Here is a 54,932-nt window from a genome sequence, read left to right as displayed (position 1 = left end):
CAGGCCCCCACCCTCTATTATTTATTACCCTGAGGAGCGAGGGGGGGAAAATGGGGGGGGGGGGGGGCTCGGTGGACATTGCTTCTCTCTTCCACAGAGAAACTGTCATAAATGGTTTTCATTCTGTCCTGAAAGTCATCAGGTCGTCGCCAGATATGAATTGTTCAGACATCTAATGTGGCTACGTGACCCGCCATTTCTCTTTTACCACAGTACTGCGGTGAACTGCTGAGGAATAACCCACGGTCCTCACAGGAGTCGCCGGGCGGGTCATCGAGTGCCTCCATTTGTTGGGTAAACCTGCTGTGGCACGGAGTCCCGAGCAGCGCCGCCCCCCCCAAACACCGACGGCTCCGGACCTTTCACCTCTGACCTTTCAGGTGCATCTGAACCTCGTCAACTTTACCGTGGTTTACCTCGCATTTTTGTTCTAACTTTCAGAAGCAAAAAATGTCTCTTGGGGATGGGCGGCGCGGTCGAACCCACGCACGCCGAATAGCTGCGGCCTCTGGATCATCGTCCTTTTACATCCCTTTCTGTCGTTCCTCTGGAAAGGCAGCGCAACATTTACTGCACTTTACTTTCCTTTCCTCCAAAGTCACTGACGGTGTTCAGCCACTTACACTAATTTACCCCTGTATTTACCCATGTACCCACCTATGTTCATGTGTTTTTACATGTGATTGACGTGATCAGCGGTTCGAAGACCAATCCAAAGCGACGGATTGACCAACAGCATCACCGCAGTCGTCAATCCGCTCGATCCGCTCGGAGTTGTGTGTTAAACCTCCTCGTTCACCTTTGCTCGTCTTCGGTGATCATTTTAATACAACAATTTTTGCAACGTGGCAAATATGAGAAAGATTTCCGGAATATTCTGCAATGTTCCAGAATTTTCCAAGGAAACGAATGTAGGAAAGAGGCTCCGTGTGTCGGTCAGGGGGCTTCTGGGCCATGGATGGGTGCGAAAGGGTTAATGCCCGACGGGGAGACGTGCAGTCGGCTGCTGAGCAGAATAAAAACTCTTTCCTGACCCTTTTAGACAAGCATGGAGTGAAAGGCCTCTGAAGTTGAGCAGATGTCCTCTAATCCGAGTTCACCTCATTATCACCTCCTTTCTCTCCACGATCAGGGCCGTGCGGCTCCGGCGAGGCGTCACACGAGGTGCCTTTCATTCGGAACTGGCGCTCGGCACAATCTCGAACCCGCGCTGCTGACTGCAGGAAAGAAGCGTGAAGGGGACGGGGACGAGGAGCCGGAGGAGATGGGAGGAGAGAGCAGTGAAAGTGCACTTTTGGTTACGCAACACTGTCACGGATCATCTGCAGGACGCTGGATACGGTATGACATCATCATCGGGGCGGGGCGGGGCGGGGTGGGGTGGGGCGGGGCGAGGTGGGGTCGCTCCAGGGCCGCTCCAGGGCACTGCGGTTTCTCTCTCACACCGATGTCCTTGTGTGTACATGACAGCAAGAAACATTTTAATGTTATTATTTTATAAAATGTTAAAATTTACTATATTATGATGTTATTATAAATAAAATAATTATTTTCAGTGAATCATTTACCCTCGTATTTGTGTGCACGGCTACTGATGATTGTGAGGTAGCGATAAATAGGTGCAGAAGTAGCGCCTGGGCAAAGTTTTAAGAGAATTATTCAAAGCTTTTATATTGCGTGGTACAAAGACAGGAAAGATACAAGTTTTACAGCAGCAAGTCGGTGGAAATAAAGGAAAATCAGTTTCACTGCTGGAAAAATAAATTGTTTCTTTTTGGTCGAATGTTTGCCTTATATTTATCAGGCACTTTCCTCCAAAGTATCTCACAAGTATTTACTCATTTATATGACAATTTTTACTGGAGTAACTGAGGGTAAGTACCTTGCTCAAGGATCCTGCAGCAGCAGCAGATGGGATTTGAACCTGTGACCTTTGGGTACACAGACAGCTTCTTTAACTACTACACTACTAGCTGTTATGAGAGCAGATGTTTCCAGAAGGTGTAACAGAGAGTAAAAAGGAGGCTAAAACACTGAGTTCTGTGATTCTTGCTACAATAAAACAGAAGTTTTTTGTGCTTTCAGGACTTGAACACACAGTACTCCCAGCAGGGAGTGTGGTCGAGCCCCTCGCTTCTGTGCTGTCTGTTCTGTCATATGTACGATATGTTTAAATATGCATCACACCATGTGTCACACTTTATTCAGAGTGATAAAAATATACACAGCAGGGTATCATTCAACACCCGATCACTCAACCAATCACAGCCTCGACTGCGGTAAATATAATATTACAACCGAAATAACAAGTTCAAGGCTATTTCTTCTTCTCATTAACTCCTTTAATTGATTTTCCTTCACAGCTTCTCACTGTGTTCAGTGACTTGCACTGATTTACCCATTTATACAGCCCAGATATTTTCCGGAAGTGACGCCTCGAAGATTATGATTTTCAGCATTTTTTATTAACTTCGTACTGCATTAACTTAAAAAAGTTACCTCCGCCGCCTCCCATTCGTCACCTTTGGGCAACAATTCACTTTATCATCTACACAGTCAATAAAACCTTAATATACAGACATTCCTATAGTAAATAAAATACTTTTCATTGCAATGTTTCAATTAACTTCAGGATGCATTAAAATTATGACGAATATAAATTCTGTCAAAATAAAAATGGGTTCTTTCCACAAACTCTTAAACAGCGGTGTAAAAGCTGAAAGCTCTTTATCTAAGCTTTCAAAATGTCCTCATTTCTCCCTCCGCCTCTCGCTTCTCTCAGTCTTCGTCCTCTTCATTCTCCTCCCTCTCCTCTTCTTCTGCCTCTCCCGCTCCCTCCTCCTCCTCCTCCTCACCCTCTTCCTCCTTCTCCTCTTCCTCCTCTCCTTCGGCCTCCTCGCTCTCCTCCTCCTCTCTTTGCTCCTCCAAGGTGCTCTTCACTCCCTGCTTCTCTTTCAAGCCGACTTCCAGGTCCTCCGTGATCTCTGGCCCACTGGGGTACGCTTGCTGGGTGGGTGGGGGCGCAGGAGGGTTGTACCCCTCCCCCGTGAACTTCAAGCCCCAGCCAACATAAATGTTTTCGAATTTCCTGTTCGAACGCAAGGGCACACAGAGGTCTTTCATGAGGACACCGGTTGAGCCTTTTCTCATCACCTACCTACCTGGGGACAGAATGGACACTGAAAACCTCTCTGAAATGTTACATTACTTTTTAAAGGCAAAGGAGTAGGCCCCTGGCCAGAGGTTGGAGCGCAACACAGCGATGGCGAACTGGGACACTAGTGTGGAGGACATCTTGGAGGTCCATGGAGGTGTTTTGTTAATCTCTGCAATAAACATACAGCAGCAAAATTGTAGCCGTTTACTACTCATCTCAGACAGACAGTGACTCTGAAAGCTCTGAGCTCTGAACCCAGGTCAACACCGTAGGGTCCGGCATCTAGTAACAGTCTGATAACTAAGGAATGGAACTTGTGAGCACGAGTTTTGAGGTTCAAGTCCATGAGGGCTTTAGCAAGAAGCACTTTTACAAGTGAAATAAATGAGCAGATGTTGCTAGAGAAGATCAACCTGCATCCTCAGACACTGGTGTTAGGAGCGGTGGCCCCACTTCTGGCTCGGGCTCATCTGGCTCCTCCTCTTTCTCCTTCTCCTCCTCTCCTTCCTCCTCGTCTTCAAGATCTTCCTCGGGCTTCTCTGCTAAGTTCACCCAGATGCAGCGGCCCTGAAGGAGAAATCCACACACACTCCACTCAGCCCTCACATAACGTGGTGCTGCACCATGGAAACCTGAGTTTATATATGGAAATCAATTCCCTTTGCCAGTACAATGGGCTTCTGATTCGATAAAGAAGAGGAAACGCAGCACTCAGCGCTGAAGCACTTCTTGAGAATGAAATGAAGAAGAGCAAGTCTCTGTTAACTGAAGCTACCTTCTGCGCACTACTGAAAATAGGGTACCTGTTCCAGGATGTGGGGGACATGATGTACCCAGGTGGACAGAGACTCTGCCATCTCAGAGACAGGGATTCCCTCAAAGTCGGGGTTCTCCTCCAATGTACCCCGGGCAGCCTCCTCGTCCTCCTCGCCTTCTTCCTCTGCAAACTGGTAGAAGCCGAGTGGACTGACCTGCGTGCTGGCTGAGATGCGGGCAATTTGGGCCCGCAGGTAGTTTGCTTCGTTGCCGGGGAACGGAGGGCTGCTCGCTATTGGGGCGTCCAGTCTTCCGGTGAAAAACTTACAAATCTGGCGAGCGGCGATGATCTGAGCAGGGGTGACGGAGGGCAGTCTCACCCACGGCATGCCTGGCTCGCGGCACACAAAGTAAGAGCACTTGTTGGCCCCTGTGCCTTTGTCCTCCTTGGGCACCACCGGCAGCGACTTGTCAGCCAATTTATGGAGCCGGTTGGCCTAAAGCGAACAGCAACAGACGAACCGTTAAATGCTTCTCAAGCATAATTAGAAAACTGATGATGGATTTTTAAAAAATCTCAATCCTTTCACAAACTTGTTTTAAAACGATGAGTTAATATGACCTTAAACATAACTCGTAATTCTCAATGATCTGAGAAGCGCAGACACGATGTAAAAACTGCCAGAAAAATCACTGTACACTTGTACCTTGTGTTATGAATATCCGAGTTACGAATTTTTCAAGATACAAACATTTCCAAGTTTATTTATTTAGTACAGGGTGTCTATAAATTCCCGACAGTTTGAATTTCTGATAAAGTGAAAATTTTTTTAATAAATTAAAAGAGAATGCTAAATAAATTTCAATTCTATAAGATTTATTTCAGACAATATGGAAATTTCAAGCGACAGGTAACGTATTAAAGATGTCAACGAAATGACTAATGATTAATTAATTCTAATTTCTTTCTTTCATCTTGCAAACAACAAATGCTACACTCAAGTAAATGGCTCCAGATGAAGGAAGGTCAGTTGTGCCCAACAAGGTGATGCATGTTGACATTCCTGCAGTTACATGCGGTAGAAATTCAGACTTCACAAGAACTTCACAGACAACCTGTCTAGTGACAACTGATGACTGTACAATTTATTAAAACTGATAGGAGAATTAACATTAATCGTGACTCATGAAAACTGCAAACGTAGCTGTGGAATCATCCACCACACGTTGGTGGGAAACGGCAGCACCGCTCATCGTCCAGCGACTCACGGCATCCATGTCGTGCTCGGCCTTCCGCTCCTCCTCCTCGGCGGCCTCGTCCTCCTCGTCCTCCCCCTCTCGGAATTCTCCTTCCGCCACAAAGTAGTTGCTCTCGGTGCCCAGGATCTTTCCCCAGAAGCGGCAGCGCTGCAGAGGCTGAGTGTCCACCAGCTGCTTGAGGGCCAGGAAGATGCGGTGCATCTCTTCCTTGCCCAGCCCGACGCCGGCTTGCTCCAGGTAGAAGGTCAGCTCCGGCACGTTCGGAAGAGGGGTCTCCACCTCGGGCACAGAAATGCACCTCAATGATGCCATGTGACCTGAACGTCTGGTCCCCTGACCAGCAGAGAGACACTCAGAGTCTCCGCTTTACCACTTTCCCCAGCAAACGGTCATTGTTCTGTCCAAGTGCTCATCCTTCTCTTTTCACAGAAGTGTTGCGCAGACACACACAGGATGATGGGAGTCAGACTTTTTGTGGAACATTCTGCCCAAAATACATTTGTTCATTCGTTATAGTAACTGCTTTTCCAGTGGAAAAGTCTATGCTGGAAGCGCAGGGCAAAAGACAGGGTCGACTCTGTATGGGGAAACCAGTCCATTATAGGGCAATTCCCCACCCCCACCCCAACACATGCACACACACTGACCAGAGTTGAACCTTTTGGTCCGGAACACAGCTCATTCTTTGCTCTTGTTTTACCAGATCTTCCTCCTGTGCAGGATCTTCCCCGACTCTCTGCGAGAACAGGGCTCTCTGCTGCTCGGCCAGCGCCGCTGCCGTGGAGATGGGGGTCGCGTCCCGCACAGTGCTCTGGGTGTCCTGCAGCTCGGCCCGCTTCACCTCCTGACTCATGTCCTCAAAGATGTCCACGGCATCCCTCGGACGCTCGTCCATCACCTTGGTCAGCAACCGCGCTAGGTGGTCGTACCTGGACAAGAGTTTGTCATAGAACTGTAACAATGTTGGAGGAGTTTTATTGTTATGCAAAGATTGTGGAATAAATAGAACACGACTGCAGAACAGATGAGTGCATTGGTGAAGAATAAATACAACACAACATGTCAGCAGTGATGCAGGAACAAGCAATGAAACACACATGAACACACACTCTGTACTGTACAGGCATGTATGCAAAAGTAAAGAATGAAGCAGACAAACACAGATCAGATGCATAAAGAAGGTGAGTAACAAAACGTGTAATCTGTGTATTATTTAATTTAGTGTCTGACTCTTCCCCATAATAATATCTCTTTATGATATCGGGAGTAAACGGAGCTTCTCGCGCGGATTACAGCGCGTTTACACCGATTTACTGTTCGCTTCTGCTCAGTGTGGTGACGCTGAGGGTGAAGAACTGGTTTTCTCACTCAACTCACAAGTTCAAGTTGCTCTTGGAGCTCCTCTTCAGCATGAACGCCTTGAAGGACTTGGCCGCGAGCTCCATGGTCACCTCGCCGGCGCCGCGCGCTTCTTCTTGCAGTTCCTGGACCTGGGGGTCCATGATCTCTCACACACACACACACACACACACACACACACACACACACACACACACAGGTTCGGTGGGAAAGTGACAGATACCCGTCGCTCGGTTTACCGAACAGCGCAGCGCTGCACTGATCCGGCGAGAGCTGTTGATCGCGTTGCCATGGAGACAGCGCCAACGGATTGTTCTTACGGTAATATATAAGACGGTTGCTATGGCGACAACGTAACGTGTTACGCTCGTAGACTAAGGCATGGGTTATGACTTAGGGGTTTGTGTAGCTGAGCATTCTTGTAATGGCAATTCGAGGTTAGTACCTTCCTCCTGGGGAACAGCAGCAGGGACTCGAACCTGTAACAGTCAGACCGCAAAGCAGTAGCCTTAACCACTGGCCCTCAGGGGCTGCTTTTAGGTATTGTTACAACAGTATGAATAGGGACAAGTAGTACAAGACAACAGATAGCGCAGCGTTAAGAGCTGCAGCCTTTGGACCCAAACTGGTTGCAGGTTTGAATCTGGCCTCCAGCTGCAGTAGCCTTGAGCAATGTACTTACAGTGCTGTGAAAAAGTATTTGCCCCTTCCTGATTTTTTTTCCCATATTTGTCACAGTTAAATGATTGAGATCATCAAACAAATTTTAATATTACACAAAGATAACCAGAGTAAATACAAAATGCAGTTTTCAAATGATGATTTCATATATTAAGGGAAAAAAGCTGTCCAAACCTACTTGGCTCTATGTGAAAAAATAATTGCCCCCCCCCCCCCCTTTCTTAAATCATGAATAAACTGTGATTAACCACGTTTTTTGGAAAGCTGAGTTAAATTTCACTTACAACACCCAGGCCTGATTACTGCCAGACCTGTTGAATCAAAAAATCACTTAAACAGAACCTGTCTGACAAAGTGAAGCACGCTAAAGATCTCAAAAAGCAACACATCATGCCTCAATCGAAAGAAATTCAAGAACAGATGAGAAACAAAGTAATTGACATGTATCAGTCTGGAAAGGGTTACAAAGCCGTTTCTAAGGCTTTAGGACTTCAGCGAACCACGGTGAGAGCCATTATCCACAAATGGAGAAAACTTGGAACAGTGGTGAACCTTCCCAGGAGTGGCCGGCATACCAAAATTACTCCAAGAGCGTAACGATGACTCATCCAGGAGCTCATAAAAGAACCCAGAACAACATCTAAAGAACTGCAGGCCTCACTTGCCTCAGTTAAGGTCAGTGTTCATGATTCAACAATAAGAAAGAGACTTTGCAAAAATGGCATCCATGGGAGAGTTCCAAGGTGAAAGCCACTGCTGACCAAAAAGAACACAAAGGCTCGTCTCACATTTGCCAAAAAACATCTTGATTATCCCCAAGACTTTTGGACAAATATTCTGTGGACTGATGAGACAAAAGTTGAACTTTTTGGAAGGTGTGCATCCCATTACATGTGGCGTAAAACTAACACAGCATTTCATAAAAAGAACATTATACCAACAGTCAAACATGGTGGTGGTAGTGTGATGGTCTGGGGCTGCTTTGCAGCTTCAGGACCTGGACGACTTGCCATAATTGATGGAACCATGAATTTTGCACTCTACCAGAAAATCCTGAAGGAGAATGTCTGGTCATCAGTTCATGACCTCAAGCTCAAGCGCACTTGGGTTATGCAGCAGGACAATGATCCGAAACACACGAGCAAGTCCACCTCTGAATGGCTCAAAAAAAAACAAAATTAAGGTTTTGGAGTGGCCTAGTCAAAGTCTGGACTTAAATCCGATTGAGATGCTGTGGCATGACCTTAAACAGGCCATTCATGCTCGAAAACCCTCCAATGTGGCTGAATTAAAACAATTCTGCAAAGAAGAGTGGGCCAAAATTCCTCCACAGCGATGTGAAAGACTCATTGCCAGTTATCGCAAACTCTTGATTACAGTTGTTGTCGCCAAGGGTGGCACAACCAGTTATTAGGTTTAGGGGGCAATTACTTTTTCACATAGGGCCAGGTAGGTTTGGACAGCTTTTTTCCCTTAATAAATGAAATCATCATTTTAAAAACTGCATTCTGTATTTACTCGGGTTATCTTTGTGTAATATAAAAATTTGTTTGATGATCTCAATCATTTAACTGTGACAAATATGCAAAAAAAAAAAAAAAAATCAGGAAGGGGGGAAATACTTTTTCACAGCACTGTGCCCTCAGTTGCTCCATTCAAGTTCGTGAGCTGTATAAATGGGTAAATAACTGCAGCTCACTTGATCCAGTTAGTGCCCGGCAGAATGGACAAAACACTTGACGGGAGCTGCTTTTAATGGGATATGACCACCGGTGCCAGATGCTCCGGCTACAGTGTCTGTGAAACAGCTATCCTTGTGGGATTTTCACAAACGAGTGTCAAGACTTTGTTGAGAGTGGTGCGATAACCAAAAAATCCAGCCCATGGCAGTACTCTGGGTGAAAAGATCAGAAATGCTCAGGAAAGAACATTACAACCTATGAAAGCCAAAAGGTGGGCTGAAAAGAACGTTTGAGTGGAGCAGCGGTGTGCAGAAGAGCATCTAATAATGCGCAGCTTGTAGAATCTTGAAGAAGGTTGGCCACAGTAGAAAACCATTCACTCAATCACCAAATCGGGGGGATACAAGAATGGAACCGCTTTGCGCGCTCCAGTGAATCCCAGGTCTTGTTGCAAAATGCTAATGAAAGGCTCATAAATTGGTGTGAACAGCAGACATCCAAGGAACCTTCCTGCCTGGTGTCAATGAAAGGTTGCTGCTGGTGTTGTGACATGAGGAATGCTGTCTTAGCATGGATAAGGTCTTTAATTCACATTTGGTGTTATGTGAATATCAGAACACAGCCACACACTGGTGTATCCCTTTGTGGTCCCACTCTACCATTTTTCAAATGGACCCTTCTAGCAGGATGAAGTGGCATGTTACCACACTCTTATCACCTGAGGATGGTTCTTCTCTCACACACACACACATTTTCAGAACCACTTGTCCCATACAGGGTCACGGGGAACCAGAGCCTACCCGGTAACACAGGGCATAAGGCCGGAGGGGGAGGGGACACACCCAGGACGGGACACCAGTCCGTCGCAAGGCACCCCAAGCGGGACTCGAACCCCAGACCCACCGGAGAGTAGGACTATGGTTCAACCCACTGCGCCACTGCGCCACTGCACCACCACACCCCCTTGGTTCCTCAAACAGTCGTGTTTTTATTTACTCCTCCGGCCTGCGCATTCCCCAGATCTCAATCCAGTTGAAGAACCTACACTGCTGCATGGATGTAGTTCAGGAACATCTTCACCCTGTGAATCAGCATGGAGTGAGAATATGGAACTGAGAGAGAAAATGAATGAAGCAGATGTTTTTGTCCTTTGTAATCATGTGGTGCATGACATGGGACTGCTGTTATCTAGCCAAGGGTGCTCTACCTTGGACCCCCCTGTTCTTCACACCTCTGCAGTACCTGCAGGTTGTCTCCTAAAAACTGTTTCAGCACTCGCCCTTTGTCCAGATGTACACCTGTCACTGGTGCTGTTTTCATAGTTTTCACTTATGAATATTGGTGTGTGTGTGTGTAATGTTCTTGTCACCTCCCTTGTCATATATATATACTGTGTATATCAATTAGATGCATTGTTTGGGGAGTTTCTCTTTGGAGTTTCTCCCAGGATGCTGTTACTACAGCCACTTGAAAGGAGTAAAGGCCTTGATGTATCAGACTGCGTCATTCGAACCAAATTCCACGACAGACCATTTCTATCACCTTGTTTACATTTACATTTATTCATTTAGCAGACGCTTCTGTCAAAAGCGACGTACATCTCAGCAAAAGTACAATTTATGCATTACATTAAAAGAAAGAGACACAGCTGCAGACATGTGACTCAAGTAAACCTAATTTATTCCCTACCACTTGCTGCACCGAGGTTCATCGTGCAAGTAGGTGCATAAGATACAGGACAGACAAATCCCGATACCCTCCCACAATTTTTTTTTTTTTAAATATAAGATGCACAAGAGAGCAAGTACAATGCCAGAGTAGTGGCTGAATAAAGGTTGTATCAGGGGATGCTCATGAAGTTACGATGTGTGAACAATTACACCGTAAATGAGCTGGAGAGATCTTGGGCGAAGTGGATCTAGAAAAAATGAGTTTTCAGACCCTTCTTGAAGGTAGACAGAGTTTCTGCAGTTCTGAATGAGAGGGGAAGGTCATTCCACCACAACGGAGCCAGAACCGAGAACTTCCGTGCTTTACCTTTCGTGTTTCAGGAATTACTGAATTACGATTTCAATTAGGTTTCGATCTGTTAAATCCATGCTTTGAAGAGTTCAGGATGATCTTGAATCAAGATTAAAGTTTTAATCTTGCCCATCAGGCAAATGTTACCCAGCGGTTCAGTCTGGCTTTCTCTTAGGCCCGCTTTCTCTCAGTAGGTGTTCCACAGGGCTCCATGTTGGGCCCTTTGCTATTGTCCATCTATATGGTTTCATTTGGCTGTCACAGTCTCTCATGGCTCCTCCTACCACCACCACGCAGACAACATGCACAGCTCTTTCTTTTATTCCAACCAACGCAGATATACAGTATTCTTGCACATCCCATCACGCCTCTTTAACATCTCTACCTGGATAACAAATTGCCATGTACAGTTTTACCTCTCTAAGACTGAAAACCACCATATTCCTGCCAGGTCTAAATTTCAGCACTTTTGAATAAATATGGACTAACTATGGACCCCTGTGGAACATGTCAAGCACTTTGTTGAATACATATCTTGAAGAATCCGGGCTGCTGTGGAAGCAAAGTGGGTCCCTCCTGCACTACTGGGGTGTACTTGATAAAGGGTTTGCACAATGACTTCAAGAGGCTGGAGTGCACTGGTTGGATAATGTAGTTCATCCAGCCATAAATCCATACAACCATTTCCAGACACAGTTACACTGAGGTATATCAAGGTCCATTTATAGATATTGTAACACAAAGGGCAAATACCACAGCAACCAGAAATCTTATTTTAATCAGGAATAATAATAATTTACAGAACCATTTTGGGCACAAATAATTCCCACTAAATTGATCCATAAATTTGATCCGCAAGAGATTATTTTTGTTCAGACCGTACTCTTATCCGTGTTCCCTTTTTTTCTTTCAGTCCTCTTCCTCCTCTTCCTCCTCTCCTTCAGCCTCCTCGCTCTCCTCTTCCTCCACCGCTCTTCGCTCCTCCAAGGTGCTCTTCACTCCCTGCTTCTCTTTCAAGCCGACTTCCAGGTCCTCCATGATCTCTGGCCCACTGGGGTACGCTTGCTGGGTGGGTGGGGGCGCAGGAGGGTTGTACCCTTCCCCCGTGAACTTCAAGCCCCAGCCGACGTAAATGTTTTCGAATTTCCTGTTCGAACGCAAGGGCACACAGAGGTCTTTCATGAGGACACCGGTTGAGCCTTTCCTCATCACCTACCTGCCTGGGGACAGAATGGACACTGAAAACCTCTCTGAAATGTTACATTACTTTTTAAAGGCAAAGGAGTAGGCCCCTGGCCAGAGGTTGGAGCGCAACACAGCGATGGCGAACTGGGACACTAGTGTGGAGGACATCTTGGCGGTCCAGGAAGGAGTTTTGTTAATCTCTGCAATAAACATACAGCAGCAAAATTGTAGCCGTTTACTACTCATCTCAGACAGACAGTGACTCTGAAAGCTCTGAGCTTCCAACTGAACTGTGATGCTCTGAACCACGTTGAGAGGTTCCTACACTGAACTCCAGTTACATGTCAGTGCAGCGAAGTGACTCTACAAGGACTGCTTGACCAACCTGCATCTTCAGACACTGGTGTGAGGAGAGGTGGTCCTACTTCTGCCTCTGGCTTATCTGGCTCGTCCTCTCTGTCCTCGTCTCCCTCCTCCTCCTCAACGAGTTCTTCAGGCTTCTCCGCTAAGTCCACCCAAACACAACGGCCCTCCGAGAGAGTAGCGCCCACACTGTGCATCACCAGCTTTGTTATTTCTCTGCAGATGCCTTCATTCATTGACAGATGGACATTTCTCATTTTTATGGCACATCAAATGAAAAATGCAAAGGTCTCTTAAATATTTATCTCAATTCACGCTTCCTCCTATGCACCAAACATGTTATTACTTGTCTGGTACTTCAGTTTGGACTACATAAAAATGTCTTTATAGAATCTTATGAAGATGCTCTCCATGGGTACCTGTTCCAGGATGTGGGGGACATGATGTACCCAGGTGGACAGAGACTCTGCCATCTCAGAGACAGGGATTCCCTCAAAGTCAGGGTTCTCCTCTAAACTATAGCGGGGTGTCTCCTCGTCCTCCTCGCCTTCTTCCTCTGCAAACTGGTAGAAGCCGAGTGGACTGACCTGCGTGCTGGCTGAGATGCGGGCAATTTGGGCCCGCAGGTAGTTTGCTTCGTTGCCGGGGAACGGAGGGCTGCTCGCTATTGGGGCATCCAGTCTTCCGGTGAAAAACTTACAAATCTGGCGAGCGGCGATGATCTGAGCAGGGGTGACGGAGGGCAGTCTCACCCATGGCATGCCTGGCTCGCGGCACACAAAGTAAGTGTATTTGTTGGCCCCTGTGCCTTTGTCCTCCATCGGCACCACTGGCATGGACTTGTCAGCTGATTTTTGCAGGAGGTTTACCTAAAGTGAACAGCAACAGTCACATAGTTATACTTCTCAGGTATAATTAGAACAACTGATGATGGATTTTAAAAAAATGTTAATCCTTTTATAAACTTAGACATGATGTAAAAATGTAAAAACTGCCAAAGAAATCACTGTACACTTGTACCTCATGTTATGAACAGCCGACTTACAAATTTTTGTAGATACAAACATTTCCAAGTTTATTTATTCCTGATTTTCTTCACCGGTCTATTTTCTTAAATTTCCCTGTGCAGACAGAAAATGACCTGCAGTTCCACCTTCTGTCACTGGGGGCAGCAAAACACACCGAGACAGAATAAAATCTCAAGCTGTGGAGCTCGGCAGAGGGGGATCAGGCGGCTCCATGGAGCCATCAGCTTGTTTTTCATCATATTATTTCACTTATTACTGCTATTGCAAGAAGTTTTAGAAAACCGCCCAGTGAATAAAGAGCAGTACATTTCCATTTTAATCCTTTTTTGCCAGAAAACTCAAATTAACTAGGTGCTGACAAGCATGTTGATGATGGAGACATTGCCGTGGCCAGTTTTGTGAAGGCGAAGCACTTTTTAATACATTCTCCCCATGTGATCCTCTGAAAAACCTGTGAATAAATCAAAGGATTGAGCTGTATTATTAATGTTTTATTAATTGTGATGTAGTGGGTGACTTACAAACAATTTCCAGTTGCAAATCAACTTTGGTTCCAGTTATGCTCATAAGCTGAGGCACAGGTGTACAAAAGAAAAGATGAAGATTTATTGTTCATCCTCAGATGACCCACTGTATGCTCTGCCACAGCCTCCAGATCGTCCACTCTGTGCTCAGACTTCCTTGCCTCCTCCTCGGCGGTCTCGTCCTCCTCGCCCCCCCCCTCTTGGAATTCTCCTTCCGCCACAAAGTAGTTGCTCTCGCTGCCCAGGATCTTTCCCCAGAAGCGGCAGCGCTGCAGAGGCTGAGTGTCCACCAGCTCCTTGAGGGCCAGGAAGACGCGGTGCATCTCCTCTTCACCCAGCCCGACGCCGGCTTGCTCCAGGTAGAAGGCCAGCTCCGGCACGTTCGGAAGAGGAGTCTTGACCTTAAGGAGTGAAATACAGACACATGTTCTACTTTCAATTCTTCTAGTCCCAAGTACAGCAACTTGACTCTCCAAATGGCCAATTCTCACCATTTTTCTTGTCTAGAATAATCAATCACTGACCAATCCTGAACCCTCCCCCAAACGCACACCCACCTGATCTGTGACCCAACTCAGTCTTCACTCTTACTTTACCAAATATTCCTCATGTGCAGGATCCTCTCCGGCTTTCCGGGAGAACAGGGCTCTCTGCTGCTCGGCCAGCACCGTTGCTGTGGAGATGGGGGTCGTGTCCCGGAGAGTGCTCTGAGTGTTCTGCAGCCCGGCCCGCTTCACCTCCTGACTCATGTCCTCAAACGTCTCTACAACATCCTCTGGACTTTCATCCATCACCTTGGTTAGTAACTGGGCCAAGTGGTCATACCTGGAGAAAGAGTTCAAATTCAAATTCAAATACAAATTTTATTTGTCACATACACAACCATACATATTACGACATGCAGTGAAATGCTTTATACAGCTGTCCGACATAACAATCTAGAAAGACAAGTAACAGGTACTAAAATCTAAAGAAAAAAATATATATACAATCTATTTATGCATATGTAAGACCAAAATATATAAATATCTAATTATAAAAATTTGTGCGGCGTAAGATGTAGTGCAATATGATGTGCAGCAGTGCAATGTAATGTGCAAGATGGCGCAGGCAGTTCAGTTAGAGTTTGTACATATGAAATGGAGTAGCAGAGGTGGAATGGTTCCTGGAGGTGACTGGTATTTAGTCCTTGGTGTTGTATCGGTTGAGGGCCACAACAGCCTGAGGGAAGAAGCTCCTCTTCATCCTCTCCGTTTTGGCCTTTAGGGAACGGAAACGCTTCCCTGACCGCAACACAAAGAAGAGTCCGTTGCTCGGATGGCTGAGGTCTTCCATTATTTTCCTGGCCTTGTTCCAGCACCGCTTGCTGTAGATGGACCGCAGGTCAGGGAGCTCCGTTCGGACGGTACGTTCAGCTGAGCGCACCACCCTCCGTAGAGCCCGTCTGTCCTGCTGGGTGCTGTTCCCAAACCAGGCTGTGATGCTTCCTGTCATGATGCTCTCAATGGCGCAGGTGTAAAAGTTTCTTAGCACCTTAGAGAGCAGTCTGAAGTCTCTCAGGCACGTAAGGTGGTAGAGATGCTGTTGGGCCTTCTTCACCAGGGTGTTAACATGACAGGACCATGACAAGTCTTGCGTGATGTGAACACCCAGGTAGCGGAAACTGTGCGCTCTCTCCACTGGAGTTCATTTCTTCCCTCAGCGTTATGTTTGGGGCGTTCTCCTGTTGTACCGTAAATGGGTAACAACAACAAGCGATATATGTAAAGCTGAGTGTCACTAGTAGACAAAATGAAAAACGTTGAACCCAAAGAACAGGCAACACAAAAATACAGCTATGTATGCTGTAGTGAATCATCGTTAAAATACAGCACCTGTTTATGTAACAGTTCATAATATTTACCGTACTGATGTCATGTCCACGCCCACAACACAAGCGTCAACACCTGACTCTGCACTAGCTCCTGAGTAATCGCTCACCCTATAAAGACCCTCTTCAGCTCCCGTACCGTTGCGGAATCTCGTTTGGGACAACCGCCCTTCCTCGTGTTACTACACACACACTCTTGCTCTGTTCACGATCTCAGGATTTTTGACTCCTTGCTTCGTTCTCCGACCACGTCCACGGATCCTCGTTCCTGTCCTGTTCGCCGATCGACCGACCCTTCGCCTGTCCCTGGTTTTGAGAACTTGCCTCTTCCCTCAAATTCTGACGAACAACGCTACACTTGGGTTCAGCCGTCCCGGCTCCCCGTGTTCCGCATGACAACTGAATGGGTGCAGTGAACGTTTAGCATTTACATTTATTCATTTAGCAGACGCTTTTCTTCAAAGCGACGTCCATCTCAGAGAAATACAATTTGTGCATTACATTAGGAGAAAGGGAGACACAGTTGCAGATGTGATTCCTAAGTACTTTCTTTCCACTATATGCACCAATGTTCATCGCATGAGTAGGTGCATAAAATTCAGAATAGACGATTCCTGATCACCTTCCTCCAAACTACAGGTATATATTTTTTAAAGGTATACAAACATTTACGTACAATACTGGAGTAGCGGCTGTGTAAAGGTTTATCTGGGAATGATCATAAAGTTACAGTGCATGAACATTTACACTATACATGAGATTGCTTGAGAGATGATGGGCAAAGTGAATCTGGAAGAGGTGAGTTTTCAGACCCTTCTCATATGTGGGCAGAGTTTCAGCAGTTCTGAGTGAGAGGGGGAAGTGGTTCCACTACAACGGGGCCCGAACTGAGAACCTCTGTGCTTTGCCTTTCGTGCGGGAGACCACCAAGCGGGCAGAAGTGGATGAGCGAAGCGGTCTGGTTGGGGTGTAGCGGTTAATCAAGTCAAGTTTCAAGTTTTTATTTGTCACATACACAACCATACTTAGTACGACGTGCAGTGACATGCTTTTCCGACTGTTCGCGGTACAGATAAACAAGGCGATACAAACAAGTAGAAACTAGGAACACACTCCAGGCAGCTATAGGAAGAACCAGTGCAGAGAAACAAGTAGAGGAGATACATGCGAATGTTTTGGCAAGTCAAACATAACTTGGGGAGCAGCAGTGTTCTGTATCAGCTGTAGAGATTTGATGGCAGTAGCAGAAAGGCCAGACAGGAGAGATTTGCAGTATCCAGACGGGATGTCCCCATGGCCTGGACAAGTAGTTGGGCAGAATCAGTTGTGAGGTAAGGAAGGATCCTGCGAATGTTATACAGGATGTATCTGCAGGACCGGGTTGTGGCTTCGATGTGCTGAGAGAAAGACAGACTTGAGTCAATCGTCACTTCCAGACTCTTAGCCGAGGAGGTAGGAAAATGAGTGAGCTGTCCAGTTTGATTGATAGATCATGACAGGAGGACGTGCCAGCTGGGAGGTAAAGGATCTCTGTTTTGGAGAGGTTGAGTTGGAGGTGGTGATCAGACATCCATGCAGAGATGTCCCACAGTCAGGCAGTGATGCACACCGAAATGTCTGATGCTCCAGGGGGAAAAGAGAGGAAGATCTGGGTATCATCAGCGTAGCAGTGGTATTTGAATCCATGGGAGACTATGACAGGGCCGAGGGAGGAAGTGTAGACTGAGAAGAGAAAAGAAGAGGACCCAGTACCGAGCCCTGCGGGACACCGGTTGAGAGGAAGAGGAGAAGAACAAGAAGCTCCACCAGACCACTTGATAGGATCTGTCAGATAGGTAGGACTCAAACCATCTTAGTGCTGTTCCTTTGATCCCAAGTTGACTAAGAGAGGAGAGTAGAATCTGGTGGTTGACAATGTCGAATGCTGCAGACAGATCGAGGAGGATGAGGACTGAGGAGAGGGAGGCAGTTCTAGAAGCTTGGAGAGCATCAGATATCGCCAGAAGGGTGGTCTCAGTGGAGTGACCGACTTTGAAACCAGGCTGATATCAATCAAGGAGATGGTTGATCACAGGCTGCCCATCCTACACTTTAAATTCAGTGATATGATTTACAGTTCTGTTTTACCACACCTAACTTGTCAAGCAAAGTACTACTGGTCATGGTAATCGAGAAAACATGCCCCGTGTTCATACGACTGGTCAATGGATTTAAATGAAATAGATACAAACAAAAGTATGAGAATGACATGGGATTACAGCTTGTGTGCGGTGCTCCAACCCAAGATATCATGTGCAGTGAACTGAGGTATTCTACACATCTTTTACATTTCCAATAATGAGGTCAACCTGTAAATGGAATGGGCTGGATGCAATCCTCCCAGAGGCTTGCGAGAAAGCTAGGTCGGGTACTGTTCTTGAGAAGACCTTGATTCTTTACTTGAATGGTATTGTGTTTCATGAGACTGGGTTTCATACTGTATGTGTATCAATGATAGGAGAACCAGCGAGAAGCACTGACAGATCCAAGGAAAGCAGCAGAGATTAAAAAGATTAAGGGGCCGAGTACTGAACCCTGAGGAACACGAGAGAGACTAAGGAGAAGACAGGGAGCCACACCAAGCCACTTGGTAACACATTATTTGCCCAGCAGTAATACTCCAATCATGTCAGTTCTTTTCTTTTGATTCCAATCTGTTCAAGAGAGGAAAGTAGGATCTGGTGGTTTATGGTATCACCTGCTACAGAGGAACTGAGGAGAATGATGGAGGAAAGAGAGGCAGCTTTAGGTTATAGGAGAGCATGTGACACTGCAAAGAGGGCTATCTTGGTTAAACGGTTGATCTTGAACCTAGAGGGGTAACCATCAAGGAGATCGTTGTGGGGAAGAAATACACTTAACTGGTAGAAGGTTGAATGATCAAGAGCCAATGGTAGCTTGGCGTGAGTACAGGTCATTGGTGTTTCATTGTGGTTGAAAAAACAGGAAATGAAGCCTTTCTGAGAGTCCTGGATGGATGGGGCAGGTGGATGTTGAGATGGATGTATCTCCAGTATTCAATGTGTCACCACTAAAACCATGCTTTCCAGGACGTCTCTCCTCTTCAGCCTCCAACAGCGATTAAAGTGGATCGCTTGCCAGCATCGTTGACCCGTTCCCTTATGCACTCTAAACAATGAGGCTGTCTGTAGTACTCAGTGGCCTGGAAGGGTTATGGCCAGGAGGAATTGTCTGGTGTCCCATCCCGAGACATCCTGGATCCTCTGCTCTTCTCCTGCACACTGAAGATCTGCTTCCTAAATGTTGCAAACTGGAATCTGTAACACTTGGAACCTGCCCAAGCGCTTTTGCAGATTCCAGCGATTAGCAGAACCATATATGAGGGAACAAAGTGGAGGGAATCTTCTCAGAGCCTTTCCTAAATGGTGGCTCTGCTTCTGCTGCTGAGACAATTTGTCTGAGTGGTATTCACAGTCAGGAACCTCATGTACGCCGATCCACCGGCGTTTGTGTTCTCTGTGTTACATCTTGGGTCCGCCAAGGTTGATAATAGACGACAAGATGATGAACATTTAGATAACTGAATACGTTTATGGGATGAACTGGTCAAAAGCTGACAATGAAAAGGAATTCTTGGAGAAAACATTTTTATTTTTAAATCACTTTAAATCAATTTCACTGTAGCTCAAAGTTAATAGAAATATTAAAGTCTTACATGGTATTTTTATTTCTTATAGTTAACATCCGGCATTTTCACAGAACCTAGCATGCAAATAAATCACCGTGCATCTATATTATAAAGCTTTTGGTGATAGTGGCTTAGAGATCTATATGACTTTGGAGTTACGAACAAAATCAGTTACAAACAGATGCCGGTTCCCCCACTGGGTTTGTAAGATGAGGAGCCAGCGTACTCACAAGTTTAGGTTAGTTTTCGAGCTGCTCTTCAGCAAAAAAGCCTTGAAGGATTTTGCTGCGAGGTCCCGTTCATTATAGTGCACTTCCTCAGAGGTGTCCATATTTATTCACATCCACAGTTAGGACTCCACAAAGCACAGAGGTTGGATTGAGTCTCTCCTTCACTTAAGTGGTTTACTGGGAAGTGGACAAGTTTATTACACTCTTGATTGCGGTCGGTGGTGTTGCCATGGAGACAGGGTCACTGTAATGTGTTGTTAGGTATATAAGGCAGTTGCCATGACGAGAAGATACAATTTTAAGCTTGTACATAAGGTTCTTGCAAGAGCCAGGTATACAATAACCTGTTCTGAGGCTGTGTTCTTGCTGTTTCACTTGTACAAGATACTTACCCTAAATTACTCCAGTAAAATTAGTCAGCTAATGAAATGGGTAAATAATTGTAGGTAACATTATAAGTCCCTTTGGAAAAGCGCCAGATAAATGTACCGGTCTTTTAACACTTACGATCTGCACTCTTTGAGTCAATGGTTGCTGTTCAACTGAATGTCAGAATGGACAAACTTACAGGATGTAACCTGAGCAACTGGCGGTACACAGCAAAAACAGTGTGATGAACTGAAACTTAATTTGCAAATTAATTTCAATTTCAATGTAGCTCAAAACTACTAAAATGGTAAAAAACTTTTTATATACTTATATCAGATGTTTTTACAGAATGTAACCTGTAAATAAATCAAGGTGCATCTATGATTAAAAGCTTTTATTGACAGTGTAGATAATAAAGCTGAAACTGGCCAGAGGCTAAGAAACACCACATTTGCTTAAAAGATGATGCACGCAGCAGTCAGGATTGAGTCAGGGGCAAAGATAACGCATATTTTATTTTCAGTAATTTTTTTTTCAATGTGCAAAAAAGTAGAGTATTTTTGTAGCTTTATCTAAGGCTTTTACAGCACTTAATATTTTGAGGGACGTGTACTGTAGTGTTTAGTGACAGTAACTAAGCTGATGAGGCACTTGACTTAAGAAGAGTTCTGGTCCCAAAATTTCAATATATATGCTGGAATCGAAGAAACTGACCAGAGATCTACATCTTCAAAAAACTTGAGAAAATAACATGAATTCCATGTTTCCATTTTCATTTCTTTCATTTTTTGGATTTTATTAAAAGAAATCCAAGGACTCCACTTACAAATTCTTTGTTTTATTTTAAAGTCATCATACTCAAACAGAAAAAGTCCTCTAAACATATACATACAAAAGTAGAATTAAGTTTCCACTTTCAGATACACAAGAACATTTTCATTGAAAAGGTCTTTGAATTGGTTGTTCCTTAGAGTGTTTCTGTGAGAAAGCCGAACATAGAGCGTTAACACCAGGCCTTTCTTGGTTCAAATAGTGCGGCGTTTCTTATTATTCTTTCCCACCCTGATTCCAAATTCATTTGCGATCCGGCTGACTTCTCTCCCCATCTCTTCATTCTGCATCCGCCGTCCCGGTCTCTGCTTCCACACTATTGTCTTCCATCACTTCTTTAGACCGCTCAACCGATGGCTGCGACTCCATCGCAGCCTCTTCCATTGGCTCATCTGCCTTCTCCAAAGTCTCTGCAACAGAGCTTTCATCCACCTCGAGACCCTCCTCCTAGAGAAAAGTTCCATATATAAAATTTTCATTCATTAAATAAGGTTCAAGATGTACCGAGTGGTATATCTCTTCAAAAAGTAAGATGTTCTTTCAACGCAAGGATTAAATGACTCATAGAAACAACCAAGATACTCTCACTAAAATTTGAAAATGCATTTATTAATCCAGCATGTCTAAAAATGGGGGATTTAACACCTCAGTGACAAAAGGTAGACCATGGCAGCTTCAGATCTTTTATAAAAATATACTGACCTGAGGAACCGTGTCTGCATGAGCGCTCTGACTGGCCAAAGCTGGCTCTCCTTCCTCCATGGGCTCCTCCTCGTCTTCCTCGTTGGCTTGAAACTGCACGACCTGTGAATCTGTATCCTTCTGGGTCACCGGCAGGGTTTCTGTTAACACTCCCACTGCTGGCCCCGAACCCGGATACTCCATCTGAACAGCACAGGAAACCACGGACCGGGTGACGTCAGGGGTTTAAAATCGTGTGCCACGCAACATAGCTTGGAGGATCTAGCGCCTCCATCTCACCTCTCTGTCATCAGGATCAGCATGTTCAAGCTCCTGCTGAGTATTGGCCTCGAGGACAGCCATAATGGAGGATGGGATGCGGGCTTGCTGGAAAACCATATAGAGGGACACTGTGAAAGTGGGCTGGACAGTCAGACTGATGACTGTGCAAACATTTTGAAAGCAGAAAGCAATCCGGATTTAGTGCCAGTGACACCAGCAGCAGTACAGTTTATTCTGGCGTGAGCAGACTAATGGGAAGGAATCCAGTTATTCAACTAAATGCTTATCAGAAATGTCTCATATACACAATTTACAATAATTTTGATATGACAGTAATCTTCTCATACATAAAGTTTTATTTTAGCAAGTTAACTGGGTGCATGGATACTCAGTTCCCACAATGCAGTGCATCTCAGTCTCTCACAGCTGCTTGGTACAGTTTCAAAATGAGGTCTTAGTTTTCCATACGAGACCAAATAAATGCAATTCTGGACTGAGCAACTGTAAGTGGTATTAATAATGGCAAACTGGATGAGTGAAACACCGGAGAACAAATGATAGGAGTGAGCGTACTAAAAACAGTGTGATATTCCACTAAACCACGGTCACAAGTTGTATGACGAGCCCAAGGAAGACTGAAGGAGCTGTAAATTGAGACATGTGAGTGTACAGTCGGTTCACCGCAGAAAGAACTATCACGATTGTAAGGCCTTCCCTGGAAAGGAAGGAGGAAGGCCGTGAGCCGCACAGCTGACGGTTCTGTGCTGCGGCGCGTGGGGCATTAGCTCGCCGCAGAGCGCTCACCTGGTGCGGGGTGAAAGAATGAACGTGCTGCAACAGCGGCTCCCTCATCTCGGGGCAGCGCTCAAACACACTGGTGAGCTGCGGTGGAGGCAGCTGCAAGAGCACGTTAAAGGACTGTGGCTTGGTGCGCTGGCAGCACTTGACGAAACCCTCCCACACTTTGGGGTACTTCCACACCTACACACACGTTAAGACAGTTAATGCAGCACATTAAGCGCAAGTGTCGAATTCGCTTTCTAGCTGTCTGCGTGTATGTGGGTTTTGAGTGGTCAAATAATCTTTTTTAAATAACGGAGAAAACTGTTAATACCTCAGAAGGCTGAAGAAGTCAATACACACTACAATGCAAATGACTGAAAATAAAGTATGTCACCTCCATAATGGCATGTAAGCATGTGAAATGGCTGCCAGCTTCAATCGAATTTAAACTATTATCTACACAATCAATAAAAGCATAAAATGACAGATGTCCCACCATTTACTTACTATTAAGGTTATGCAAAAATTCAACACAATTACTGTACATAAAAAAAAACAAACTTTGTAAGACTTCATCTTCACATTTTTATTAACTTCAAGCTACTTCTAATTGCAAAAACCGTGCAAGTGAGTTGAATGAAGGGTGTCCCTCACTCCTACTGTTTCTGCTGCATTTATTTCATGTTTCACTGCCAACTAATGGCTGAGTGTGGAAGTGCAACTAACTTTCACTTTACTACTAAAGACAAATTTTACAAAAGAAAAAAAGAAAGCCATTAAAAGAGGTAATAAAGTAAGAAATTAAAATTTGTAGTCCAAACATTTACAACACAAGAACCAGTGTACACTGATTTACAGTTTGTGGGTCCACAGAGGGGCCCATGTGTACTGACAGACCTGCTTGAGAATGAGGCGTGACAAGATGTTCATGACGAAGCCGCCCAGCCGTGGGTACATCGTAAGAGACTGGATGACTGTGCGCATCAGCAGCATAGGCAGTGGGTTCTGTTCCATCAGCTGTTGCATCACCACAGCCAGGACCTCCGACGTGTACACGTTCTTCTCCGCGAAGCACAGGTTGGTGGCTGCGTGATGCAGATGACATACTGCATTGGGCCTAAAATTTCCTAACATTACCAGACTATTTACACAGCAGGTGATCTCACCTTCAGCATCTCGCTAGAGCAGTGAAAAGCCACCGCAAAAAATGACATGTAAATGGCACAAGCTGGAACGGGGAATGGGTGCGGCTGGGCAGTGCCCGGGTACCTTTGATGATGGACTTCATGTCGCACTTGCTGGTATCGATGTTGTGCAGAGAGATGAGAAGCTCTCCTGGTGTGAGAGGAGACATCGACGAGCTTCCTTCACCTGCAAGGAAGCGATCTGTTACATTGCTGTTACACACACTGCCCTCAAACACCCCGTCTTTTAACACGGGTTTCATCAACAGCACGTTGTCCCCTGATCCTTACTGGACCACAGCTCACACACTAAGGTCTACGCAACCTGACACGCACTGTTGTAGGATCGGAGCCCTTACTGTGCTGAGTCCCCAGGAGGCGATTGAAAACTTCCTTCACCACAATAGGGTTGAGCTTGATGAGCTTGGGCAGAGCCTGAATGACCTCTTTCTACACAAAAATTAAAAAAAAAAAAAAACTTAATAAAGTACACATTAAAAAAAGCTGAAACAAGTTTTTTTTGTAATGGCAGTGTATTTTTTTTTTACGTTTATCCTGTGGGCCTTATAAAAAACACAGCTTTTAACATATAATGTTATACAATTCCATATTATATATATATATATATACACACACACACACACACACACACACACACACACACACACACACACACACACACTCTGTGGTTTATTCTTTTATAGTACTGTCCTGTGCTATTTCATATTTCTCCCAGATGTTCTAGAAGCTGGTGGTCATGAGGGTCAAACTCTTGAAGCAGTAACAGATTTGTGGAAGGTGGGTGCAAGGTGTGTGTTTTGGCTGGACAGCAGTATAGGTGTGTAACAGACTGGTACAACTGAGGTGCTACTGGAACTTGTGTGCACTGAGAAGGAGAACCTGGAAGCAAGAGCAAACGCTGTAAAACCAAGCCTCCGTGTCTCATTACTGGAGCATGAAATAATAAAGTAACCAAATCCAGCGGCATCACAGTTGAGGCACAGTTGAGATGAAAGTTGCTGAGGAGCCCTAGAGAGGGCGATACCTTCTCCAGTCCATTGATCACAGGGATGAGGAAACGGACATCCGGCACCCGTTTGTGGTACAGGTCCCTCACCCTCTCCACCAGCTCTGGCGACGGAGGGACTGCAACACACGCACACAGAAAAACACATGTCACTTGGTAGTTGAGCTACATGTCCGTTCCTCCCTTTGGCATCACGCTCAGCTAAAGCAAAGTCACTGTCGACGCGTGGGCTTGTGCCGCAGTACCTTTGTCAGTGAGAATGTGCAAGCAGCGGGTGACCAGCGTTTCTGCTCCCTTGGGGCAGTTCTCCACGAGCAGCAGCAGGTCCGGCGAGTTCATGCCCATGCCCCGTATCTGCGGCACACACAGCACATGTGAGCGCGCGCTGGAATGACAGTTCTGCCCGCGCCGTTACCGGCATTAAGCAGGAAGCAGGGGGCTTACAGGCTGCTCGATCACACGCAGGATGGTCCGCTTGATGTCGGCGATGGCCTCTGTGTAGACAGACGCCAGCTCGTGGACCAGACGGTGATTCAGGGGCAGGAGGGAGAGGTAGAGATACAAGCACTGCTTCACTGTCTCCTCTGTCCAGGGCGAGGCCACCTCTGCAGCAGAAACATACACGAACAGTCAGGGCACCACTGGTGCGAGGATCTGCTCCGCCACGCATCATTCCTCACAAGGGAGACTCGATCTTGTCGCTGCACGGCCGGCCCCGGCCCGTACCCGTGTCCTTGTCGGCCCCGAACAGCAGGGAAGGTGGGTTGGGGTGCACGAGCAGCTGCATGTAGTTAAGCGCAAACTTCTCTATGTAGTCCCTCAGCTGGTCCCTCTCATACAGGCGCTTGATGAAGGTGAGGGCGTTGGAGCGCACCTGCACAGGTGTGGGGTCAGACACTCAGGGCACACAAACACCTGCTTGTAACCTAGAGCATATTCTGTTATTCCCATAAACAATCCTTGTCGGGTTCATTCTAAAACGCTACGGTTAAACATTAATGGTCTCGGTCTGTACAACGGACAGTCGGAAAAGCATTTAACTGCACATCATGCTAAGTACCGTTGCGTATGTGACAAAACTTGAACTTGTATTTTGGGGACGAGGCGGTTAAGAGCCTGAGAATCACCTTGTCCTTTTCATGGGAGCTCAGATCCAGCAGGACGTGCAGGTACTGGAACTGCCGGGAGGGCCGCTTCACTATGAGCTCCTTCAAGGTGGTCATGCCCAGGTACACTCTAGACTGCAGTGCGTGCACGAACACACACACACACACACACACACACACATTTTTGACCATGCTGCTAAACGAGCCTCACCCTAACCAGACATTATTATTACTATTATAACAACTTTTCATTGCATTTTTTTCTTGACTATTTTGTTGAAAAAATATTGAAGTTACTTCCCCAAAACCATCTCAATGTGTGGTAATCGAACACTGACAGTTTTCCTCACTTACAGACTCCATTGTCTATAATACTTAACTTCCTTCCTTAAAATATAAACATTTTAACATTTCATTATTTTTGATTGTATTTTCTTCATCTATTTACAAAAAATTGTTTCCTGTGTGTGTCATCTTGTTGGAAACACAATAGATGTTTATGGGATGAATCGGTCAACAATGAACGTTAAGCAGGAATATGTGGAGATTCACTAAGACGACAAGTATTTTTATTTTCAGTATTTAAAATTTTAAATTAGTTTTAATGTTTTCAATTTAATTGATTTAATGCAGCTTAAAATTAACAGAAAACGTCACAGTATATTATTCATTTATTATTGCTACATCCAAGACTTTTGCAGAACCCACCCACAGAAATAGAGTTATGTCTTGTGCTAAGCTTTTACTGATTGTGACATAGTGGTTAGATTTACAAAGAGACTTCTGGGCTTAATTTTGCTTGAAAGTCAAGGGCCCAGCACATTAAGTATTAGAACTGTTGAACAAATTTAGCTGCACTGGGGAGGGGGGAAAAAAAAAAAAAAAAAAAAAAAAAAACATACGGAAGTAAAGACTAGGATTAATAAGTTGAGTTTTGCCAAAACCAAGAGTGCTGGAGTATGTTTACTGACCTCATCCTCACAATAACGGCGGATGACTTCCAGGGCAGACTCAGTGATCAGTGGTGCTTCCAGAACCAGTTTAGTGAACAGTCTGGGAGAAACCAAAGAGAGAAAGCATGATGGGAGTGAGACAAGGAAAGTTACAGCGGACTGACACCAAATGGAGTTGGGGTGCTTGTCTATAAGTCACACCCAGAAGGAAGCCTAAAGACATGGACACCAATGGGTTGAGTCTCAGGGGGCACGGTGGAACAGTGGGTTTGGCTGGGTCCTGCTCTCTGGTGGGTCTGGGGTTCAAGTCCTGCTTGGGGTGCCTTGCGATGGACCGGCGTCCCCTCCCCCTTCAGCCTTGCACTCTGTGTTGCCAGGTTAGGCTCCAGCTCAGGCTCCAGCTCGCCACGGCCCCACTCAGGACAAGCGGTTTCAGACAATGCGTCAGTGTGTGGGTCGAGTCTTATAGGATTATGACCAAGAGCTACCAGGGTATATGGATACTTGGCTGAGATACGGAGGAAGAATGCATGAAAGGCTGAGCTGTTCTCCAGGCCTTACCCATCCCTCTGTTCTGGCTTCTCCTGCAAACCAGAAAGCAGGGTGATGAGACAGTGGTCATAACTGTCCAGGGTTCCAGTGGGGAGCTGACTGAGGTAGGTGTTGTACTCCTGGTAAAGGAGTGAGAAGGCCAAGTCACAGCGGCTCCGAATGTCCTCCAGGACAAACTCCAGCACTTCCTCTTTCATCACCCCATCAAACTGGGTCACCAGTCTAGAGAGCAGCTTCACACGCACCTTTGGTGGAGAAAAAGGGCTCTTCACTGGATTTACAAACAAATTAAATTTTAAAAAAAAAAAGACCTACAGCTCCAGCTGTGCTCCTAAGTTGAGCAGCTGACATCAATTTAAGACAAGTTCTGTTCCAGTCTATAGTAACAGTATAGTAGCACTAGTAACAAAGGTAAACATAAAAGTGCAAAAAAACTTCAGAAAAGGTTCCTTTATTAAAAAAAAAAATTCTTTAGAAATTCATTTTCTATTCAACATGCAAATAATGCAAAATGAATTCATGAGAGTGAAAGGAGCTTTGAGGAAGATGCGAGAAAGACACAGTGATGTGTCCATGGCCCGCTACACTTACATGGGCCATCCCACTGCGTGCAACTGCTTTCTCTGCTTGTAATATGCGCTTCACACTCATGTTAGTCAACTTCTCCGTTTGGACCTCGGTTAAGGGCTGGATCACGTCAGCCAGTCGGAACACCTTCTTCCGTCCGCTCGTACCAGACACTCTTACGAACAGACATGGAAGTTCATATGAGAATGACAAACGGTACATAGCACTGTCAGCACTTGGACGTCAGTCAAGACGGCTTGGTTTACTAGATCACTTTCGGAAACAAATCAGGGAAAAAAATATTTAAACTGAGTTCTCGTGTTACAAACCTTGAAGTTACTAATTTTGAAAGATAAAAACATTTTCCACTCTGCTTTTAATTGTATTTTCTCCACTCACTTGTTAAAAAACCTGTTTCTTCCAGAGCAAACAACATGTTAGTTGGCAGTAAGGAGCACTCAAGCAGAAAATTAGCGTGGGACGACTCGCTTCCACCACGAAACACTACGAATCCAATAGGATTTTGTGATTTGAACCTGCAACCGCTGGGTCCAAAGGCTCTAACCATTACATTATATATTGAATATACTGAATAAATGGAGGGATGTGACATGTAATTCACCTGGATGTAAGGCACTCAAACACAAACCTGACACAGACATAACTGGTTCAGGCCAAACAAGATGCCATTATTTGGAGAGGTTCTTACCTGGTCTGTGAGGAGGGCAGGATAGGCTCAGGCAGCCTCTTGACCTGAGGTGTCTCCTCTGTGTCGCTCAACTGGGTCTTCCCACCATACCCTCCCAGCACAGAGATGGCCTGTCCCAGGGACACAGCGGAGACCCTGCGCTTGATGAGTTGGTCCCTGGAACTGGGCGAGGACTCCATGCCACCCTCTATCTCCACCCCATCCTTCCCCGTGTCCTCATCCCGCAACTTAGACTGTTCTAGACCTGAAAGTGAGACAAACGGCAGCAGGGAAGATGTGAAAAAGTTAACACTTGACCCGGAAAGAGTCGTAAAAGAACTGGACTTTAACAGAAAGGCTGCGGGTTCAAGTCCCAAAAAGGGCTCTGCATAGTACCCTGAGAAAAGTACCATTCACCCATGCATGACTGGACCGTGGATGAGCAGATTTTGGAATGACTCAAGAGTCCAATTTTCACAAATGAAGGAAAAAAGGGGAAAAACCACTTTATTCCAATATTTGAAACAGTTTACTTCTAATAAAATAAAAGCATTTTACTATATACATAACTGTATTAATGTTATTGTTCAATAATAAATAAATAAATTACTTTTTAATTTATCTTACCTTTTGTCCAAAGTCAAATACAGTGTTAGGTCCCTTACACCAATTAAGCCATTTATACAGCTTGGTCATTTTTACTGGAGCAATTCAGGGTAAGGACATTGATAAAGTACACTACAGTAGGTGAGACTGGAACCAGCAGCTCTAACCGCTACTCTACCTCAGGGCCCTAACTATACAAATGTACAGTAACCTTGCTGCATCGTGCATCTTATTTTAACTTATTGTGCAACATTTTGTTAAAATTTTCTTCAGGCAGGAAAGCAAGACTCCTATCCAGTTAATATGGCATTTAAAAAAAAAAAATACTGTGTTGGAATGAACAGTCATTTGCACGACTGGAAACCTCCCCCTATTAGTTTGGTCAAGCAAGGAAGACCAGCACATAAAGTGAGTCCAGGAAATCATGGTGGGGCATAAAATGTGAAATTATAAATCCCGCTTATCTTGAACACAAGTCTATACTTTAATGGATCTCAAAATCCAACTCCCCTTCCCCCCCAAACTCCAGTTATTTTCAGCATAACAGGTCATCCCATGCCTAACCCTCAGCGAGGGAAGCAGTGCATCTTCTGTACCAGGAAAGCATTTACTAAGGAAGGCACAGGCCACAAACTTTGGATGGAGCTGCAGCCCATGCACATTATTAATAAAAGATTCACTTTAGAAAATGTCCTCACCAGGTCCAATCCCAGCAGAGGTCATCTGGGTTGCCATAAGCCTGGCCAAATGTTTGATCTGGGCCTCCGTACCAGCTGACTCTACGGGGGTGTATGTGGCTTGGAAGGAGGCGGGCATGATGTCGGGCAGGTACACCATGCTGATCAGCACCTGTTCACAAAGGGGCATAGTGTAAACACCATGTTACAATTGAGCGCACAGTGCGTCGCACCGGCGAACCAGCTCGTTCACTATGCCGCACCAGATTGGCCACGTTCTCGGGGGACAGCAGCGGTAGCAGAAACTCGGCAGTGACGTCAATGGCGGACTGTGTCCCGGGAACCTGTGAAGGCTTGGGCACAGAGGCCGGGGGGGGCTCCTCCTTGTCCTCATCGTCCTCTATAAGGGAGGGCTCTGAAGATCACACACAGCTGCCATTATTACACAATAATTAGGGATTTTGTGCATGACACATCAGAGAAGGACCGCCACTAACCAATCTTGATCTTCTTGCCCTCGGTGTAGGGGTCGTGTCGGGCTCTCTTGCGCATGTCCCGTGGGGCTGGCGTGCACCGAGCGATATCGCTCTGCGTCATGCCCAGGTCAAGCAGCAGTGTGCTGATCTGGCCCTGGAACTCCAGGCTGCAGGGGTGCCGCAGCACTGACACCAGGTGCAGCTTCAGATTCTTCCGCACGCTGCTCACCTGAGACTTGGCCAGTGTCGGCGGCAGGTTGGCTGGAGGACCATAAGAGACGTTCGCGCTCGTATGACGCAGTGTGTACTTGGGACAGAAACTCGGTGCATTTGACGGTCTGCTTCCTGACACTTTGACGCAGAAGCGCGGCTCTGTGTGCAGTGACTCGACTCACCGTGAAGAGTCTCGTAGGCCTGCACCACCTCCGACATGAACATGGGCCTCTGCCGCGCCACTGTGGCCAGCGAACCCAGCGCAGTGGTCAGGTTGATGCTGGAGATGGCTGGATGCACCATGAACTTGAGAAGCTGCTGAAGAGCGGACTTGCCTTCTTCACGAAGTGCATCTAAGTCATTTCAGCATTATAAATTTAATGTATAGTCAGTTATTTGACTTTATTCTCAGTGACATTTATTTTAGGATTTAAATTATATTTCAATGCAGAAATGTCACTAGTAAACTTGAGAACAATAAAGGCTGGTGTTGAGATCCTGCAAAATTGAAGGGTATTTAAACCAGACAAACACCAAAAATTCACATTGATTCCTATGTGTGTTTCTGATGCTCCCCTCACCATAGCGAATGTAAGAATGGTCTTTTGGGATCTTATCAAGGCTGATGTCGCCCTCCTGCCGACGCGGCGTATCAGAGTCCACGGTGCGAGGAGAGAGGGTGATGATGAGCGACTCTGTGAACTTGATGGCGTGAGTGCGCACGCCATCATTGTCCGAGTCTAGTAGGGCCAGCACATCTTCCTTCATCTGCGTCACCATGTCCCAGCATGCCTCTTGTATCTCTGAAACTACCTTGGAACGTACCAACCACTGCCAGACAGAGAAAAGCCATCAAATTCTAGTAAACCTTTAGGAAACGGTGCCCACAAGTGAAAATATCAGTGAAGTAATAGAGGCAGTAAAGTGCAACAAAACCTTTACAGTTTCTGATCCCTCTCTGAGATTCTGGACGTGTGAAAGAATTAAAAACAGCACTACCAGGGCCAGTACCTGGAGGGCAACTTTGTACAGCTGAGTGAGGGTAAGGATGGCCTTCTTCATCACATTTACACTTTCATCCTTCAGCAGCATGTTCAGGTTAGCAATCAGCTTCAGCAACAGCTCATTATCCCTCTTACTGCAAAAGATCAGCAAGAGTTTACATACAACAGTGGTAAAGACAAACGGAGCATCTTGTGAACTGCATAAAAGACAACAGAAGGAACGCACATATTTCACATACTGAACACGCAACTATGAGACTAACCTATAAAAGCTAGCACACAACACGAGGACTTAGAATAAGGGGTTCATAAAATTGATAAAATGAGATTAGCAGCACATTCAAAAAAGGCAGAGAAAGTAGAATGACCATCTGCAATTGACTACTCTGCGGACACACACTCACCATGCCTCCTCGATGAATCCAATTACAAATTTCCGAACTTCCATTGACTTATCAGTCTGGAACGCTATGATCTCCTATCAAAGAGTAGCGCAGAAAGGAAAAAAAGCAGTACATTCACAATTAAATGTGTCGTTTAAATCTTCACTAGGATTCCCAAACACAGTGAAACGAAAAGCACTTACATCTAAAAAATTGTCCAGCAGGGAGGGGTCCTTGTTAATGATCAGTTCTTGAACCTGTACAATCAACAGAACAAATTATTTTCTACAAGTCCCCCATCATACTAACATGATGAAGCAAAACATGACAGTGCACGCACAGACACTCCAAACCAAGACACCTGAATCCATACGCGAAGAAGCCTTTTATTAAGATGAAAATTACAAGGCACTACTTTCAAGAAACAATGTGAATCCATGGATGCCAAATAGAAGCCATATGCAAACCTGCTTCAAAACTGTGAGTTTCTCTTCTGTAGATATCAGGGCAGCTTGGTTCAACAGGTCAACAACCTGGGAAGCAGGGATAGTTAAGGCATTTATGTGCGAATATGTAAAAACTGTACGGATCTGGCTCTACGTCAGTGTGGCAGGAGAAGAAGTAAGCTCCTCATACCTTCTCACTGGTGGTCATATCAATGGCAGTGTCCTCTTCACCAGTGAAGAACTGCTTGGCAATGCTGGTCCTCGCACCTGCGCTTTCCCCAGCGCCTGACGCCATCCTGACTTTCTGACATCACCCAGACCGATCACAAGAGAAAATACAGAGAGGTGAAGCAATCATGCAATAAAAACAAAACACACACAATACTGGAGCTTTACTCCATCTGCTATGTAAGGTTCACATCTGTCAAGAATAAATCATCATCATCATCATCAGTCTCTGATGACAGCAAAATTTACAGTTATATAACTCATTTAAAATCACTTGTTCTGATCTTACTTACAACAAGTTACCTATAGCCCTGCAACACGACGTAAATGGAAGGAGAATGTTTCTATGGAAAACAACTGCGAATTTGTAAAAAAAGGAATGTAAACAAGGAAATACGTACTCAGCAGAATAAAACTTCTATTTTAATAACTGTTAATATAACAACTAACTGTTATCCACAAATTGAAAGCCATGATAAGTCTTCAAACTTCAAAGAAAACACGAAACTGGAAAGTAGCTGAGGATGATGATCATCATGAACCGGGACTTCAACTAACATAAGCCTAGTAACAACTGCATAAAGAATAGTAAGGATACAACTGAAGCTAAAAACAGAGAAAAATGTGGTTATCCAACCTAGGTCGAAGAAAGAATCTTTCTTTTAAGTATATTTCAGATACAATCAATTGTCGGGTGAAACAACCAACTTCGAGAAGAGCGCCATGTTCATTCAGCGACAGCAGGAAGCGGAAGTACGTTTCTAACCTATGGGAAGGTAGCTTTTAATGCTGGGAAATGTATTTTTCACTGCGGAAACGATTGTTGTTGTGATCGGTTGTCGCTTTTAATTAATGGTCATTAAATGATAATAACGGTACTTCATTTCGCCACCCTGTGTGTTCCCTTGTTCATTGCTCTTTATCACAATGTTGAGAACGGTACTTGATACGAATAAATTGAATTTACCTGAATTGAAATGTAATGTTTTTTGGGGAAGTGGAGTTTTTACAGATGACTAATTATATATTTTTTGTATTAATCGGTGGGTATTTTTCAACGACAGGAAGTGTTCATTTGTTATGGGATTCATTCAGGAAACACGGATCCACACGTCAACCGATGAAACCGTGCTTTGGGTCGGTGCTCCCGGGCGAGGCCACTATCGCTGGGAGGCCCACACAGCTCGGCTCAATTGAGCGTGAAAAAAACTACACGGCGCCACCTTGCGGACTCAGAACTTAAGATCAGGTGTTGGCATCGGATACAATGGCCTGCAGGGCAGATCTATATAGCTCGTTTTGACATAGTGGAAATTAGTTATCGTGACAAGAAACTCTTTTGCAGTTAAAAACATAAAGGCCTTCTCTTATTCACAACGCTCCCAGGAAAACGCCTCTATTTGGACCAGGTCACCTGGTGCCATGGCGTCATATTTTGGTGTTCAGAGCTTAATTTCATTGGACACACGTCTGCGCTCCAAGGTAGAGTGACAGCCGCTCTGGCCAATCGCAGATGAGAAGGTGAGCGTCACAACATGTAATGGTCGTGGAGGAAGGCGGGGCTATCGTCCATTTTGTGGAGCGAATTCTGTTGCAGCATCGCAGGGGAGTTTGCAAGGTGGCGAAATCAGGTATGGGCAGTTTCACGCATTTTGATCAATATCAGTTGCTATATGTGGTGTAAAGCAGTGCAAACAAGTGCGGCTAGTTTACTTTGTGTACGGTAAGTTGAGCTTGAGGCGGCGGCAGCAGCAACAGCAGGCTGAGCAGCAACAGCAACAGCAACAGCAGCAGCAGCAGCGCCGCGGCTGGTGAAGCGGGATCCCCTACCGCGTCGACTGACGCTGTTGGCGCTTAGTCTCCGCTCCGCTCCTCTTTGTATGAAGTGTTACTTCGATAAGTTTGTGTTGAGGCGAAGAGTTACGCGGGATGGTGCGTTTGGAGCGAAGCACCACGCCGGAGCTCGCGCTACTAGGCTGCGCCGTGGCGCGAGCAAGAGAGAGAGAGAGAGAGAGAGAGAGAGAGCGAGCGAGCGAGCGCGCGCCTCCCGCTTGTCTTGGCGGGCTCGTCCGGTTCGCTCGTTCGCTCACTTCCTTCCTTGTGCGCTTCCCGCAGAGCTGAATCCGGGCCGTTCCGTCGCATCCATCTCTCCTTAAACCACCATGAGCGCCATAAACGTGAAGAAGCTCAAAGTGAACGAGCTCAAGGAGGAGCTCCAGCGGCGGGGCCTGGACACCCGCGGCCTGAAAGCGGACCTCGTCGACCGCCTGCAGGCGGCACTCGAGGCCGAGGCCACGGGGGAAGGGGCTGAGGCAGGGCAGCTGGGCGCCCAGGAGCAGGATGATGAGGGATCCGAGGACGGAGCCGGAGCCCAAGCCGGGGACGAGTACCAGCAGTACCAGGACCAGGACGCAGGTGCGTTTCTTTCTATTTCCTTATGGCGGATTGCGAGCTCTGGCCCGGCCACATAGTTAGTGTACTGCACGTACGGTACGGCCTGTGTGTTTCTCAGTGCAGGTACGCACGGAGGGGGCGGGGGGTTCGACCCCCCCAGCATCAGCAGCCCTAAGGGTAGAACCCAAACCCTGATCCTCACCCTGCTGCTGTGTGTCTCCTGCACTAGTAGACTAGTTGCTGATCTGCTTGTCGGCCAGGAGCTTGTGCTGAGCAGTACGAAGAGATTGGTGCCAGAAGTGGATTATAGGAGCGTTAATACTGCACTGCCTGCATGGTCGCTGCTTAGTAAACAACACCTTTTGTTATTTTGTTTAAAAATAAACATCACTTCAGTGCCGTATATGTTTAGTCAGGGGTGAATCGGGGAAGCAGGCAGTGTCCTGTTTAGGGTCAACTCGTTGTAAAGTTACATTTCTGACACTACATTGTATTGTTGTCGCTGGGACAGCCGATCGGATCGGGCACCTGGTAGCGTAGCGGTTAGACCTGCTGCCTCTGGATTCAAATGTCGCAGGTTCGATCCCAGCCTCCGGCTCTATTACCCGAATTGCTCCAGTATGGGTAAATAGTCATTAGCTTGTAATAACTGTAACCTTAACATTGTAAGTCACTTCATCAGCTAAATGAATAAGTGTAAGCTGTATGGGACAGTTGGTTTCCTTCCCGTAGGCCACTGTGTGGCAGAAGGAACCCTTCTTTAGGCTTCGGAAAGTACGAGTGCTCACCATAAGTGAAATCCCTTCTACCCTTCCTTAGCCGATGCATCAAAGGTTTTGCAATTCTGCTATTTCTTTGCAGGTGTAGCCATTTTCTGCCTTTTACTGTAAGGGCTATCCATGTATTTGCATGAAATGGGTTGTTTAACTGGGTTCCCAAGTCACTGAAATTGCTTTTTTTTTTTTTCTTTGTTTTTGTTTTGATTAAGATGAGGGTGATGAGGAAGACATCCAGGTCCCAGCAGAAGAGGAGAACGGGGAGGAAGGAGAAGCGTATCCAGAGGAACCCCCTCAGATGGGTTTTGGCCAAAGTGACTTTGCATGTGACGAAGCCGCTGAATCTTACAAAAATGAACCAGAACCAGAACCAGAGCCGGAGCAAACGGCGAGTGAGGAGCCGGAAAAACAGTTACAACTTGAAATCAAGACAGGTAAATTGAAGTTTAACATCTGATATTAGTTCAAGGACTTGAGTTGTGTGTCTCCAGTGCTTTTCTTGACAATGAATTTAACAGCATAACTTTAGAATTTAAGAACTGGTTCAGTTTCATGAATTTGCTCATCTTCCATTGTAAACATAGTACTACAAAACTGCATCATAGAGGAGATTATAAAGTGGGCATTGTTCTCATGAAATGAAACACAGAAAACAGGTGGTGGTGTTAAGGAACTTTGTTGCCAAAAGCAACATGACTGTTATACAGTTGAGTTAATTACTCTGAAATGCTTTAATTAAATAAAACCAAGTTGTGTAATTGGATCTGGGATGATATTGTAACCTCTTCAAGTTTCTTTTGAATAAGTGTCTCATGAACTGTGCTAACAATGTAATTTACAAACTGTAATGTTCAATGTATAATGTCGGTTTAAATCCTGTTTAAATTAGCACAGTAAAACCTATCTTTTGAGTGGTTCTGTTCATCTGTCACTTCCTTGTACCTTATTTAAATTTTGATCCGATTGTCCATTAGATCAGTACTTGGTTACTAAGATCAGTGGCTTAATTTCTACACAACGCTCTTTTGAAGACCTTAGGAAAATTATGACATTTGAATAGCTTGTTACTGTATTCCAAAAATGTTTTGTTTTTGTTTTTTTTTTTAAAAAAAATCAGTTAGTGGAGCCGGTTGTGTTGAAACTGATGCATCATTCTTCTTCAGAAGAGTTTGAGGTGAAAGAGGAGTTAAAAGAAGAAAACGAGCCACATTACCTTGAGCAGCAAATGCAGGAACAGCCAGAAGATGTCAAAGAATGGGAAGGCATGGAGGCTCAGATGTCGGCTCATGTTAAAGCTGAGGATGACATGAATGCCCCCTATAGCCGTAAAAGACCCTACGAAGAGACTCGTAGCTACAGTTATTACGAGCACCGTGAGGACAAGAGGTATTTACTGCCAAACTTCCTGAATTCCCACGTTCAGTTTCTTTGCCTCGTTTTAGACTGTGTACTAACTGTGGTGCTTCGTTTTACCAGGTCGCGCTCACCCCAGCCCCCAGCAGAGGAGGAGGAGGAAGATTTTGATGACACATTAGTTGCCATTGACACTTGTGAGTTCATAGGGCCGTTTGTGAATCCGGAAGGGCTTTGGATTCATGGGCAGCAGCTTTGTTCAAGTACAAATAGCCAGAAGGTTGAGCTGTCAATACTTATGTACGTGTTTTATGTTTTGCAACAGATAATTGTGACCTGCACTTCAAGGTGTCTCGTGATCGATACAGTGGCTACCCTCTCACCATAGAGGGCTTTGCGTACTTGTGGGCAGGAGCTCGTGCTAGTTACGGTGTCAACAAGGGTCGTGTCTGCTATGAAATCAAGGTAGCCAAGAATTATGTACCTTTTTTGTACTTTTTTTTTTCTTGAATGCTTCATGTGTGACTGATATTCTTGTTTTTATTAAGCAACTGTCTCCTTTTCCTTTTAGATAAATGAAGAGATTTCTGTGAAGCATTTACCCACAACTGAACCTGACCCCCATGTGGTACGCGTGGGCTGGTCCCTGGATTCCTGCATGACACAACTTGGTAAGAGACGTGGCCTGGATATGTTTGATTATAGTGGAAATTGTGAAGATGCGGGACTTCTAAGGGAGTTCTTTCCCTCTCTTAAGAAGTCAGACCACTTTATTTTGAAGTTGTCTTGTTGAAAAGCAAACCTGGGTCAACACATAGTTAGATGCTTATTGTTCTTTGTATGTATTGATTCTGAGAGCATTTTTGAGTATTTATAACTATTTAAAGGGGTGCCATGTTTGTTATGAACAGAATGTAAACTTGTTCCAGGGATGTAACTTTAACATAAGTCTAGGAAAGTAATAATCGGCTATGAAATTAAAATGGCACCTACAAAATCCCATTACAGACAATATCTACCTTAGGGAAAATTATTGTCCTGTACAAGTATAATGGTCAAAAATTACCATCTACATGAGAATGTACTAAATTTAAATTGTAATTTATCTGTGCCCTATCAGGTGAAGAGCCCTTCTCCTTTGGGTATGGAGGTACAGGCAAGAAATCGTGCAACCTCAAATTTGAAGATTACGCTGAGCGATTTGGCGAGAATGATGTCATCGGTTGTTATATAGTAAGTGTGTTTAGCAAAGGGCAGCTGTATTTTACATCTTCAGTCATTTAAATTCACGGCTCATTTTCAACTCATGCTTGATGCATTTGTATTTCTTGTAGGACTTCGAAAGTGGAGCAGAGATAGAAATATCCTTCACAAAGAATGGAAAGTGGCTGGGTGTCTGCTTCTGTGTCAGCAGAGAAGGGTTGGCTGAGCGGCCCCTCTTCCCCCACGTCCTGGTCAAGAATTGTGCTGTCGAGTTCAACTTTGGGCAGAAAGAAGAGCCGTTTTTCCCCCAACCAGAGGGCTACACCTTCATTCAGGCTGTGCCAGTTGAGGAGAGGATCAGAGGAACTGTCGGACCTGCTACAAAATCTGAATGTGAGGTGAGCAGAGCTTGCAAAGTAAGGTTTCGTTAATTTAGAAGTTAGTCATTTTCATGTTAATCATCGTAACGCTGAAGTTTGTGGCACCTTAATCACAAGCGCTTATTGAGTGATTAACATCACGCAGTTGACTGCGACACACTTTAACATCAATGCCATTATTTTGGGCCATGCTGGCTAATGCTCACTTTAACAACCACGCTCAATTGTCTAATGGTCATGTCTTGGACTGGAACTGTGTGACCTACCAGTAATATTGGGCCCTACACAGGCAGCACAACTCACACACGTGCATTTCTTACTGTAGTACGATAGGAGGGGAGAGGGGAATCATTTGCAAATAATTATAATTGTTACTGTAATTGCTTGAGCGTCTTTGTAGTGTTCACTGCTTTGGTCTTTTTGGTGCTACTGACCTCTTGCTCAGAATGGAAAATGGCTAAAGAGAACTCTTGTAAGAAAACCTGACTATCACTCACCCTGGGGAAGAAACTAGCAATCATAAAACACTCAGAGGTAAAGCAATATCAGCTTTGGCTCGTAAACGCAACATGGCACAGTATACAACCTTTAGCATCCTCCAAAGGAAGGACAAGTACCTGAAAAGCATGAATAGAGCCACACCTATGCAACCAACATGTGTAAGGTATGAGAACCACAGTGTGGTTGTGGAGATGGAGACCTTGTTGGTAGTCTGGATTAATCATCAAATCAGCCAGGATGCTCTACTCCCCAGTGCAACCATCTGTGCTAAAGCCAAGTCCTTGTTTGATCTGAAGGTGAAGGAAGGGACCAGTGTAGAGAGGGATTAAGCACCAGTTGGCTGCTACAGTTGTAAGAAGAAAGTGGTGTTATGCAATTCAAAAATGCAAGGTGACTTTGGTAGTGCTGATCGTAAGGCTGGAGACTGTTACACTGAGCGGCTGAGCAAAATGAAACCTGGAAGAAGGGTTTCGGCCTGAACGAACGAGTCACACTGTTGCTTGGGGGTAATGTTGCTGCCTGTAAATTGAAGCCATGCATGATTTATCACTTTGAAAAACCCAGAGCCCTGAAGAACAAGCCATCGGAACAAGCTACCCTTTCTGCCCACTTCAGGTTGAACAAGAAGGCTTGCATGATGCAGGTGGTGTTTGACGATTGGTTCAGAAACTGCTTTATTCCAGAGGTCAAGGAATAGTGCAGGAAGATGATGATCCCCTTCGAAATTGATAATTTTGGACAGTGCCCCTAGTCATAGTGCAGGACTTTGAGGTTCACCATAGTGTTAAGGTAGTTTTTCTTCCTCCATTCTTCAGGCTATGGACCAAGGCATGCTAAGGGTGTTTAAGGGTGTCAGATTTTTATCCCCCCCCCTTTGCTATGGCTATGGATTCTATAGGACTCTTCAAAATAGTTGATTGAACTGACAGTCAGGATCGCTACTGTCTTGGCTGGAGTTCCTTCTTGCGTCTTGGCTATTGCCCTGGAGTCACTCTTCATGAATGTAAAAAGACATCCTGAATGGAAGCCTATGAACCAAATTACTTTTCTTTACTTCATATAAAAACTTTATTTTTCTAGTAAGTTATGCATACTTCAATTCTAACGGAAGCAGAAATAAGGCCATTGATTCCTATGACTGTTAAAGGCTTTGACATTGAAAGACAAGGATTAAATTACAAAGACAACAAAAGGAGCTGCATGGGTGTGTTAAGTTGAAAAGCAATTACTATGCGGTACCTACAGAAACAAGGTGCGTTTACCTGCTTGCGGTTTTCTAGTATGAATTTTGACTTATCAGGCATTAGTCTCGGGCAACTTAACTCTTTATGGGCCAAGTACAGTTGCTCATTGAAGGAATGCGACACAGTGGGAGTTAATTCGGTCCACCATTCAACGTAACAGAACAACAAATTTTTTCATGGTCAGGTGTTTAACTGTTTAGTCAAACAAGGTTCATTTGTGGTATCGCGCATATTAGTTTACATGACTTTATGATACTGCTGCATGCTGTTCATTGGAAGTCACTTTAGAGAAAAGCATCTGCTAATCGAACAACGTAGAACAGTTTGTCTGATACCTTTCTTTGTTTTTACAGCCTCAGATGTGTTAAGGGATTCAGCAGTTCTGAGGGAGACAGGATTGTACTGTATGTGTTGGTTTCAGCAACATTTTGAGTTCACTTTAGACTTGTTTGGAACACAGTCCAGGTTGCTTGACACCCAAGCACCCATGTATAAAGAGATCTGGATTGTAATCAGCGTTCAAATTGCAGGTGCGTCAATCGTAGAACCTGCGACTTTATGATGTGCATTCAGAGAAGCTCTGTTAGTCTGCGTGCAGCCTGTGAAACATTTGGAAAAAATGAATCATTTTCATTTAAGCCTTCACATTTGGGCATCAGAACGTTGTTAAAGTGACCAGTCAGTGGCAACAGTGAACGGACCCCTCTGTGTCCCGGCCTCAGGAGGTGTGTGGTATGTGTGCGTACAGACAGCACCTGTGGTGGGACTGCTGTACAGAATATGTATATCCAAAGGTTTCCTATGTCTGTGTTGCTAGATGCTTATGATGGTGGGCCTGCCTGGATGTGGAAAGACCACGTGGGCTATCAAACATGCTGAGGAGCACCCTGAGAAGAAGTTCAACATTCTGGGCACCAACGCCATCATGGAGAAGATGAAGGTCAGTGTTGAGGGCATTTTCCCCTCCCGCTCCCACAGGTGAAGACGGTAGAGTAGGAGCGAAAGCTGAACCGCTCTGTGTCTCTGTTCAGGTGATGGGTCTGCGTCGCCAGCGTAACTATGCAGGCCGCTGGGACCTCCTGATCCAGCAGGCCACGCAGTGTTTGAACCGGCTCATCCAGATCGCGGCTCGCAAGAAGCGCAACTACATCCTGGATCAGGTAGTGACTCCTCTCGGGAACCGCGGCGCCCAGAGCTCTGGTGTAGCCTTTCTCCCAACTGCTGTTGATGCTGCACTCTAGTGTAGGAGAAACCTTGATCACTCTCTTGTTTGAGTTCACCACTCTTTGTCTTCAATATGATGTTCCTGTTTTGTATATCAGAGAACCCATTACTTGTTTTGCTCACGTGACAGGAAAATGCTATATCGTATCTGTTCTCATTTCTCAGTATTTTTATTTTTGTATTTTTTCAATTGTATGTCTTGTTGAAATATTTTTCCTACACTGTACAAATAGTCCATGTGAATAGTAAGATGTTGAAAACAAGTAATCACTGCCTGGTGAGTAAGAAACACACCTTCTGTTGCTATGTTAATGGTTAAAAAAAAAAAAAAAACCAAATGCACATAGCTTTTCTAAAATAGCGTTCTATATTAATATGTAGCATATGGAACTTTTGAATGTTTTATTTTTAAAATGAATGAACTTTGAAGGTAAGTGGCAACACTAACCAATTTCAGCTTTCCAGGGCGTTGTTCTTCGTGTTCTAAGGTAGGTAAGGTCTAACGGATGCGCCCCAGGTAACCATGGCTGCTGTGAGTATCCGCAGGTAGGTACTGAGTGTTTGTTCTGTCTGTGGGGCTGACGTGCTTCTCAGCGGCAGGTAGGTACAGGTAAGTGAGGGGACCCTGTAGGGCAGGAAGGAGCACGTCTCTCTCAAACATGTGCGCACACCACACGCTCACTGCTTCCAAGTAACCGGGTAAATAAGTGTAAGACTAATGTAAGTGATCTGTACTGCCGGTATTCATCACAATGAGGGCTGAAGATGTTTTAAATGTTCCATATCGTCATGCTTCAACTCTTCTGCATTGCTATTTAGTAACGGAACAAGCAAATGGGACGTAGACACCTTTTAATGTGCTGTGTTCACGGTACACAGTAGAGTTTTACGCTTTGCAGTTGTAGCTTTAGCGACTGAACGGTGAGAAGTCAGACGCACTGACGCGCACCACACTCTGCAGAGCAGGAATGAGCTTTGTAGTTCTGGGGTCCCCTAAAATGTGAACTGTTCCAGTAAAAGGTGTTCCAGCCATCAAGGTAAGTTTGTGGGGTTGTGAGAGACAACCGGTAGTTCCAGAACAGTAACAACCAAGAAAAACTCTCTCACTTTCATCGTTGCAGGATTCCAATATCCCTCCTATGGAACGCAAAGCCGTAACAAAAGCAAATAATGAACAGCTTCTACTTCTTTCTTGTCACCATTGCTAGACAAATGTATATGGATCAGCCCAGAGACGAAAAATGCGTCCTTTTGAAGGTTTTCAACGCAAGGCTATTGTAATTTGTCCCACGGACGAGGATTTAAAAGAGCGAACGTTAAAGCGAACTGATGAGGAAGGGAAGGATGTACCCGATCATGCTGTGTTAGAAATGAAAGGTAGGAATTTCATGGAAAACCAACAAAAAATAAACAACAAACACAAGATCTGTTTTTACTCTGTTTTACTGTTTTTATTTTATTTTTTTTAATCGAACTTGGAAGACCCCCTCCCCCACCCCACCCCCATTCCTCCCCCTTTAGTTGTTCCTCTTGCCAGATTTTAAAGCTTGTTTTTTGTACTCTTTTTGCAATTAGTTCCATCATTTTGGACCTCGTTTCTACTCTGCTTCCCTTATGTAGCACTGCAAACTGAGGGCAAAAATGTGCCACTGAGCTCCACCTGTAGTACCGGGTTTTGGCTCTGAACCTGGACAAAAGTGTCACAGGAAATTGGAGGTTAAATTGCTCATTTATTGATTGCATGGTTACATCCAGCTTTTGGGTTGTTTTGCCTGACCTTATTCCTGCTCGGGTTTGTCCCCGAAGGCGAGTGACACCTGCAGCCGCTCACTCGAAGGCTCTATGAATTTGTGGCTCGTCATTGGTTTTACGTGCCATTTGAGCAACGCTTGATTTGCAGTGACCCTTTGTTACTGTCCCCTTTTTCTTTTTTGAAGTCTGGCATTATTTTCCATTCGTTATTACCCACCCCCTCCCTGTCCCCCTTCCAACTTTCCCTTCCTGAACTGGAGCAAATATTCCCTGTCCCTGAAGGAAGTGTTTGCTCCAGCCGTGTTGCGCCTACTACCACACTCGACACCCCTTTCCCCCCTTCAGTCTTTCTCTCTGTGGCTTCCGCTCTCTTCTTCTCCGTGGTAATTGTGTCTCTCTGTCCCCCGTTGGCGCGCCTTTGCTCGTCCTCACGGCATCTCCGCACATCTGCCTGCCGTAGCCAACTTTGTGCTCCCAGAGCCTGGCGATTTTCTCGACGATGTGACCTTCGTCGAGCTGCAGCGCGAGGAGGCCGACAAGCTGGTGAAGCAGTACAATGAAGAGGGGCGCAAGGCTGGGCCCCCCCCAGACAAGCGTTTCGACAACCGGCAGGGCGGCTTCCGCGGCCGAGGAGGCGGCTATCAGCGGTACGACAGCCGTGGTCCGCAAGGAGGCCGGGGCGGCTACCAGAACCGTGGTGGCACTGGAGGCGGTGGCTTCAGAGGGGGTCAGTGTCCTGTTGCCGAAAAGCAGTTTCTGCTTGTGCGCTCATGTTACTTCGTGTTCTCTTTCGCACAAACACAAACAAACCTCAGTCAGTTGTTTATTTGCAGTTACACTGGGCATTGAAATGCTTGTGACGAGGCTCAGATTCACACATTGACAGTTCAAGCACGTACAGGGCTCCAGACAAAAAAAAAAATCAGTTAAGGAGCCATTAGCTCCTATGGGGGAGGAGAAACAGCACCAAATTATTTTTTATAAGTGCCACATAAGATTGAACTGGTAAATGTGAGGCAACCAGCGCTAGGGTCTTCACTGCAGAAGGTGTTCGTATGGCACGGCCTAACTCCATACCGATGACTTTCAACTCACGCTTGCTTTTGGGGCTGAAATGCTATGTTTTCCATACTAGCTGTAGCAAGTGAGACTTTTTCAATCATTGGAAGAGACTTCTGAACACCTAGCATAGCTAATTCCAATCTGCGTGGCATACAATGAAAGGAAAGAGATCTATGACAATGAAATTTGCACCTATTCCACCTGAAGCGCCCATGTTAACGCTGGTTCCACCTGCTCTGAACGCTGTAATTTTTGTCTGCCACCAGTCATGATTAGTTTGTTTAGCATCATCAAACAAGCATTTTATTTTATCTAATACTCCATGTGCATGGCAGTGTTCAAGCTCAGCTAAACCAGTAAACCGGTTCACTGCTATACCTGCAGAAATGTGCCTGCAGCAATGTGCAATAACATTGTCTTTCCCAGAAACGTCTGTGCCAAAGTCAGTGATAATGGAGATCTAATTCGCTGTCTGAGCGTCAGTCAGTGCTTGTTCTTTAAGCTCTTCTGCAAAGCATCCTATAAACTCAGTACATGCGTCATTGTCATACCCCTTGCACACACAAAGTCCGTTTTAAGTTCATAAGTAATATCTGAGAGGTAAATTTAGTGAAAGGCAGCTCTTCACATGCGATCATATAGCTGTGCTGAATTTTATTTTTAGCTCCTCCTATTCTTTTCGTCATGCAGTTCGCATGCACGAGATGCTGAATGCGCTAACGGTGTTTTTTGTGGAGCACTCTTCACGATAATGTGATCATGTAATCGTGAGGAGTGCTCCACAAAAAACACCGCACAAAAAATTTTGTGCTTTTGACTGTTGCCGTGTTTTCTCGGTTATCTTTGAAATGGTTTGTTCCGGTAATTAAATCTGTTTTTTCCCCGTTATTTCTCTGCCTTCTAGAACAAAAGTCACAAAATGTTTGTGTCTCATGATCATACCTCAGCCATGAAAATTCTTGAATCCAAGAAGTTTTGAAATGTCTTTTGGCACTTCTACTTAGGTGTTTATTGACTGACACGGAAAGATGATCCTCTGTGTGTCGGTCGTTCTCTCTCGCATGCTGACACAGCGAGAGCCTGCTTTTTTTTTTTTTTGGGACAGGCTTTGTCTGACGCGGAAAGGCGATTCTCGCTTCACCTGTCTATTTTGGCACTCTAACTCAGTGAAACTTTCACGTGCAAATTTTGCAATCATAACGTGTAAATTTATATTGTCACCAGTGGCGATCTTAGCAAAAATATCACTCGCAAATTAATATTTTTGGTTGCAAATGCGACCATTTTAAGTGCAGTCCGGAGCCCTGACGTGTTAGACATGAACAAACATATTTAGACAAGAATGGTTGAAATGATGCTGCAGTGTAGTAGATAAATGAAAACTCTGGTGGGCAAATGGCGTAGTAAGAGTGATGTGCTAGTAAGGCAGAATACACACAAGTACAATAAATAGTATGTAGTAAAAGTAAACGGTAAATACCTGGAAATAGTCGTGCTGTTTTTGTAGTATTCTCTTCGCACATAGTTGCTTTATTCTTAACTGTAATTAAAGTTGTCGTCTTTTGCAAAGTTGCAGAGCATCAGACGCATCACATTCCTTGTGGGTGCAAATGGGCCTGGGCTGCAGCCTGTTATGTTTCTGCAGGTTACAGCCGCGGTGGATACAATCAGAACCGCTGGGGGGGTAATCGTGACGGAGGCTCCGGTGGCCGAGGCAGCTACAACCGCAATCAGTCGTCTGGAGGGGGCTACAGCTACAACCACCAGGCGCCCTACAACAAGGGAGGCAGCGGGGGTGGTGGCGGCTACAGCCAAGCCCAGGTAAGCATGTGGACCGTATTCGGTCAACTGCACGACACCCGATCCGTTCGGTCAGAAGATCCTCCAAATCCTTTGTGTTTTCCCTTGTAGCCGCAGAGTTACAACCAGGGCTACAATCAAGGCTACAACCAGGGCAGCTACAACCAGAGCTACAACTATGCCAACTATGGTCAGTACCCCGGCTATAGCCAGGGCTACAGCCAAACTCCCGCTGCCCCTGGGCAGAGCTACAACCAGCAGCAGAACTACAACCAGCAATACCAGCAGGTGAACGCGCCCTCCAGCTCTCTGGTCGACACTAAAACAGTGCTGGATCTTCCTGGATGGATAAAAGGCAGGTGTTTCCCCTCACTGATGATTCTGTTGCACTAACGGAGGCCCCTCTCCTCTTCCCGGCAGTACGCGCAGCAGTGGCAGCAGTATTACCAGAACCAGAGCCAGTGGAACCAGTACTACGGACAGTACGGAAACTACGGCAGCTACTCCGGCCAGGGCACTCAGAACAGCCAGGGATCCCAGGGCTCCCACAGCTCCCAGTAGCCTAGCAGCAGCTGCCCTTGGGGTTCTAACACACAGCAGTTTGTTTTTGTCCATCTCCTTTGCCGTCGCTCACTCGCTCTGCTCTGCATTTGTCTCTCCGCTACGACCATTTTTCTTTCCCCCCTTAGCTTTAGAAATGACACCTTGAGTTGATCGTCAGTGTGTGATTCTAGCTACATTAGGTCTTACAGAATTGTGCAGCTCCACTAGATGGAAAGTCCACATATTTAAGCAGACATACCTGACTTATGTAGTGCAACAAGTTTATTTTAATTTTTTTCTGGCTAGCAGTTTATTTCTATGCATCAGACCAGATGGAGGCATTTGTAGAGATGGATCATTTTGTTTTAAATCTTTCCTTCTGCCAGATAAGGTGTACATGTTGGGTCATAAAACTCAAGATTTTTTTTTTTTTTTTTTTTTTTTTTTTAAAAAGATGTATACACATTTTGGAGGTTTCCACCTGGGCCTCTTGATAATTCCACAAAAGGTAGCTTTTGATTTGATGTTGATTTTTCTTAGGTATATTAAAATGAAAGTATGGAATGACTTAACACTTTAATTTGTATTTTGTGCTACTAGTATCAACATTTTGTGATTGTAAAACAAATTTGAAACATCTGCTTTTTAATGTACCATTTTAAAGCTGTTAAATCTCTCAAATGAGCGTATTTTTTCCCCCCTTTTCCTGCAGTTTATTCTGCCAGTTTGTAGTCTTAACAGGTTTTGTGTGTGTATAAAACATTTTATACCATGTCTGTTAAACTGTATGCACGTGGTTCTATGTCCAACCAGAATTCATACTTTTTGTATTTGAGAATATAATTGGATTACTCCAGCCTGTCTCTGTATTGCAAGATTCCTATGTTTACAGCTCACTGCTTATAAAAAGCAGCAAACATTCATTTGTTTCATGCAGACTTCACTGGGATCCGAAGTAAAACGTTTTTGCCAAAGCTTCTATTACATGTGAGACCTAAAATGTCACGTCCACATGAAACACTCATTTAAAATACAACACATTCAGATCACACATATCTAGAACATTATAAACTGCTCAAGGCAAAAGACCATGTTTGAAGGTGGACAGTATTTGGGGTTGAGGAGGTTTGGGGTGTCATTTGGGACAAACTTTAGAAACAGAATAGGTCAAAAAACAGGAGCCATTTAGTGTAAATACCTTGCTTGAGGATATTACAGCTGGAGGGAGGATTTGAACCTGTGACCTTGGGCTCCAAAGATAAAAATTATGACTACAGTAGCAGGTGACCCTGTGGGTGACCTTGTTTAGGAGAACAGTTTCTAAACCATTTTTAGACTAAGTGCTGGAATTCTGAAATGCTGGATGCTGCTTCCCATATTTAGTGTTTGCGAGGTGGACTCTCAACAAACAATGAATTTGCACACAACTGCTGCTGCATTTCATTTAAACCCTCATTTCTTCTGTTTTGTTAAAACAAGTGCATCTGTGGTGTACATTTCCACAGCGATTGGGGCTGGTTTTTGCACGCAGCACCAAGAAACTACAAAACCCAGAATTCCTGTCTCTGACGATTGGCGGTGACGTAATCCAAAGAGTTGGGAGGGGAGTGTCGCACGTATGAGGCTGTCGGTTCGTCGCGTTCCGCTGCGGTTCGCTGTTCTTAAGGAGCACATGTAGGCCGCTTCGAACGAGTTTTATGAGGTGAAAATCGAGAGAAAGACTTTTCCTTTTCCAGCGGGCCCAGCTGGACATAGAGGAACCGCTTCTGTGTACAAACGAAGCAAGTTAGTAAGTAGGTGTCTTATCGTCCGTCCGCCTGAGCTGAGGCTGCTGAGGCTCCATGGAGCGAGACTCGAGGACAGTAGCTGCGCTCAGGGCTCTCGGGTGAGTGAGTCAGTTTCACTTTATTTTCTGTAAAATATTTATACTTTAACATCGTCTTTTCAGAGCTTCTCGCCTAATAAAATGGCTAATTATTCTTCTTCACTCTGCAAAAACGTCACATGATTAGTGCGCCGCGCCTATAATATAATATGATATCGCAGGTGAAAACAGGTGAATCATCACTAATTAGTGACTAATTACCGAAACACGTAACAAACAAAGTTGTCAGTAAATGTATGGGGTAAAAAAACACAAAAAATGGTATTAAAATGGTGATAACATTTTGACATGCAACAAAACTGCTGACAACTCCAATTAAAAAATAAAATGCTGCAGTGTGAATGGCCGTGAACATGGTAAATTCATAGTTTTTTTTTATTTCTTATTTTAACTAAGTTAGTGCTGAACGTTCACCTTTCATTTAATTTACATCAGCATCTTACATCGAACTGCTGTGCGACTCCAACTCTCTCTTTACCACGGTCACCGGCCGCTTTCCGAGGTAAAACAGTGTAAACACTCTGTTTCGGGAAAGCTGCTGAAGGGATGCTCCTGCTCAGCAACAGTGTTTCAGTTCCTGTCCTGTTTTGGTACTCTATGGAATTCAAACAATCTTAAGTTAGTAGTAAAGAACCTAATATGTTTGAGAAAAGAGTCCCCACTGCATGACACTCCCACCACCAGTCTCTACCGTAGACACACGGTACATGTAAACAGGAACATGCGTGTGGTAACAACTTTAGCCCTGGGTAAATCATGTCGGTGAGATGGCACATGTGGACGCGGTCCAAGTGCTTGATATTCTGCGATGACGTTGTCCACTCGTTAATGTTTTCTTATCTTTCTGCATCACGTCTCTCAGGTACCCTGGCAATGTGTGTCTGAAGAGATGTGGCTGTGAAGAACTTCCTTGTCCCCTCGTTACCTGGCTGGTGTGGGAACACAGGACCTCTTGTCCAGAGATACGGGACAGTTACACCAGTAGTGCTGGATCCTCTTGTTCAAGTTAGAAATTTTCCGAGATACATTTGTAAATAATCAAGAAAAATGTAATAGTTGCTTTTTCTGCACTTCTACTAAAATTTTTGTCTGCAGAAGTAGCGCCGTGTGTGTTTCAAAGCTAATAATTAAATAAAAGGTTTAACTGGTATTTTTTATAGCCTGCTAATGGTTCTAATGTTTCCAGGTGACATTTCAGTGAAACTTGGTCTATTTGAATGTATTCCATGATTTCTGATGTAAAGAAAAAAAAAAAAAAGCTATGCTATAAAATTATGTATTTTTTTGGCCATATTGTGTTTGTTTAATATAGCAAGTATTCTCTATGTCATTTCATTTATTATTTATTTTGCTGACAACTTTATCCAAGGCAGCTTACTGTGTTATCTCCACGCGTGCACACATGTGCTGATGATACGCGGGCTGTCTGTTTTCCAGGTTCAGCGGTCGGTGCGGTTCTGGTCGGGGAGCTGCGGGACCTGTTGGCTGAGCTGCGCTGTCCCTTCCCAGGCTTGGACACAGAGACATTGAACTTAGCGCTGCTGGACAGACTAACCGGTGAGACAGGAATGAGTCTCAGATTTACCTCCCAGCTTTCGTGCACATTTTTGATCTGCTCTTCACAGTTTGATCTCCCTGATCCAAACTGTGTGGGTGCTGAGATGTGATTCCCCCCCCCCCGCTGCCATTTTCAGAGTTTCTGATCTCAGAACTGGAAGCGGTGAGAATATTACAGTACCGGAATGCCCATCCTGAGGAGGCAGAGAGGGCCGACGGAACCGAGAAAGAGCAGAGAGCGGGATGGGTCGAGGAGCTGCAGGCCGAGGGAAGCCGAGAACTCGGAAGGGCAAGAATAGATGAAGGAAAGGGAGAGCGAGAAGAGCTGGAGAAAGAGTGGAAGCTGCTTCTTGGAGCCCTTGATATGGATGCTTCCTCCAGGCTGAGTGATGTCACTGAACAGGTGAGAACTGAAGAGGACAACTCTGTCTCATGCACAAGCTCTGCTGTGAAGTTAAAGGATCAACGGGCCCTTGGTTTGCAGACGTCCAGGTGATTAATGTGTGTTACGTTTGGCAGGTGGAGTCACGCTTGGCCTTGCTGCCCAGCGGTCACTTACCAGGCCCCCTCCTGAAGACCAGTTTGAGTTCTGAGCAGTGGGTATGGATTTCTGCAAGAATTGATGGACACATAATGGTTTTAATGGTCGTTCGCTGGTCATGTGTTTGGAATCGTACAGATTCCCAGGTATATTAAAAATACAGTGCAGACCATTTTATAGTGTGTGGTATGGAGATGAGTGTTTGTGGGCTGCGGTTTAAACAGAGTCTGAGGACCATCCTAAAATAGTGTGGAACTGAACTGGTGGTGTACATGATAGGGGAGTCTGAAGGTGTCCTAATCGGTTACATTTTGTCAAATAAAAATGACATTTTTACGTCACGTTATTAAAAGCACAGTATATGTACACTGGGTCCTTGTGTTATGAATGTGTGAGAGAGAGAAATTGACAGTTCTTGCTACACACCCCCTTGCAGTCCCGCCTCCAGCAGATCAGCCATTCGCTTACCGGAGATTATGAATGTCGAAGAGACATGCTGGTCAAGCGCTTCCAGGTCACACTTCAGTCTTTCACATGGGGAGACAAAGGTCAGGTGTGTACGTCATCTTCATCTCCTTGTTGTCACTTGCGTTGTTTCAGTGCCAAGACCAGCGCTACCCTGCATTGTACAAGTGGTTTTTTTTTTTTTTTTTTTTTTTTTTTTTTTTGTATATAATAGATGGGTGTGTTGAGTTCTTACTGTTCTGTATCTTGGAAAAACTGTGGTCAATAATTCAGTCTCCACTGCAGCACCCGTGCTAAGATCCATAATTAATATGTGTCCAGCAGATCTATTGGCTCTCATATCGATCAATGTCCCCTATTGCTTAACTGGGTAAATGAAATGGGGAGGGTCTTGTACAGAAAAATATGGGAACTCAAATAGTTTTCACAATGTATTGCAGTACAGAGTAATTTATTTAGTGTGCAGCGTTAAAGCACACATCTGTCTTGAGATTGGTGTGTGTGTGGGGGGTACGATTCTTTGCTGGTTAAATGTGAGTAGTTAACAGTATCTTCTGAATCGGGGATTAAAGTGATTACAGAACTGTGGTACGTCATCGATTAAACGTTTATTGCTCCGTGAGCTGCATCCTGGTGTAGTCATTTGTATTTTCTCGTGTGTTCAGGAACGCAGTATGATGCTCTCAGCGATGACTCCGCCCTCCCCATTTTCCACTCATTCACGTGTCTCTATGTCCCTCATCCTGGCGGCCAGAGAGGACCAGTCGTACATTCTTCCCGTGAAAGCAGGGCGCAGCACCACGGTCCACAAGGTACTTCTCTCTGTCTGTCGGCCTTGTATTGGGTCAACGGTGTTGTGCATCTTAGACTTGTCTGTGTTCAGTAGATGATTTCATAACATGTAATTACGGTGTTTTAAAATCCACCGTGTCCTCGTGTTACAAGTTTTCAAACGTATTGAATGTGCTTCCTTTCTCTGCTGTCTGTTCGGGGAAAAAAGTTTTGCGAAGGTCACCTGCTTTTCTGCATCCAGCCATTAGATGGCAGTAAAGCACACGGTAGGAATGTGGCACCGCACTCGTTCAACTCCCTTCCACGGTGTTAATGGCTCGCGCGGCGTTTCAGAGCGCTGGTGATTGATACCGAGATGACAAAGACTGTGCGTGTTTATAGGAAGAATTCACATTAGCGATTTGTGGAGACGACGTTTTAACTTCTGGTCATTTTAAATTTGTTTTTTTTAAATAGAAAAGTTAAACGGAAAAGTACCACCGTATTTTTATATACTATAGCTATATCCAGAATGTTTACACAGACTTGCCTGTAAATAAAGGGATTGACGTATTTTTAAGCATTTGTTGTTTGTGTGCATAATAAGAGCAGAAAGTGTCCTGAAGCTGACAGACACTGGATGTCAATCAGTCAGGGGCATTGAATGGAGGTTTTGGCGTTGCCCTCTTTTTATTTTCGGTAGTTTTAAATAGTTGAGGACCCAGTGAACACATGCCACGTATTTTCTGTGATTTCATTCCAGAGCACTGCATCTTGTTTCATTGTGGTTCACAGCCTTTTGGCCACGAGAAAGTCTGCTTTACCACTTTACTACCTGGTACTTTGCTGTTTCCGCAGGTGTTGATGGGGAGCGTCCCGGATAGGGGAGGGCGTCCGGGGGAGATCGAGCCGCCTATGCCCATGTGGGAGGACCGCAGGGAAGGAGGAGCGCGGAGCCACGGTCGAAGGCAGCAGCGTCACTGGGGCTCGGGGAAGAAGAGCAAAAACAAGAAGAAGCAATGAGGAGACCACAAATGGTCTGCAGAACCAAAGAAAGCAGGAGAAGGTGGTTGGAGAATGAGGAAAGAAGCAGAGAAGATGAAGCTGGTGGAGAGCAGTGACTGGAAGTGCAGCTCTTACACCACAGTAAGTTCATAAAGTGTCATTTTGATGCTTCTTATGAGGATCCCACACTGATGGGACTGAACTTTCGTACAAAGGAACTACAAAGAAGCAGGAAAAATATTTTCATATAACTTTAATTTCAAGTTATTTTATAATAATGGGATAAAAGACTTAACATTCAAAATCTACAATTTTATTTCCTTGGATTATTGCTTCTTGTCCAGCTATTATACCTCTCACTTGTGGAAGAGAGGATATATACTGTAGGTGTTTTCTTTAAATAAATGAAATAAATAACAGCGTTTTGTAAATCTGTACACAAGAATTAAAACACCTTTTCAGTACAGTAAAAAAGTTACACAAAAGATGAGACAAATTGTCAGGATTTTCAATGCTCCTGTACCATATTAAACATTTTGTTGGGTTTGCTCCACGAATCAGAATGATTACGGCAGTAGACGGAAACATTGGGAAAACGGCTGAAGATTCTCCAGCGACGGCTTCCTTGTGTCCTACCAATCTACATCAATTTGATTGTTTCTGCTCCAGGCCACATGAAGGAATTCGTACATTTTGTTCAGTTTGTGGGAACACAGATGGAAACTGATCCTTTGTGCTGCTTTGTTTTATTAGTTAGTTCATGTGAGAAGAACCGTTGATGTTGCTGCTCAAATCACATCGCCATACACACAGATACAAGAGGTTCTAGAGATGCCCTCCTTCCACGCATGATGAACTTAAATAAACTGTTTCCACCAACTGAAGGAAACTTGAGGTTGGCTGCAAGTCATTATCTACCTTAAGTTCATGGTTATGCTCATTCAATATGGAAAACAAATGGGTTTGTGGATTTTAAAAGGCACTCAGATTCTTGGTGGCCCCACAGAAAACATTGGGTATGTGATCTCTTACAATGACGTTGCTCATTTCTGCACCAACTTAATGCTCTTAACAGCAGTTATTTCCTAGTAATCACACCAAGCAGGTTATCCCTCACGTTTCAATAAACCATTTTATTTCTATTATTATACGTTGCTGCTCTCTTTCCCAGTAGAGACTTAAAGTGAATCAAGGTGCATAAATGAAATTTCCTGGATTTTAGAATAAAAGTCCTGTTACTGAGTAGGAAACTAACAAACAGAGTGGAAGATGAGGTGAAGATCGACAGTAGTGATTGGGAAAGCGGCAGGAGGCACCGGGACGACGGAGGTTCGTTCGGAGGTTCGGCTCATTCTGCAGCTCTCTGTTGCTGCTGTTTGTCTTGACTTTGCAGTCACGCGGCACCGAGGAAAGAGCAATGTTTGCAGGAAACACAACTGGCCAAACAGCCCAACTCCACGCTGGTGGAGTGACGGAAAGCCTGGGGTGAAGAGGGCTCCCAGCCCACAGGTGAAGGACGAGTCAATAGTGGGTTTTTGGGACACTTGGAGGAGGAGAGGATCCAGAGGATCTGTTTTTCACAGACTAGCCTCCTTGGGAAGTGTTGTGTGCCGGT

The 54,932-nt window shown here is 45.0% G+C and overlaps 5 protein-coding genes across 10 annotated transcripts; 2 read left to right on the top strand and 3 right to left on the bottom strand.

The window, feature by feature from the left end:
* Positions 1–3,011: 3,011 nt before the first annotated feature.
* LOC108924695 (radial spoke head protein 4 homolog A-like) lies at positions 3,012–6,811 on the bottom strand. Its single transcript, XM_029249988.1, has 6 exons — positions 6,551–6,811; positions 5,874–6,102; positions 5,183–5,452; positions 3,961–4,410; positions 3,571–3,724; positions 3,012–3,326 (listed from the first exon to the last, which is right to left on the bottom strand). Exons 1-6 carry the CDS (start codon positions 6,673–6,675, stop codon positions 3,205–3,207), a joined length of 1,350 nt encoding a protein of 449 aa, XP_029105821.1. The 5' UTR covers positions 6,676–6,811; the 3' UTR covers positions 3,012–3,204.
* Positions 6,812–11,017: 4,206 nt separating this feature from the next.
* On the bottom strand, positions 11,018–19,970 carry LOC108924696 (radial spoke head protein 4 homolog A-like). Its single transcript, XM_018736237.2, has 7 exons — positions 19,806–19,970; positions 14,614–14,842; positions 14,125–14,418; positions 12,885–13,334; positions 12,488–12,632; positions 12,185–12,302; positions 11,018–12,064 (listed from the first exon to the last, which is right to left on the bottom strand). The coding sequence occupies exons 1-7, from the start codon at positions 19,904–19,906 to the stop codon at positions 11,827–11,829; spliced, it is 1,575 nt and encodes a 524-aa protein (XP_018591753.2). The 5' UTR covers positions 19,907–19,970; the 3' UTR covers positions 11,018–11,826.
* Positions 19,971–21,070: 1,100 nt separating this feature from the next.
* Positions 21,071–34,825, bottom strand: sympk (symplekin). 5 transcript variants are annotated; one of them, XM_018736416.2, is made up of 27 exons: positions 34,692–34,825; positions 32,824–32,937; positions 32,655–32,720; positions 32,391–32,444; positions 32,209–32,282; positions 31,812–31,938; positions 31,382–31,631; positions 30,983–31,153; positions 30,609–30,848; positions 30,375–30,526; positions 30,133–30,283; positions 28,850–29,093; positions 28,165–28,315; positions 27,583–27,818; positions 27,040–27,121; positions 26,090–26,203; positions 25,689–25,836; positions 25,407–25,567; positions 25,208–25,316; positions 24,981–25,081; positions 24,295–24,385; positions 24,021–24,122; positions 23,649–23,836; positions 22,773–22,949; positions 21,987–22,073; positions 21,708–21,890; positions 21,071–21,452 (listed from the first exon to the last, which is right to left on the bottom strand). In XM_018736416.2, exons 2-27 carry the CDS (start codon positions 32,926–32,928, stop codon positions 21,285–21,287), a joined length of 3,732 nt encoding a protein of 1,243 aa, XP_018591932.2. In that variant the 5' UTR covers positions 32,929–32,937; positions 34,692–34,825; the 3' UTR covers positions 21,071–21,284. The 5 variants fall into 5 exon arrangements, with proteins under 5 accessions (XP_018591932.2, XP_018591928.2, XP_018591931.2 ...); XM_018736412.2 differs by lacking the exon at positions 34,692–34,825 and adding an exon at positions 33,499–33,598; XM_018736415.2 differs by lacking the exon at positions 34,692–34,825 and adding an exon at positions 33,499–33,598 and having other exon boundaries at positions 32,824–32,933.
* On the top strand, positions 34,056–47,538 carry LOC108924826 (heterogeneous nuclear ribonucleoprotein U-like protein 1). 2 transcript variants are annotated; one of them, XM_018736418.2, is made up of 16 exons: positions 34,056–34,492; positions 34,977–35,276; positions 36,244–36,465; positions 37,198–37,417; positions 37,508–37,581; positions 37,710–37,849; positions 37,956–38,055; positions 38,505–38,617; positions 38,719–38,985; positions 41,530–41,652; positions 41,744–41,872; positions 43,145–43,313; positions 44,149–44,415; positions 46,396–46,571; positions 46,662–46,838; positions 46,971–47,538. In XM_018736418.2, exons 2-16 carry the CDS (start codon positions 35,024–35,026, stop codon positions 47,109–47,111), a joined length of 2,571 nt encoding a protein of 856 aa, XP_018591934.1. In that variant the 5' UTR covers positions 34,056–34,492; positions 34,977–35,023; the 3' UTR covers positions 47,112–47,538. The 2 variants fall into 2 exon arrangements, with proteins under 2 accessions (XP_018591934.1, XP_018591933.1); XM_018736417.2 differs by having other exon boundaries at positions 37,195–37,417.
* A 1,118-nt stretch (positions 47,539–48,656) lies between these two features.
* Positions 48,657–53,596, top strand: LOC108924842 (protein FAM98A). Its single transcript, XM_018736451.2, has 8 exons — positions 48,657–48,978; positions 49,841–49,983; positions 50,416–50,535; positions 50,673–50,938; positions 51,055–51,135; positions 51,513–51,629; positions 52,207–52,353; positions 53,171–53,596. Exons 1-8 carry the CDS (start codon positions 48,935–48,937, stop codon positions 53,333–53,335), a joined length of 1,083 nt encoding a protein of 360 aa, XP_018591967.1. The 5' UTR covers positions 48,657–48,934; the 3' UTR covers positions 53,336–53,596.
* Positions 53,597–54,932: the final 1,336 nt, after the last annotated feature.

Source organism: Scleropages formosus, chromosome 3 (genome assembly GCF_900964775.1).
Source record: "Scleropages formosus chromosome 3, fSclFor1.1, whole genome shotgun sequence".
In the NCBI taxonomy this organism is placed as follows: domain Eukaryota; kingdom Metazoa; phylum Chordata; class Actinopteri; order Osteoglossiformes; family Osteoglossidae; genus Scleropages; species Scleropages formosus.
The sequence above is the reverse complement of the archived record's forward strand: the minus strand, read 5'-3'. Positions and strand labels throughout refer to the sequence as shown.

Excerpts from the sequence above, each read along its gene's own strand:
- sympk (XM_018736416.2), bottom strand. The coding sequence starts at position 32,928 with ATGGCGTCAGGCGCTGGGGAAAGCGCAGGTGCGAGGACCAGCATTGCC. Across the intron at positions 28,316-28,849 it reads CTGCCCTCCTCACAGACCAG|AGTGTCTGGTACGAGCGGAC; the intron begins GTAAGAACCTCT and ends TCTGTTCGTAAG. Across the intron at positions 23,837-24,020 it reads CATGAAGTCCATCATCAAAG|CCACCAACCTGTGCTTCGCG; the intron begins GTACCCGGGCAC and ends TGCATCACGCAG.
- LOC108924842 (XM_018736451.2), top strand. The coding sequence starts at position 48,935 with ATGGAGCGAGACTCGAGGACAGTAGCTGCGCTCAGGGCTCTCGG. Across the intron at positions 50,536-50,672 it reads GCTGCTGGACAGACTAACCG|AGTTTCTGATCTCAGAACTG; the intron begins GTGAGACAGGAA and ends TGCCATTTTCAG. Across the intron at positions 51,136-51,512 it reads GTTTGAGTTCTGAGCAGTGG|TCCCGCCTCCAGCAGATCAG; the intron begins GTATGGATTTCT and ends ACCCCCTTGCAG.
- LOC108924826 (XM_018736417.2), top strand. The coding sequence starts at position 35,024 with ATGAGCGCCATAAACGTGAAGAAGCTCAAAGTGAACGAGCTCAAGGAG. Across the intron at positions 37,418-37,507 it reads GAGCACCGTGAGGACAAGAG|GTCGCGCTCACCCCAGCCCC; the intron begins GTATTTACTGCC and ends TCGTTTTACCAG. Across the intron at positions 41,653-41,743 it reads CCATCATGGAGAAGATGAAG|GTGATGGGTCTGCGTCGCCA; the intron begins GTCAGTGTTGAG and ends GTCTCTGTTCAG.
- LOC108924696 (XM_018736237.2), bottom strand. The coding sequence starts at position 19,906 with ATGGACACCTCTGAGGAAGTGCACTATAATGAACGGGACCTCGCAGCA. Across the intron at positions 14,419-14,613 it reads CTGCACATGAGGAATATTTG|GTCAAGACTCCTCTTCCGAA; the intron begins GTAAAGTAAGAG and ends TCACTCCTTAAG. Across the intron at positions 12,065-12,184 it reads TACTCCTTTGCCTTTAAAAA|GAAATTCGAAAACATTTACG; the intron begins GTAATGTAACAT and ends GCGTTCGAACAG.
- LOC108924695 (XM_029249988.1), bottom strand. The coding sequence starts at position 6,675 with ATGGACCCCCAGGTCCAGGAACTGCAAGAAGAAGCGCGCGGCGCCGGC. Across the intron at positions 3,725-3,960 it reads TCCCCCACATCCTGGAACAG|GGCCGCTGCATCTGGGTGAA; the intron begins GTACCCTATTTT and ends TTTCTCCTTCAG. Across the intron at positions 3,327-3,570 it reads ACCAGTGTCTGAGGATGCAG|AGATTAACAAAACACCTCCA; the intron begins GTTGATCTTCTC and ends TGTTTATTGCAG.